The sequence below is a fragment of the Dreissena polymorpha genome, chromosome 5 (assembly GCF_020536995.1).
Source record: "Dreissena polymorpha isolate Duluth1 chromosome 5, UMN_Dpol_1.0, whole genome shotgun sequence".
Classification (NCBI taxonomy): Eukaryota; Metazoa; Mollusca; class Bivalvia; order Myida; family Dreissenidae; genus Dreissena; species Dreissena polymorpha.
Genome location: NC_068359.1, coordinates 15,178,183 through 15,234,488, shown reverse-complemented (window position 1 = coordinate 15,234,488; position 56,306 = coordinate 15,178,183). Strand labels below are relative to the sequence as shown.

General features: G+C 32.8%; 1 protein-coding gene and 2 long non-coding RNA genes across 3 annotated transcripts; all 3 read left to right on the top strand.

The window, feature by feature from the left end:
- The first annotated feature begins 2,992 nt into the window (after positions 1-2,992).
- On the top strand, positions 2,993-10,727 carry LOC127831772 (uncharacterized). Its single transcript, XR_008026490.1, has 4 exons — positions 2,993-3,385; positions 3,930-4,070; positions 4,907-5,080; positions 9,649-10,727. It is a non-coding gene; the product is annotated as an uncharacterized LOC127831772 (long non-coding RNA).
- Positions 6,012-6,950, top strand: LOC127831773 (uncharacterized). The gene is made up of 2 exons (XR_008026491.1): positions 6,012-6,148; positions 6,450-6,950. It is a non-coding gene; the product is annotated as an uncharacterized LOC127831773 (long non-coding RNA).
- An 11,755-nt stretch (positions 10,728-22,482) lies between the features above and the next one.
- On the top strand, positions 22,483-31,106 carry LOC127831055 (uncharacterized). The gene is made up of 8 exons (XM_052356042.1): positions 22,483-22,644; positions 23,879-24,229; positions 24,407-24,461; positions 26,287-26,346; positions 27,039-27,075; positions 27,526-27,640; positions 30,400-30,469; positions 31,039-31,106. The coding sequence occupies exons 1-8, from the start codon at positions 22,528-22,530 to the stop codon at positions 31,104-31,106; spliced, it is 873 nt and encodes a 290-aa protein (XP_052212002.1). The 5' UTR covers positions 22,483-22,527.
- Positions 31,107-56,306: the final 25,200 nt, after the last annotated feature.

Here is a 56,306-nt window from a genome sequence, read left to right as displayed (position 1 = left end):
GTCAAAATATAGAAAACTTCCTTTATCTTTCTACAGGTCACATTTCCTTCCTGATTTTCTTTAAAATTGCTTACAATGTCCATCTTAATCAAATCAAAAGCTGAATTTGCAAGTTGGTTATGTGCAGGCTAAAGCTAGGTTACAACTTAGTCAAATCATCCACAAGTTTTTGACACTATAGAAGGAGTTTTGGGTGAGCGATCAAGGGCTATCTTGTTTTAGTACAGCCTGTAGTAAGAAAGGGAAGTTATTGTATTTGTTTCAAAAGTAACATTTTATTGTTATTGGAAGTAACTGAGCAATTATATGATGTCATAGTTTTGGTTATTTTGCTCACTTGTTATGATGTGACAAGGTGAGCTTTTGTTATCACTCTTTGTCTGTTGTATTTTATCCAAAGTTCATTGTGAAAACATAAGATAACATTTTACAATGTTTAAATTTGAGTGTCACCTCTTTGCCAGATTCTTATTAAACTAGTCACTTCTATGTCATTTTGGGTTTCATATTCTATCAACAATTAGGGCACTAGGTCAAATATAAGAAAAGGTCTGTTAATAATTTAGTGGTCACATTCTGTCTCTGATCCACTTGTAAATTGGTTAGAACATTATTTTAAATGATTTCAAGGTCAAGCTTGAAAGTAGCATATTCAACATTTAGGTCACAAAGTCTAGTCTCAGTGATTAACAGGTCACGTTCCAAAGTGGGTCATGTGCTTCCAAGCATTTGATCAATAACTCAAATCATTAAAATCTATGTAAACACTTAAATTTTTTTACCTGATCTTCATGGCAGTTGATCAGAATGTTCAAATAAATAAAAGTATGAACTCGGTAACAAGGCTCAACTAGACCGTATAGACGCAAATAGTTTGTTCATACTCACAATGCCTGTTTTTCTAGATCTTCATGAAAAATTAGTTAACACCACTAGGAAACAATCAGTTTCAGGTGAGCCACATTGTGCTGTTAAAGCTATCTATGTATAGTATAGATTGTTACAAAACCGCGTTAATCAATAAAAATAATGAAAAAAAAATGGCTTTCTAAAAGTTGTAGTCTTGGATGATATATTCCTCAACTAAAAATCTACGGAAATCTTTTGAGAAGAAACACAAAATTTGACTATTATATTACCCCAACATACTGTGATTGGGGGCTAGCACAGGAATTCTCAATTATGTTCCTCGAAAAATAATGGGTTAGCATATTGTTGCTGTTTTATCCAATTGTCTGTACCATTACTCCCAAAAGAATTGTAAGTTCAAATATGAGATATTTAGGTAAATAAATCTCATTGAAGGGAGTGCAGTGTCCAAGAACGGAAACGATTGCACCACAACCATTAACTATTGACCTGCGGATAAATGACAAGCAATAAAAATTACACAATTGCGGTGATGTAGATAAACTTAAATGGATGCTTATTTATTTTATGCTTTCCGGTGATTAACATAGAAATATCAGTTAAATAAACTGGTATTTCACTGTTTTGAACAGCGAAAAATAACAGTGAAAATATCGATATTTTTCGCTGTTTTTCTGGGAAAATCGATATTCCGCAGAATCCAACAAATACCCTCTATATATCCATCCTCTTCAAAAGCATCGTCAAACCAGTACTTTCAGTGCTTTGATTTCAGTTTTGATTTCAGCTTTAAATCTCCACCGATACACGTTTTATTGTCTGCTATGATATATTTTACCCTGTCAATATAAAATGCCCGTTAAGGTTTAATTCATATGCGCAACCATCGTTATTTGTACATGTAATTGACTTGCACGTGTATAGTAGTCGTGTATTTCCAGTTGTTATGCATTATTCACACACGTAGCCACGTTTATTTCGTGCCGATATCGTATGTATTATAAATTATGATACCTTGTTAGTGTACAGGAGAAAACTTAAAATATGTCTTAAAACGTACAAAGTATTAACGTTAATGTATCCAGATCCAAACACAAACACACTGATTGTGTTGTTTAGTAGTTCTTCTTTGTTTTGAAAAGCGCGGAAGCGGACAACATGTGAAACCGGCGCTCACGTTACCCAAAGCGTGGATACGCCACAGGTTAATACTAGTTTGGAGGATTCCGTTATGTACATTATTAGGTTTCATATTTTTTAATGCTTTTGGCATTTTTGGTACAATTTTTGCGAAAATCAGTATGGTGTTATATCTTTAAAAACAAAACACTGACTTCATGCATAAATATATTTCCATTAATTGTTAATTTTATTTTTATGAAATATAATTTTCATTTTATTTGATATTAGATATAATTATCATATATAATAATCATATTAGAATAGCAAATGGTTACCAAAAACAAAAGAAATAAGTACATGTTTTAACACCTTCTTTACCTACAGCAAGAAAATACTTCGCAAGCAGATTCTTATAAACAAAAACGAAACAAAACATATATTTCGGTTGAGGTTAAAGACATAATATAACTATAAGAGAATGCGGTTCATCAAAACACATATCCCAGTTCCAATGATATAAATCCGGGTGGAAAAAACAGTACGAAAATGATCGCAGGTCACTTATTAAGCACCGAGGAATTATAAAAAATTATTATTACCAGTTAAGGATGTTCGATCGTTTCCACTTTATGGTAATTGATTCACTATATCGTGAAAATTAAAAACCTTTATATATTTTCACGGTTTCAAAATATTAGGTTGGAATAAACGAGTGTAAATTCTAGTTTTACTGTTTTGATAATGCGCCTTCAGATTTTCGGCATTTACATATTTTCGAGATTTACTGCATTGAAACCAAGCGTTCGATTGCTTGACGTCACTTCGTGATCGACATCGATGAAACGCTTGCTTACGCTGTAGACGTTATTTTCTGTGCAAATGCAAGCGTCTATTGATAACGAAACGATAATTTGTCAACAATGAGAATCAGATACTTGGCTAAATAATTTTCATTTAAAATGTCTAATTTGGATATAATTCTGAATACAAAACAAAACTTAAAAGGTATTGAAAACAACAACGTTCAAAAGAACAATGTGGATTTCAATAGAAAGACTATTTCCACCGACAATCAGGATTTCCGGTATGACCACTGTTATTTTGACGATTTTTCTATCGGTTCGTCGGTAAGCGTGACCACATGTGACAACAGCGATGCTAGTTGGATATAAAATTGGTAGACGTGTCGTTGAACTCGACACATTGACCGAATCGCTTTTAGCATGCAGTGCTTGTCAAGTGCCCATGAATTTACTTAACACTGTAGAAAGCATGGATTTCGACAGGCATGTGTTTTGGACATACAGTTTAGCAATTGTGGTGCAGTGAATAATGCGGCTACTGGACGGAAACATGGCAGAGTTTATGACATGATCACAAAGCTTGCATTTGGGTAAGACTTCTTTGTCTTTTTGGTACATTGGTACATTGGTGCATTATATCATGATTTATTGTCTAAATTACTGATACTTTTGGATACATTCAGATAGTTATCTCTAAGTAATTCGCGTGTAGTCTACATGCATACATTTTTTATATTGTACTTGCTATATTTTTCCTTCATATTTTGTCTGATTCACTGCCAGTAAACACAATTACAATAGAATGTGAATGGTTGTCCTTAGTTAAACATGTATATTTTAAAGTGACATAAGTTTATTTTCTTCCTGCAGTCCTAGTTATTAATACCGGTAATAAATATGAAATTTTACAAGTTTACAAAACATAAATATTCTCAATTTGTCAAATACGTATTGGTTTTGAAAATAAAGGGCTTGCATTAATTATTATTTGTGTGTATGTAGATCACTAGGTCTTATAAAATGTTGTAACTTTTGTAAATTAGTGACATTATTTCATATTATTTTATTCCGCATAAGCATATTCTAGCATTGTGCATTGTCAACTGTTCTGTCATTTACTGCAATCTGTTTCAGGTAAATCAAAAACTGGGTGTTTCACCTGGGACTTTCACATCGAAACTGGCCCTTCTCCATGACCTTCAGCACAAAAAAAGAAAGGCTATAGCTGTTACTCGTGCAGCAAAACAGTGACGCATAAGACTTAAAACTCGAACGGTATTTTTAATTATGGGCATTTTATATTTAAAACACAGTATTCTTCATTTGTATGCCCCTAATTGGCGACATAGTTTTCGCACTGTCCGTTGGTCGGTCAGTCCCTCACACTTTTCGTGCCTGCTCTCTAATTCAAGTAGTTTTCATCCGATCTTCACCAAACTGGGTTTCTTACAATTGTATGGATTATTTTTTTATATAGTTACAAAGTTGGAGTTTGGGGCATCCGTGTCGTGTGGACACATTTCTTGTTGTAGATTGTATCAATAGATCCATCAATTTTATTTTATGCTTTCCGGTGGTTTATAGAGAAATATCAGTGAAATAAAACTGGTATTCCACTGTTTTAAACAGTGAAAAATAACAGTGAAAAATATTGATATTCGTCACTGTTTTACTGTGAAATGACGTCATTTTTTCAACGAAATGACGTCATAACTCCAGCAAAAGTGTTCAGATTAACTCATTTACAATGTAAATAAACGGTGAAAAAAGCATAAAATAAAAAGAAAATTTGTTGGATTCGGTGGAATATCGATTTTATATCACTCGTGATCATAGAAAATATATATTTTCACTTGTGGCTGCGCCGCTCGTGAAAATATTGTTTTCTATGATCACTCGTGAAATAAAATCCATATTCCACCGAATCCAACAAATATCCTCTATATATATGCAAAGTAGTAGTAACATTTAAAAGCATATGCTAATGTTTGTAAATTGATTATTGTAAAAGCATTAATGTGCTGTGTAATCATTTCTTTAAATAAAAATCGGAGATAACCCATGAAGGTGCAAGCAAATTTTCCAATTTGAAATTCTGTTTTTCTGTTCAGGCATTCAAAGGACAGTGCAAGAAGTACGAGCGGGACCAACATGCAGTTCAAACATAGAGGACCAAGACGTTGAAGTTACAACTATACCCCCACCTATACCCAAGCCTGGTCCAGCAGGGCTAGACACTACTGGGAAGGAATTTGTTTTCTTTGATTTGGAAACAAGAGGGTTAGGTAAAGTTTATTTTTAACATATTCCTTATTCACAGTGTTGCACATACAGAAGTTTTTCTTGGTCCAATTCAGGTATTTAGGTACTCTTAATCTCCAAAGTTGAACTTCTATTAAAAAATATACATATTTACTTACATGTATAACATAATTCAACCTGCTACTGCTGAGTAACTCAATGTGTAAGAGATATCGTGTGAATTGTTGGTCAACCTAGCATATGATTGAATTGCAACAAGAGTTATGTTCAGACTAATTTCTCATTTTGCTTTCATATAATACACCATTCTTAATCTTTATTGATAAAATGATAGTAAATACCACTTAGATGATGCAATGTTACATTACCCACAACTGGCTTTAGTACATTATTGTGCATCATTTAAGAATTTAAACACTCTTCTCTTCGCTTCTTCAGATTTATGAATACATAAGATCATTAGATGCCAACAACTTACTTTGATATATCCATGAATGGAAGAAAAGAGCTTTTCAATTTTCATAATAACAGTTATTATGCCCCCCTTGGAAGAGAGAGTTAATATTGTTTTGCTGGATGTTTGTCTGTGGGTAGATCATTAAGTTTCCGATCAATAATTTGTCAACTTTTTCACTGATTGGCTTTTTACTCTCCATGTGCATAGGGATTGGACAGTTGATAACCCCCATTTTAATTATGGTCACTTAGTCAAAGGTCACAATAAGTGTGAAAATTGTTTCCGATCAATAACCCTTCAACTCAAAATTCTCTTAAACCACAATGCATAGAGAATGGATGTGAAGGAACCTCTTCTACGATTGTTCACATTAAGCTTAAAAAAAAGTCCTGTCCTGGTGAGGGGCAATGTTTTTCCCTTTTATTAGCCGGATTTTTTTCGAAAAAATCTCGGCTTATAGATTGATGTTGTCGGGAGGGCGGGCGGGCGGGGTGGCGGCGTGCTCGAAAATGTTAAAGTTCTTATTTCATGGTATAACTTTGGTATGCTTGGACCTAGAGTCTTCAAACTTGACATGAAGGTTGGCCAGGATTAACAGATGACCACTGGTCATTTCAAGGTCATTCATTTGAAGGTCAAGGTCACTGTGACCTTCAATATAAAAAATGTTAAAGTTGTTATAACTTTGGTATGCTTGGACCTAGAGTCTTGAAACTTGACATGAAGGTTGGCCATAACTAGTTAGTAACCACTGGCCATTTCAAGGTCATTCATTTGAAGGTCAAGGTCACTGTGACCTTGAATGTAAAAATGTTAAAGTTCTTATTTCATGGTATAACTTTGGTATGCTTGGAACTAGAGTCTTCAAACTTGACATGAAGGTTGGCCAGGATTAACAGATGACCACTGGTCATTTCAAGGTCATTCATTTGAAGGTGAAGGTCACTGTGACCTTCAATATAAAAATGTTAAAGTTGTTATAACTTTGGTATGCTTGGACCTAGAGTCTTGAAACTTGACATGAAGGTTGGCCAGAACTAGTAAGTAACCACTGGACATTTCAAGGTCATTCATTTGAAGGTCAAGGTCACTGTGACCTTGAATGTAAAAATGTTAAAGTTGTTATAACTTTGGTATGCTTGGACCTAGAGTCTTGAAACTTGACATGAAGGTTGGCCAGAACTAGTAAGTAACCACTGGACATTTCAAGGTCATTCATTTGAAGGTCAAGGTCACTGTGACCTTGAATGTAAAAATGTTAAAGTTCTTATTTCATGTTATAACTTTGGTATGCTTGTACCTAGAGTCTTCAAACTTGAAATAAAGATTGGCCAGTACTAGAAGATGACCACTGGTCATTTCAATGTCATTCATTTGAAGGTCAAGGTCACTGTGACCTTAAATGTTAAAATGTTAAAATTGTTATAACTTTGGTATGCTTGGACATAGAGTCATAGGTACTCTAAATCTCCAAAGTTGAACTTCTATTAAAAAATATACATATTTACTTACATGTATAACATAATTCAACCTGCTACTGCTGAGTAACTCAATGTGTAAGAGATATCGTGTGAATTGTTGGTCAACCTAGCATATGATTGAATTGCAACAAGAGTTATGTTCAGACTAATTTCTCATTTTGCTTTCATATAATACATCATTCTTAATCTTTATTGATAAAATGATAGTAAATACCACTTAGATGATGCAATGTTACATTACCCACAACTGGCTTTAGTACATTATTGTGCATCATTTAAGAATTTAAACACTCTTCTCTTCGCTTCTTCAGATTTATGAATACATAAGATCATTAGATGCCAACAACTTACTTTGATATATCCATGAATGGAAGAAAAGAGCTTTTCAATTTTCATAATAACAGTTATTATGCCCCCCTTGGAAGAGAGAGTAAATATTGTTTTGCTGGATGTTTGTCTGTGGGTAGATCATTAAGTTTCCGATCAATAATTTGTCAACTTTTTCACTGATTGGCTTTTTACTCTCCATGTGCATAGGGATTGGACAGTTGATAACCCCCATTTTAATTATGGTCACTTAGTCAAAGGTCACAATAAGTGTGAAAATTGTTTCCGATCAATAACCCTTCAACTCAAAATTCTCTTAAACCACAATGCATAGAGAATGGATGTGAAGGAACCTCTTCTACGATTGTTCACATTAAGCTTAAAAAAAAGTCCTGTCCTGGTGAGGGGCAATGTTTTTCCCTTTTATTAGCCGGATTTTTTTCGAAAAAATCTCGGCTTATAGATTGATGTTGTCGGGAGGGCGGGCGGGCGGGGTGGCGGCGTGCTCGAAAATGTTAAAGTTCTTATTTCATGGTATAACTTTGGTATGCTTGGACCTAGAGTCTTCAAACTTGACATGAAGGTTGGCCAGGATTAACAGATGACCACTGGTCATTTCAAGGTCATTCATTTGAAGGTCAAGGTCACTGTGACCTTCAATATAAAAAATGTTAAAGTTGTTATAACTTTGGTATGCTTGGACCTAGAGTCTTGAAACTTGACATGAAGGTTGGCCATAACTAGTTAGTAACCACTGGTCATTTCAAGGTCATTCATTTGAAGGTCAAGGTCACTGTGACCTTGAATGTAAAAATGTTAAAGTTCTTATTTCATGGTATAACTTTGGTATGCTTGGACCTAGAGTCTTCAAACTTGACATGAAGGTTGGCCAGGATTAACAGATGACCACTGGTCATTTCAAGGTCATTCATTTGAAGGTGAAGGTCACTGTGACCTTCAATATAAAAATGTTAAAGTTGTTATAACTTTGGTATGCTTGGACCTAGAGTCTTGAAACTTGACATGAAGGTTGGCCAGAACTAGTAAGTAACCACTGGACATTTCAAGGTCATTCATTTGAAGGTCAAGGTCACTGTGACCTTGAATGTAAAAATGTTAAAGTTGTTATAACTTTGGTATGCTTGGACCTAGAGTCTTGAAACTTGACATGAAGGTTGGCCAGAACTAGTAAGTAACCACTGGACATTTCAAGGTCATTCATTTGAAGGTCAAGGTCACTGTGACCTTGAATGTAAAAATGTTAAAGTTCTTATTTCATGTTATAACTTTGGTATGCTTGTACCTAGAGTCTTCAAACTTGAAATAAAGATTGGCCAGTACTAGAAGATGACCACTGGTCATTTCAATGTCATTCATTTGAAGGTCAAGGTCACTGTGACCTTAAATGTTAAAATGTTAAAATTGTTATAACTTTGGTATGCTTGGACATAGAGTCTTCAAACTTGACATGAAGGTTTGCAAGCACACTTAGATGACCACTGGTCATTTCAAGGTCATTCATTCTAAGGTCAAGGTCACTGTGACCTTGAATGTAAAAATGTTAAAAGTTCTTATAACTTTGGTAGGTAAAAATGTTAAAGTTCTTATTCCATGTTATAACTTTGGTATGCTTGTACCTAGAGTCTTCAAACTTGACATAAAGGTTGGCCAGTACTAGAAGATCACCACTGCTCATTTCAATGTCATTCATTTGAAGATCAAGGTCACTGTGACCTTCAATGTTAAAATGTTAAAAACAGATGTGATAGAAACCTTTTGGAGTGATCATAAGGCTGTCTGGATTTCTGTGTAGGTATGTGAAAGCAAAACAATAAATAGTATTATTTCATCTAAGTTTATTTTCTTACATTTGATAATGAAATTGATGGAAACTTCAAACAATATGTTACTAATTTGCTAATAAAAAAATTGAGATCAAACTTTCCTAATTGTCAATTCAAGTTCATATTTGTGACCTTAAATGTTATTGTTGTTCATGTATATGCATGCATTCAAAACATAACACAAGGTTTGCTCATGCCTTGAAAAGTACTTACATTTCATTTTGACCTTTGAACAATATTTCAGTAATTTAAGTATTGCATTGACAAAAACACGAAAGGTACTTTCCTGTCATTTAAATCAAAAATCCGGCTTCAATGCGGTCATCTCCGACCGCGGAACTCTTGTATTTATTGTAAACACTTCAAATGTATTTTAAGAAGTTTACATTGTACTTGGGGGAGCGACCCAGGGCTCTGTGATTAACGGGGCTAAAATGGATTTTGTGCAATTTCTATTTAAAATTTTTGTTTTGTTTTTTCAGAGCACACTTCTCACATAATTCAGATAGCTGCAGTGCATTCAACTGGTCAATTTTCAACATATGTGATTCATGAAAAGAAGATTTCCTTGCAAGCGTCAGTGACAGTTGTTAGCGACTCTATGCTTGTCAAGAGACAAACAGTAACAGCTGTCCCCATCAAATCTGCATTGACAAGTTTTATAACATTCTTACAGAAATGTTCACCAATTATTTCAGTTGGGCATAATATAGAGTCTTTTGATTGTAAAGTGTTGCTCCGTGCTATCCATACTTGTTGAAAAATGTTTGAGTTTCAGCAAAATATTTGTGGCTTTTTAGATACTTAAAAATGTTAAAAATGTTAAAGGAAATATTACCAAATATGAAATCATATAAGCAGGAACATTTAGTTAAAGACGTCATTGGTGAATTATACATGGCACATGGCGCTATACAGGATATTTTAGCTTTACAAAAGTTAGTGAACTCTGTTCCTCTTGACCAAAAATTGTTAACAAATATTCATTCAGCTTTTACCAAGCAGTGTTAACATACAATGTGTAACTAAATGTTGCTTCCAACATCAAATCTTTACAAACCATAATTGATACAAAAGTTATAAGTCAAGGTGTTGCAAGGAAAGTTGCAGGAAGTGGATTTCAACTTAAACATTTGAGTCCTGTATCAAAAAGAAACGGACTGAGTGGTTTGAGGAGCCCCCTGTCAGAGGTTACAAACGGACAAATCAGAGTAACAAAATCAGAGAAAATAATATGTACAATAGCGAGTTATTTGTTGCCTGACATCTAACCAATTGTAATTTGCATCTTGTATATAGATAAGCTATGAAATCTAATAGCTGTTACATAATTGTTTTTCCTTCTCGATGACCAACATAGTTGTGATTCTTATGTCAGTTGTATTTCTCATGTTTCACCTAAGTTGTAAGATATTTTTGGCAGTGCATTAAACCACAGATGGTGTGTGAAACATAATTGCCCAGCTTATTGTATTCTTTGTTGTTTTAAGCTTCACTGGCCAAAGGCCAGCGGGGCTTATGTTATGATTCTGTGTCCGTCGTGTGTGCGTGCCTGAACGTTTCCTTCAAACATCTTCTTCTCCTAAACTACTGGTCCAATTGTGATGAAATTTCTTAGGAATGTTCCTCTTTCAACGTTGTTCAAATTATGCCCCTGGGGTCAAATTTGACCCTGCCCCGGGGTCACAAAATTGAACATATGCTTATATAGGGTCTATTTTGTGAAAACTTCACATATTTTTTCGTCCATAACCATTGGGCCTTGGGCTTCCAAATTTGGTATGTAGTGGCATCTTATAGTCCTCTACCAAGTTTGTTCAAATTATGCCCCTAGGGTCAAGTTTGACCCTGCCCTGAGGGTCACAAAATTGAACATATGCTTATATTAGGCATTTTTTGTGAAAACTTTAAAAATCTTCTTGTTCATATAAGTATGGCATAGGGCTACCAAATTTGGTATGTAGTGACATGTAATAGTTCTCTACCAAGTTTGTTCAAATTATGCCCCTTGGGTTAAATTTGAAACTGCCCCGGGGGTTACAAAACTGAACATATGCTTATAAAGTGCTTAATTTGTGAAAACTTAAAAAAAAAATTGTCCATATCTATTGGGTTAGGGCTACCAAATTTGGTATGTAGTGACATCTTATAAACCTCTACCAAATTTGTTCAAATAATGCCTCTGGGGTCAACTTTGACCCTGCCGCGGGGGGTCACAAAATTGAATAAACGCTTATAAAGCGCCTATTTTGTGAAATCTTTAAAAATCTTGTCGAAAACCATTCTGACTATGGCTACCAAATTTGGTATGCAGGAACATCTTAAAGTCATCTACCAAGTTTGTTACTTTGGGTCAAATTTGACCCTGACCCGCGGGTCTCAAAATTGAACATTATATACGCTTGTATCTTGCTTATTTTGTGAAAACTTTAAAAATATTCTTGTCCTTATCTCTACATCTAAGACTTAGGGCCACCACATTTTGTATGGAGTGAGATATAGTAGTCCTCTACAAAGTTTGTTCAAATTATGCCCCTGGGGTTAAATTTGACCCAGCCCATGTGGTCACAAAATTGTACATGTGCTTAAATAGGGCCTATATTTAAGTATCTGCACATGCGGAGAGTATTTGTTTCAGTCTTTTTTTCAGCAGTGGAGCGATACAGGGCCATCATGGCCTCTTGTCTTTAAATACACATCACACAGTTCTAAAAATAATTTTAAAATACCTAGTACGTATGTTCAATTTACAACCAACAAAATGGGTAACAGGTGGGTGGGGTAATTTAAGATGTTTATTTGAACATCAACATTGTTTTTTAGTTGTTACATCTGAAATATGTTCATAACAATATACATTATAAATATTTCTACGTGTATCACATTTCAGTTGATAATTTAATTGTTATCGAGCAGTTATTATATAGATATGTTTTAATTACTATTACAATGTTAGTCATTGTATTTTTGAAATTAAGTCCATATTAAAATTTCTATAGCAAAAAAAATCCACGGTGACCTATCAATTTCTTTACTTCATTTTAATGCTTAGCTAGTTTCCTTTAATTATTGAGAACTTCAAATGAATATGAATATTACATCAACAGAAATATGTATCTGTATTGCATGTTATCTATTTTGAACTGTGCAATAAAAAATTCAAAACAAACAAAAAACTAGTCATACTTATTTCTCATTATTTTTTACGATTTCCATAATTTTTGGTTTTAAAACTGTTCACTATGATAATACACATGTTACAGTTGCTAATCTAATGCAATCTCAATACTATTATGCCATTTTAAATGTTTTACACAAAAACATTTTACCGTACCCCCAAATTTATGCCCCGCAAAAATGACCTTTTTTCAAACGCACATGGCATTTAAAAACCTTCGTTATCTCAAAATTATTCACGGTGACCTCTCTTTTTATACGCCCGTATAAAATACGGGACGTATTATGTGAAACCCCTTGGCGGCGGGCGGCGGGCGGAAGGCATCACTTTGTCCGGACTCTAATTCAAATTGTATTCATCCGATCTTCACCAAACTTGGTCAGCAGTTGCATCTAGTTGATATCTAGGCCAAGTTCGAATATGGGTCATGCCGGGTCAAAAACTAGGTCATAGGGTCAATAAGTGCATTTTCAAAGGGGCCACTTTGTCCGGACTCTATTTCAAATTGTATTCATCCGATCTTCACCAAACTTGGTCAGCAGTTGCATCTAGTTGATATATAAGCCAAGTTCGAATATGGGTCATGCCGGGTCAAAAACTAGGTCATAGGGTCAATTAGTGCATTTTCAACGGCGCCACTTTGTCCGGACTCTAATTCAAATTGTATTCATCCGATCTTCACCAAACTTGGTCAGTAGTTGCATCTAGTTGATATCTAGGTCAAGTTCGAATATGGGTCATGCCGGGTCAAAAACTAGGTCACAAGGTTACTTAGTGCATTTCAAGCATTTAGCATGGTGTCCGCTCTCTAATTGAAGTAGTTTGCATCTGATCATCACCTAATTTGGTCAGAAGTTGAGTCTAGATGATATGTAGATCAAATTCGAATATGGGTCATGCCGGGTCAAAAACGAGGTCACGATCGGACACATAATGAATTTCAAGCATTTAGCATGGTGCCCGCTCTCTAATTGAAGTAGTTTTCATTTGATCTTCACCAAATTTAGTCAGATGTTACATCTAAATGATATCTAGGTCAAGTTCAAATATGGGTCATGCCGGGTCAATAACTAGGTCTCGAGGTCACTTAGTGCATTTCAAGCATTAAGCATGGTGTCCAAAACCTCCGAACGGGCGTATCTTGTGACAGTTTGGCACTCTTGTTTATTTTATATTAATTTCAGATACAGATTCATTAATCACCATACAAAAAATTATAGCATTCCGGATATTTTGAAAATTTTCACAAAACGATCGAACATCCTTAATTGGACACCTTATTCACCAGAAAAATATACCTATGAACTTAACCAAAAAAGGAGAAACCGATTAATACCAGTTAGCACTTTTGTGGAAAACTGTCTTACGGAAAGTCCGGAGATAGCCGACCTATCACGATCGAAATCACACCCCAATTATTAGTCAGACAGACAGACAGACAGAATGTTTTATTGACGTAAACTTTACAGTTTTTTGTCATTTACAAAATAGTTACATGTATACAAAGCATTATGTCAACGTGATAACTAATAAGAATATTTAAATATCATATTGATCGCGTAAAGATCATATTCATACATACATGAATTTAATTAATAAGTTGTACATAATAAAGATTTGTTTTACAAACACTAATAAGAAACAAAAAAACACAAGCTTCACGCAAACCGTATTCAGGCAAGGAATATAAAAATATATCTATTTAATAATTAGTGCTTAACGCGCAAATGAAAATAACATTAAATGAATAAGATTAAACACACGAAATAAACATAAAATATCCTTTATATCCAAAAGATCCCGAGTAAGAAATAAAATATAATCGGTAGTAAATAGGACCGGTTATAATGGAAGGGTTAAGCTTTAGAATGTGTCTGAAGAATACGGATCAATTCTAGTCAGTTGAGATAACTGAGTTTTTATGTTTTAAGTAATAATGCAAGATTAAAATATTCGCCACAACAAATACATGTCGCTTTGTAAGCGACGCGGACGCGTAAATTGATACATCATCATTAGTTTGACTGGGCAATATATGAATTCTTTGAATATTATCCATTCTAGACATACTTTTTTTCGGTAAGATTTCGTTTGCATTGCACGCTAGTGCCTCGTGCTTACCCACGTTGTGACAACGTGGTAGCCCATCGGCTGTGCGAAAAAATATCATAGAAATCAACAACCTCACCGTTTGCGGCGTTATCGTCTGCGCGTTTACGTTTTGAAGGTGGCGCTGCTGCGAGTTCCGTATCTGTTTTTGATCCAGCTACATGAGCTGATGCCGGCTCTGGTACCGGCGCCGTTTCCGCCGCATTCCTTCTACGCCATCTGGGCCCTTTGTTCCTTCGCCGGGTCTGAATCAACTGCCGCCCGCATCGCCCGCATCGCCCGTCCCTCTCTATCTCCGTTTCGCTACGGCTTGCCCCACCAGTCTTCGCACGCTACGACCTCTAACCGACATTGTAGATTTCAGTTTATGGATGTGTAGACACACGTTTCTCAGTCAAAGCTATGTCGCAAAAGGCACGATATTGTTTTTTTTTTGTTTTTTTTTTAAATCAGAGTTTATTTACAGGTCCGACCGGCCTCTTCACGAGGTCTTTGAGGTCCGACCTGGAAAGGCACGAGATACGTGAAACTCGAGCTTATATACCGGATAAGTGACGTCAGACAGTCACAACTGAAATCGATATCACGCATGGTTTATTGTCGTCTGCTTGTATCTTATGCTTTATACGAGATTTTAACCTCTGTCGGAGACATGTATTCGCTACTTTAAATAAATTAAATTGATTTTTAAAGAAAATAATTTTTATTTATTTTTAGAACCTTTTAAATTTATAAAAAAAACATTGTGCTATTGGATGGCTATAATGCAGTTCTTATGTAATTATATTTCCCTCGGTTTACGAAATATTAGTCTCACTATAAGAATCCTTTGATAGTGTATGTACTTATAATGTTATAATCGCTAAAATATTGCATCATTTTTGTTACTAATGTTTGTAGTATTGTCTGTGTTTTGCAATGAGAATATTCAAATGTATTTGTTGTCAGCTTATACTGAAAGCAAATAAAATAAATATAAATTCAGAATAACTAAAAATACATACCGAATATGTTGAAATGCCATAGCTTTTACACCATTTGTGGATTCTTAGGCTTACAGAAAATGATGTGTTCACGATAAAATTTAATACTTAATAAAACTCAATATGCCCTATTAAGGTAAAACAACTTTGCTTTCGCTACTTGTTTGTCAGAATAACTGCAAAATACAGACCATTTGAAGGAAGATACATTTGGGCTTGGTCAAACATATGCTGCGTGTGTTTTCTTTCGATGTCGGATAATACTATAGCTATTGAGGCTTTCTGAGAACATAATATTAACCAACTGTACATTTTATGCGGAGAAATTGTTTTGTTCAATGTTAATTAAGCATTCATATAAACATTTCCTACGTACTGTTATCGCAATTTACAGACTGACCAAATCCTACCAGTTATTTTTATTTTGTCATGCCAAATTTGAATTATAAATTTTATGAACTTTCGTTAATCTACATTTAATAAACTGTTGTTATACAGCCATATATACACAAAGTGCAATTTTATCAGCACAAGCAGGGGTGAACCCGTAATATAATATGCGGTACATGCGTTATGGCAAATAGCCATGTGTTAAGCAGTGAGACACAAAACACACAAAGCACTAACAGAACGAAACACAACTACACAAAAGAAAATACAAATGAATAAAACTGCGGCAATTGTCTTTGAACGGTCTATGCGGAGATTTTGGGGTTCACGCTGCTTTTAAGAAGCTCACAAACTTGCATTTGACCGATAATTATTCTCCTCACAGTAAAATGTAAATAATAATATTATATTGTTTCCTTATTAGTCACATTAAATATTGACACAAGATATTACATTTGGATTAAATAACCATTTAACTACTCATTAGATTGAAAATGAATAGGGAATCAGAAATATAACGTTCTGAGGCATGATAACATGAAACCGAAACAAGAGTCAGTTAAATCAATAAACTTTATTTAAAAACGCTTGAGGAACATAACATCATGTAGTTTAATATTCATAGTTGTTAAGTTAATAAAACAAATATTTTGAGTTTAAACGGATTTTAAATAAAAAAGTTTTGTCCTGCTTTTTGCAGACAGTACTTGTTTTTTACATTCATCGCTGCAATATTTTGAAAATGTAACGTGAACTCGTGCAGCTATTTTCTCCAGTAAGAAAACGTATGTTCCTTAACACGTGACCCTCTAGCTAGACATAATCAAAGCGCTGAAGGCACTGAAGATGTTCGCTATTGCATAATTAAACACGCAATTCATTTTTCAAAATCAATCGCAAATTTGGAATGAACACACGCCATTCAACTTTATAAAGTGTGTGTCATAGCGCACGGGTCGAGTTTTGTGTGCACTTTTTTTTCATCCTTATTATTTCATAGAAATAACTAAGACAAAAAAAACATGCTTTTATAGAGTTCTGAAAGCATAGAAAGTGTGATGAAAATGGTAATGAGAACTCAATATAAAGAAAATTTGCAGTCACCATCATATTAAAGGAATATTTTTCCTAATATCAAATGACTATATCACCAAGAATATAAATTCATAATGAAAGTTCCGTGTACAAAACTTTTCATTCTTGACACCATATACAAATTAAAAATCTACAATGATCTTCGTATCTTGTATATGGAGGAATAAAAGTATATAAACATGGCTGTTTATGCTTTACTTGTTACCCGAGCAGTCCACACGGTGTCAACAACGCTAACATAAACATAGGTATAGAGCACTAATGCGCTTTTAGGCGTAGCTGTTTCAGTTTTCATCTTAGTGACTTGAACATAACGCCAACAGACACGCATGAATATTTTCGAATATTTAATAAGCTGATTCGAGATACAAGCTCTAAATTTTTGCTACATCACTGCGTATGTGCTCAATTCAAAGGATGTAGCACTGTACAGAGAGTAGTCCGGAATTCCTTACACTGAACTTCAGTGTAAGGAATTCCGGACTACTCTCTGTATGCTCAAACGACACAAATTGTGGCCCTGTTACAATTACGCGTTACAATCCATCTCGCAGAATTTCACTTTCGCCTCCAAGATGAGAAAACAATCATTAGCGAAATAGTATAGTGTCACGATAAGAGAAAATCGTTTAATTATCATACCACAATGATTGCCGTACTTGGTCAGCACGTCTGAAAATCATTCCTTAATGTGTGGATAGGCTGCCATTATTAACAAGTTTGCTATATTGAATTCAATTTTGTATCAAAAAGCATTGTTCTTAAATGTGGCATTTTAAATTCGCAATGAGATTTGTAAAGACCCTCGTCATGCGAAAATGGGTCTTATTCCATATGCGCCCATCATATAAATAGCCCACTCAGCTATCCCTCCTTCTGGTAAGGAGAAACATAACACATTGAGTGATCTTAAAGCGAACAGCATCGCCTATGGCCTGACTGCGCAAAAGCACATGTTGGGTTTAACAAACGCTTGCCGAAACGCATAAGACCCATTTTCGCATGACGGCGCTATTAACGTGTGATTTAAATGTGTCGAAAGAAAACTGCGTTTAAATCAAATATAAACATACGATATATTTCGATAGTGAAGAAAGATACTCATAAAAAGGCATATGAGGACACATATGAAGTGCTCTCCCGTAGTATATTTTTTTATTTACTCACACTAATGTGTGGTTTGACAATGCTAACACACATTTCATGCGGTGAATATGCAGCTTACTAGTGAAAAACACAACAAAATAGTTTAACTTTTGTTGAATTGTATTTAATTATTTAGAAAAGTAAATTGCTAACTTTATTTCAAAGTCAGCGTATACGCCGACTACATTTTAAAAAGACATTTATTGTTATATATATATTTAATATAATATATTTAGTTGTTTTCGGTTTTAGCGATTATAAAGCATTTTCGAGGTTGCCTATAGTATGCCTGTAGTAATTGATGAACTCATATCCAAATGTCTATGTATTGAGAACTGTGAATATAAACAAGCTAAACCTTCTACTAATCTTCTACTATTGCGTTGCTAGCACCCGTAAATACAATAGATCGCCGCTATCTGTTGAGAACCAAAGAAAGTTTTCCATAAATGCCCGCTGTAGTAGCAAGAACGAGATTATGAAACAGGTCATTCGTATTATTATTATAAATTGTTTGTTATATTCGGGTTTAGCGATTATGAAACATTTTTTTGTTTTTGTCTATCGTATCGTTGAAGTTATTGTTGAACTTATGTTAAACGTTTTATAAATTGAGAATATAAATAAGCGTCAACTTTTTCCCGAATCTCTCAATTTACGACATGTACTACGTCATTAAGTTGTATGTGAGAGCGTAATCTATTGCGTTGTTATCGCCCGTAAACTTTCCTTTGTTTATCAAAAGACGCATCTATTAATAGCCTCATATCATGAATGCCAAAACACCCGCGAAAAAGAACCACGTGACCAAATAGGACGCTACACGCAAATACCATGCGACTAAGACTTTTATTATGTAAGAACGCTCCGCAATTCCTTTGAAACCGGGGCCTTGTGATTGCTATTACGTAAAGAATTGACCTCTAACTGAAGTAAGCAAAGGAAACGCAGCACCTAATTGATCATTCCTTTTATGTGCGAAGGCAGATTGAATTTTACTAATGTATGGTTTGCCTATTATAACACACATTATAATGCGGTAAATATGCGACTAACAAGTAAAAATCTCTATAATTAAACTTTTGTTTTGAATTAAGTTATTTAGAAACCAAAATTCCAAACCTTATTTCAAAACAGCAAGACTACATTTTTTAGAGAATATTCTTGTTATATTTTACTGATTTTAACAGTTTCAGCGATAATGAAACATTTTTATGTTGTCTATCGTATCCCTGTAATAATTGTTGAACTCGTGGTCAACGTATTATTAATTGAGACCTGTGAATATAAACAGGCGTAACATTATACTATTGCGTTATTTTCACCCGGACTCCCCTTTGTTTATCGCCAGCCTCAGATTTATGAATGAGATGAGCGAAAATACTACGTCACGCAGACGCAGCAGAAAGTGGACTATTTTAATAATTCATAAACAATCTCCTCCGCGACACGTACAATACGATCATTGTTTTTTTTAATTCTTTTCTATAAACACAATTCGAAACTATTGCATTTAACACGATATTAATATAATGTTTCCATTTGTGAATAAAGATAATTGGAGAACTCAAACCTCTTGCATAAATTATACAACTCTTTCTTGCGCGGTAGTAAGCGGGAATTGGGCTAATCATACCTAGGCCGTACCGACCTGAATTTTACACTAAGCACTTTAGACGGTCGCTAAAGCGACCATCTAAAAACCAGGGGCTGTGTTTTTACCCCGTACATGAATGAAATAAAATAGGAATGTTGATTTATGAATTTACAATTCCAATTAATTACATAACGAAAATAAATATTTATAAATAATGCACAATTAATCATTTAATATAAAAAGTATATATCTTGTACAACTGGCTGATGCAGTCAAATGTGGAAAGGTAAATAAAACGAAAACGAACATTTGCGGGCTGAAAATAATCATAACACCACCTCTTAGAATTCACACATAGATGTAACGTAATTACTCTATGTTTTCGGACACTCTAAGTTTTCGGACACCCCCTTTTTTAGCAAAAATAATTATTTTTCATGACTCTTTATTTTCGGACACACGATTTTTCGTTCATTATTTATGTCTCTAAGTTTTCGGACACAATATTTTACAGCGCTATTTTACAAAATTTCGGTCCTGTTTTCGATATGTAATGACACTTCGATCATGGGGTTTTACAACCAGATTAACATCATAAAACATGGAAGGTGCATGCCTGAGGGCAACGGACCATTACATTGCGTTATTGGGTAAATAACCTTGTAAACCGGTATTAAACAATGGTTTCGCCCGATAGCATAAGCGTTATGACACTTACCAGTGGCAGTCCCAATTAACGGTTCAATTATCTACCGCAATGGTCCTAATGGTCCTAAGTAAAATAACTGTGACAAATACTAAACGCTTCACAGTGTGATGCACCCTATTGCAAGTTTTACGAACAATGGAAGGTGTTAGAAAACAACTATCTGAAATGAACAAACAAAGAATTCATAGGTTGCTTTTTTTGGCGTTAATTACAGGTTCATACTAGCGAGAATCGGTACGTCACATTTTATCTTTGAACTCGTTGGTCAAAGTACAACCCTGTAGTAACTTTCTGTCAAATAAATTAAGCATTTAAAATTATTTAAAATGCAGTGCAAATATATATAACTAATTTATACTATACGGCATGGTATTTTACAAGCGCATGTTATTACCGGTAGGGGTTCACACAATTGACGCTATTTTCGGACACTTAAATTTTCGACTCTAAGTTTTCGGACACCTGCATTTTGTGAATATTTTTCGTATCTATGTTTTCGGACACGAAAAAACATAATTATTTTTAAGTGTCCGAAAACAGAGTAATTACGGTACTTCTATAAAAGACTGACATGCATGTGATATTAACGCGATTTCTTGCATAACAACATACTAACTGATAAACACGTTGAATTTAAAGAATATAGATTGCTATTACTTACTCGTAATATTCGACAAAACGTTGAAGCGTTCGTTCGTATACTTGTCTTTAAAACTATTGATTTGTCTTTTTGAATACTAGATAAACACGTGTTAATCGTAGATGAAGATATAAATCATCAATGAGTCATTAAAGCATTTACTGCCGTATGTAATTGTTCACGCATTATTTGATGGCCACATATTTCTTTCTTAAGCTCATATTCGGGTGTACATTACCATCATTTTTTATATGAATGTGGAAGCCAAAATAACAACCGCATAGCGGATGCCAACGCTCGGCTGCGGGTGCAGTTTTAAATAAATGAAACCTTGTTAGAAGAGTATAAGAGGTCACAGTGACCTTGACGTTTGACCTAAATACCCAAAAAATGGGTGTGGCGTGTAGAACTGATCATATGCATATATGCTACATATGAAGTTTCAATGTTGTAAGTGGAGGCATATTGATTGTAGAGCCAATGTTAATGTTTTAGCACGACAACGAGCTGGCTAAACTCGGGTTTTCTCCGAAACAGCCGAACTTATAATACGTGACCACTATTTTGCAACCCGCTTTTCGGAATTACCGCTTTGTGCGATTCCATTGTCCTATCGCCTAGATTTGTCGATGACAATAGGCCTCCGTGTGTAGAACAAATTCAAGATACATACCCCTTTAATCATTTTTTATGGTTACACGCAGTATTTTGTAAATATCAATTGGACATTGACATCATTGACATCATTGGAAATATCTTTTTTAAAAGCCATTTCCTTCAAACAGGTTATTCTTGTTTACTAGATCTTGTAACATGTAAGAAATTAAATCATAATTTAGTTACCTAATGAACACGCAAATCATGTTTATATGAGCAACGGATGATTTCCTTGGCAACACATAGTGTATGTATCATCAATTTATCAACCAACCGATTAATACTTCAGAGAAGTGTGGTGTGCTCATAACTACTGAGTTATGTAAGAGTCTTCGCTCTTATGTCATCGGGACAATCACCTTTCTTACACACAATATTAATAAAGAGTTTCTTAATATATTACACTGGTAGTCATAAGATTCTTTAACAGATGTTGTTCCGTAAATTACTTTTCCACAAATAAAAAGTTAAACAGATTCATATAAACGCATATATCAAATTAACACTTTTGTACAATAGCGGTTACGTATTTTATATTTTGTATTAAATTGTGGTCCCATTTTAATGGTTTCTAAACCATGTCGCAGTGGTAAAATTTGGCTACGACCATAGGTAACAATGTTCTTTATATCACCTTGATACCTCGGGGGTTAATCTTCGACTCTATTCGACACACATTAGTTTGCATTGGAGTACGATCGCTTACTACAATCTTCATCACCTTTGTGACAACCTATAGAATTCAGGGATATACATTCGGTTACTAATTGTGTGTTTAGGATTTATAAACAAATAAAGATTTGCAAGTATGTTTGCAGATTCGAGAGATACGCAACCAACTGTGCCATTCTGGAAACATGATGATTAAAACAGTGGACTTTCGAGGACTCATTCAGCACATGAAAGATGTTTTAATGCTAGACATATTCAATACATACGAAGCTGCCAGAAATCAACTCACAAAAATCATCAGTGTGCGTATTATAATTGATAAAAGTTTACCTGACATCTTGGTACTTTTTATAATTTACAACTGTGCCCAACAGCAAAGATTGATATTTGCGTTATACGAAAGGGAAATTGGTTCATTATTCAATTCATTGTAAACAATAAGGTTTGTCGGCAGACTCATAGTCATTGACCCGTCGGTCAGGCCGACCGCATTGTACAGTAGTAATCTCCTTTTTAAAATCCGTTACAAATACATTTTGTGCGTACGTGATTGAATAAATCTAAACAAGATAACATCTACTTGACAAGATTCGTTAGCTTCAAAATTATTGTTTTGACCTGTAAAACAATATTATTTATACTACAAATACATGGTTGTTGTCAGCCGGGGTTATTTAATATGTCACATAAAGCAGTATCAACTTGAAACTTTAATGGTTGATATATAGATCTCAACACTGGCAAGCCCAGTGTAAAAACAATTACTATATACGTCATATTTTCCGAATATCCGTATTGTCTGTTATTTTGCCAATAAAGGAGTCTTCAATTTTGTCTTCCAGTCCGCCCCTTCAGAATTATTAATAATTGTTAACGAAACTATATATATACTTAATATCTTGATTTATTTTGGCCACAGTACAAACCCATCAAACATTTTCCTCGCGAGTATTTATTACGCCGTTAACTTAAACATCATTGCTCAATAACAGTCCATTGATTCCTTGATGTGAAACTTAATTTAGTTATTTAGTTCAAGTTGTATGCAAATAATAATGGAGATTGAAAGCGCGAAATAACTGTTACTGGAAAAAGTATTCCCCCAATTTACTGTTGTAAGAGTCTAGCTGTTGCAATGAATATTTATATGCATTTTTATGTACGAATGTATATAACGAGACCATCGTTTTTTAACTAAAATAACCCCGTCTCAACTTAAATGTATTTAGAAGAAAGCAATTACAAATTTAACTATATTTTCGTGCATTTAAAGTAATGTTATACCTTATATGTAGTGCTCAGTTCAAATCACATATAAAATGGTTTCCAATTAAATTGTAGATACCAACACGTGTATTTGCCCAACTACAACATATCTCCATCTATTGAACGTATTTTATATTTTGCCACACATTTATGCATCAGAGCCGTTGCAATCATGTTTTAAATTACTATTTAAATCGTAGTAGGGTTTAGTATAGAGAAAACTTATTGTCAAAAAGTTATGTTAACGTTTGACTTATTGTATCTTATAAGTTAGAAATTGATGACAAATGCATAACGGTGGAAGACGAAATTGAGGCCAGAGAAGAAATACTTACAGCTATTAAAGATTTAAAATGTTCGATACAAGTGCAACAAGAAGGCCAACAAGAAAGGGATGCTAATATTGATAGTTTAAGACATCAGCTGGCTAATTTAGCAAGTAACGAAGAGGGACATATTCGACAAATTCACCAACGATTTCGAGAAATAGAATCGCACATGAACAAATTGAGAGATGAACATATGGAAGCAAATGTAAAGCTTCAAAAACACAAAGCTATTCTGGAGAACATTAACGAGTCCGTGACCATTCAAGCAGCAGACATAAAATGGATTAAAAAAGTAAGTTATTTTATCATTTACGTACCACAATCGCTTTTATATATGAATACAGAATAACAAAAAGATTACAGATTCATTTAGTAATTTGAATGCCATTAGCATTGGCTGAGATTTCGCAACCTTTTAGGCTGTAGTTGCTTGTATTATATATGGTATGTTAAATTTCAGCATTTAAAGACGCTTGACGAGGAATTCAAACCAATTCTGAAAAAGAATGAAGCAAACTGTGAAGGTACCACTTTAATATATAATCTTACAAAATATATAAAACTACTACCACATGTACATCTTTAAATATGGAACACGAAACCATACACGGAGAGCCATGATATTTATGGATAATTGTACTATCGTATAAACTAGCTTACGCCTAATTTACACAATTACTAAATATCGTACGGATAATGACTTATAACCCTTAATCAGAACTATAACATGTCTCGTATAAAATATTACTTACTTAATGTAACGGTTTATCGTATGAAAGACTAATCACGTAAACTCGTTTCAACTGTAAATGTGATGTAAAACTCAGCTTAAAAGTGTGTAAAATAAAATTTAGCAAACTCCTATGAAAAGAAGTATTTTGTTGCATCAAACAACAAAGCATGTGAAAAACATCTGTTAATTACCCGTTCGTGATATTTAAGAAAAGATCATTTACATGAACTGAGCATTTCTGTATTTGTGTGTTCTCTTCATTGATTCGAGAGAAACGTTGTGAGTGTTTTGTTCGTTCCTTCGTTATTCAATCCGTGACAACTTAGTATAGTTTATCGCTTCTTCCAAGAACAACGCCTCTTTCAGAATTTCTAAAATATTTTCACAGCTCTCATAAACCCATATAACCCAAACTAACCTTGTCATTGAACTCATAGGTTTTGATGTTTTACCGTTTTGTAAAGCATCAACGATTAAGAGGAAGAAAGTGTAAAGGAGAACCCCTGATTAGTGTTTTTATGTATTGTAAGGCACCAAACCAAACATTGTGACGCAGATAAAAACTAGACAAAACACCCACATACGAAACCATGAATGGAAAAGTCAATGGAAAAAACCCTGAGGGTTTTATCTGGTTTGAATGAGCGTTTTACATCACAAAAGATATTCTTAAATAGTGTAAATGGCAACGGATTGAATACATTTAAATTTAATAACAATTTAACTACTCATGGTTTCATTATTATAACTATCTCGTTCACTATTAAATGAAACGTTAACAAGTATTAAATACACGTCGTCTCATATTGGAAGTTTAGAGAAATAACACCGTATAGTTATATATTTGGATCATCGTCGAAAAATCACAGTATGAAGCCGAAAAATTGAGTGTCCAAAGCCTCGAAACATAGATGTATATAATACTTTCAAGCTATGTTACACTCATCTTCATTTATAATTGTAAAGAAATAAATTTATTCCAGCCATTTGCAATTTTTGAATTAACAAGATTCGACAAGAAAACATTTAAAGAGATATAATTAAATCATATGACCTTCATGTTGGTTCATTTGGAGTATACTCCATATGGCCATAATACAAAATCAAGCGCTTTTCCTGATATCAAATGACGTCATATATTTGTTAACGCTCAGATTTGTGCTAAATAAAACTATTTTTAGTATGTGTTTAGTACGTGTTTAGTATTCCATTTAAGAATATCACTTAAGGTAACACATAGTGTATTACTTAACTTTTAGTTAGAAATCGTCTGCTTCCTTGCAGTGCGAAATTATAAGCTTGCAATGAATAAAAGTAAAAAACATACACTTAAAATAATGATAGAGATATTCCTTGGCGTGTATTTGTTTTATCGAAGGCGCCCATTTTTGTTAACCTGTGCATAATAAAGAGAACCTCTTATAAATCACTGTAATATTTCTTTATTAAATATGCAAAAAAGAACAAACACAATCGTTTGAGATTTAAGAAACAGTCATACATGCGTTTTGTTCTTATAGCGTTGGTATCATATTAATGCTGAAAACTATGTTTGTCTAAGAATGTATTTGTAATGTGAATTATGGCACTTAGTTCGAAAATGGTCTTTTTTACAGTATTGATGGAACTAGGCAGAAAAATCGATTTGATTCTTGCAGCCATTAGTAACAAGCCAGGTAAGTTATATATGCATGAACTTTTACACATTGTGTATTTGAACATGTTTTTTTAGGTTTCAAGCGGTTTACAAAATATTTAAATAGTTTTAATTGTTTTTAACCTCACAAGAGCCTGAAATGCTCAAAAATCAGCTATTGTAGTCAGTCATCAACCGACGTGCACATGTTGGCAAACAAGGGTTTTAACCATGTAATTTAATGCTTTTTTCGTAATTCGTGACGAATACGGTTAATTATTACACTGTATAGAGAAAATTAAAGGCATTAAGACTTGCTGGATTTTAAAGTTGTTTTCAAGCCTTTATAAGCAATCATTAAGCAAGATTCCATATGTTGCTAAACAATTGTTGTAAATGTAACTAGAATGTAACTTTTTGTCAGATACCGTGGCGCATACCTTTACATGTTAATAAGTCGGTTTATTTATTTTTTATTATGGAAATACCCGACTTCTGTAACTCATCGTCTTAACACATGTTTTAAACATTGACACTTGTTTGTATTTTTTTTCTGTAATATGTGGAAAAGTGTGCGATAACAAAGTGTTTATTCATGCTTATATAGTGCCTGAAGTGAATTCCAAAGTTGTTGTAAATACCAAAAAATCGCGAAGCCATGGAGATATAACAGATTTGTTAGTCACATCAGCTAACGACATTACAATTGATGGCGTACTATCACCGTTGCAGGAACTAGTTCTTACAGCTTTTGGAGAGATCCAAAACGGTATGCCTTATTATTAACTTTCAATTAGTTATATTTCGTATGAATAAAATTTTACGTTCCGGCTAACATATATCAACACGTTAAATGTCGGTATGTTTGAACACGATTGCCGTTAAAACTATTACTGTGTTTAATTTGTATATAATTAAGACTGTTGTTGCTGCAATACAATTGAAAAGCGGTATGCTTAATTAATTATTACTTTAAATCATTTGTATAAATCAGTATTAACGTTCCGGCTAGCATATACATTAAATGTTGGTATGTTTATCATGGTCGCCTGTAAAAGCTATTGCTATGTTTAATATATAACAGAAGCAAGACTATTGTTGATTTTCTGAATTAACTTCTTGTGATAGGAGGAGGACAAATTAAGGAGGTAACGCATGAGTGTATGGCAATCTACATTAGATTTCCAACGCTCAAATGTTGGCTGGAATTCCATCTCAGGTATTTGAATGGGAAAATAGACTCATACTTTGAGCCAATTCAACAGCATCTGCGGACGTATTTAGGCTACGAGGATTTGGAGCTCACCGTCGATATCTACGAAGAAGACTTCAAGGCAAATGTTCAATCAATAGGTAATTATTCGGACATTTATTTTTTTTGTCTAGAAAACATCAAACGTGCAAATATTCACAGAAAAGTTTTTTAGTTGAAAATACGCATGTACACACGATAAAAGACTGTTTACCCAACGAACGTTTATGTTTTGGTGGTTGTTAGAAAAATGCATTATAGGAACTTTTGATGTACTATGTAGACTAAAAGTCAGGAAGTCGATAACATAATGCGCTCCAATGGTAAAGCAGTAAAGGTTATTTCCATGGATAATAATTAGGTGAGGGATTGGGAACGAATATCCAAATATTCGAATATTCGAAAATCATTTACGTATATTGATAAACATTAAAAAAGTGTGTATTGACAGGTTTTTTAACATCAGCGGTCAATTGTATAAACAGTGGTTAATATTAATTTTAGTAACTTGATTAGCGCAGTTATTTACATGGTTATGTTACCGCAAGATAATTGTATTTGTATAAACGATGGTTACTTTGTTGTAACCATACCAACCTAACCATCGAAATTTGTTAACTTACACAGTAAAATTACCAACAATGCAACCCTGAACATGACGTCGTTTTCGCGCAATTTGTCAGACGAACATTGTCCAATATGGCCTCTTACTCTGTCACAAATGAAATAAGCGAAAAACGGGCTAAACCCTTAAGCGACAGAGAGGTGAACGTTTTTAAGAACTTAATGACATAAAATCTTCATAAAATCAAATCAAACCAAATCGGCCACTCGTTACCTAATAAGTAATTGACACCATGCTCGTTGTATTCAGACACTTGGCACAAGACATTATTTAAAGCCCCATTTACACTCAAAATCAACGAATATTTCGTAAAATATTTCATCAAATAAAATTAAACCATACAAAATCATTGTTCCTTAAAGCAAGCGCCTAAATGTGAACGCTAGATGTGGTCTGGTAACATAGATTTAACAAGATACATTGTTACCAGAGCACATCATTGAAATTATACATATTATATACAGAAACTGATTTTGTATGGGTTTACTTTATTTTACGAAATAATTAACGAAATATTCGTTGATTTTGATTGTTAATGGGGCTTTAAAAGGATCTGTCTGGTTATGATGTCTACGCATTGAATCGCAAAACTTATTTATTATCGGGATGATATAACTATTGTGGTTAGTCTACATTAGCAACACGGTAATTCACATGGACCGAAGTAGGTTGCAACGAAGCAATACAACGAAACGAACACATAATTTTTAAATTATGTTGTCACAAGATTTATTATCGAATCCCGTGTGAATACAGTTTCATGCTTTTGAACATAATTTCTAGAAATTTTTGATCGAAAATAAATTTTGAAGCAATAAAAGTGTGCATTTTGCAACACTGCGTTTAGCAAGATATAATCAATATTTGAAATATGAAATGAGTAAAATAGACATAAAATAATTCTTTGAAACGAAATCACTTGCATTGAGTATCAAATACATGGAAGTTTGTATTTAAATAGCTAATATGTATTTAACCTTTATGTCATTAAGCATTAAATATTGGAGACTTAAAATGATAACTTCATTCGTTTCAAGTTACCGAATAAATAAACGGAACATCACTAAAATTATGTTTAAATTAAGCTTTATTCAATTTAATTCTTACATAGTTGATAAGTCTACTGATTGCTTTGTTCACTTAGCTTACTGTACCTTTTACAAATTGAAGAGTACAGAAAACAGAACATTGTTTAAGCTTTGAAAATGCTGATTTTTTCTCGCGCTTGGTTAACCTTAAATCTTAAATGCAGTTTAACAGAGCTGTCTTCGCCTGACAAACTGGTAATGTTGCACTCGAGAAGTAGAAGTTGGTTGTTAATAGGGGGCAATAAAAGGATTAGCGATAGTAACTTTTATCCAGACAGAGCTTGAATAGCGAATTTTATTGTGAATTTATAGAACGTATTAACGTATATCTGAACAAATTGTCTGATATCGGGACGCCGGAACAATCACCAAACTGACGGGATTGTCCCTTCGAGATCTGGCATGAATGTTTTAATTCCGTTATCCATATATCAAATCAATGATTATCTAATTAGAATTTAGTTTTTCAAATCCAAACCAATTTAATCATTATCAAATGGTTCTTTATTCCAGAAAAATAGCGAAACCAAAAGCATAACTATTATCGATGGAAAGTAATCCAGATCAATTATAAGTATTGAAATAAATTATAATTACGGTAATGTGTTTTCCTGAAATATCTAACATCTAATGAAACTAAACAGTATTTATTTAAAAAAAGAGCATATAAATATCAATGATCTTTAAAAAAAATATAACTCTATCCTGTTTTTCAAAGCCGCACATAAGATACGATTTATGGTGGCATTTGTGGCGATCAGGAATATTAATTTCTCCGGACGGTCATAAATTATGACATTTTAATATAAGGTTTAAAAGTCGAATATTCGAATATATTCGAATAATGACAAACGAATATTCGAATATCGTTTCAAGTATTCGTTCCCATCCCTAGGTTTATGATTAAATGCAGATATACAGCATTAAAAACTAATTTTTGTCATTTCTACAATAGCATTTATGTTATGGCTATTCTGCTAAATATGGTCATAACAAAGGATATGTGTGTGCTGATTAAATTGTTCATATTATACATTCTTTCATTGTCAATTTCCTGCATAAGATTCTTGCCAACTGTGTGGTTGACATATCAGCGCTTAGATAACAGTGTGTCTTTCAGTGTTTCAGTTAGAGGCCGCTACAGACGTAAACGACGACCCATGTTTTGCTAAACAACCAAGTTACTCGGGATCTGATGGTGAGTGTAAAATATACTATAAAACTACTAATTAGAAAGTCAATGTGAAGTGTTGATCTACGTCTTTTAAATGCTCTACCAGAGCCATTGAGCGTAGCGACATAGATTCTTTTAACAAACTTTTTTTGTCATTAGATCACATATAAAGTGTACTATTAACTGTTTCGAACATTAAAAAAAATCTTGCGAAAATTATAGGTTCGTCAAAAATTTAAGCTCGACACTTATTTTTAAAAAGTTTTATTGCCTGCGAAAATTAACAATTAAACCATTTTGAAATGTAAGTAACAACTGCCGATCATACAGAGGTAGATTATCGAATGTAAATTCCCTCGTGATAATGGAAATATATTGTATATATTTGTCTTATCGTGTATAAAATCGGTTATCGGCCGACATCAAGAAATATTACATATGTTTAAGACTAGCTTTACCTGGAATTAATAGTTGACATGTTTCAATTATACGGCCATAAGTTGTATGCTCTAAATGCGGTCCAACCTGTAATTATCATTTCAACTAAAACCTTCTTAAAGCCAAGTTATTATTATTATTTAATTCTATTTAAGCTAACCTTAGCGCGAAGTACTCAATGGGAGCTATTGTGATCACTCTTTTGTCGGCTCCCAAAGTCTAAAATCGACTTATAGCTCACTTGCAATCTGAAGGATACATGTGTATTTAATTTCATTACATTTTGTAAAAAATGAAATTGCCAATGTATAAGCCGATTTCGGAATAAGGTCTAGTAGAGCCAAACTTGGTCAAAAGGTATATAAATGAGTCTTGATTAAACTGGTTCATTGTGTGCGCGTCTTTATCCCATCTAAGTACTAAGTCCTGCAGAAATGTTGTGATAGGGGAGATGTTTGTCGGGCTGGCATCATTTTGTGTTTTGAGAATTTTAAAACACAAAAACTGCGTCAATTTCAGGCTTATTTGGTTTAACGTATAGACAAGCCTTATATGATGTATGTTAATGTCATTTTGCGATTGTTACTTATATAATATATGACTAAATTAGTGCCAACCAATGTTATGTTTAAAACATGATGAAGTTGGCGTCAAAAATGGCTTCAAGAATCTAGATGGATGCTTAACATTGCTGCTAAAGCCAAAATTATTTCCAAATTAAGCACATGAATAATAAATAGGTGTAATAACTAAATTATTGAGCATCATTTTAGTTTTTGAAAAGTGTGTGATTAAATAATTGTTTAAATACATTTCAGATTATAGTATAACATGAACATATCGACTTTATCCTGACCATTAGGGAATAATTATATTATTTGTGTGTACATCATCTTCCTAAAATGTATAATTTGATTTATAAAAATACTCTGATGGATTGTCATAAAGAAACTAATATATCAATTGAAATAACATATTTAAAAAAATTCAATCTTTGCCCTTTTAGGTCAAGATCAGGTTACCGTTTTTTAACATCATGGTATTAAGTAATATGTATATCAGTTTAGTTAATGGTGTCAGTTAGGTAACATAGAGTGATTTTCTAATGTAAATATGATATATTTTGTCTTTCATTCCAACAATAACAAAATGCGATACAAGCTAGTGCCATCTTACCTTTCTAATTGACAAGGTAAGAAATATAACGGACATGTTGTGTCATTAATGTAGTATGTGTACCTAAACCATTTTACATGCACAACAGATACATGGCAGTCGCGCTTGATTACATGGCAACCGAAGTATTTAACATGGGCTTTATCTTGTACAGCCAAAATTGTCTCATTTCAAGCATATTGGTTGGCGCAAAACAATCTGTTGTTGCTACTGTAATAGGTACAAGTTTGAGTGACGCCAACAGTAGTAACATTGATACATATTTGAGGGTCTTTAGCTCATTCGTTTGTCCACATAATTCGGGTATGTAGGCATGTTTAACATTTTCGTAAAATGCTTCCATGGTTGATGGAATGTCTGCTCGTGATGGCATAGCCTAACTCGACTTGCCTACCCTAGCTGCCGAAAACATGATTCATGTAATAGGCATTTCCTCTGTATCAGGCTTTCCATAGTATGCTGAGACAGCCACTTAATAAATTCTGCCTTAACGATGCAAACATGCCAAAGTGTCGCATTAGAGATAGCGTAAAGAGATATATATTCTGATTTTGTGCTTTTTTGCGAATGATTATTACCGCTTTTTCCCTCACTGGTTATTACATTATGATCTACAGCGATTGTGTCAAGAACGTATAAAAGTGTAACACCAACACAAACACGCCTGCGCTCTTAGTTACCACATAAATGTAAATATCCTCTGCTTCTTCTATGAAAACTATTTGCTTAATCATAATAACGCCAGCGTCCTATTCAATGGTTTTTAAAGCGAGATTATACGATTTTTATATGTGTTTACGTGTAATAAAATGATAAAAAATATGTTAAAAATAACACAAAATAGGCAAGAAAACCTAAACGTTGAAGATGAATTTCATAAAATGCAGTAAAGACAAATTAGCGCCCCGAGCTGATTGTGATGAAGATATTTCGTACATATTTTCCTACAAAAACAGAATCATTCGTCTTTTGATAAGGATTGTTGTTAGTGTTCGTGTGACGTATGAATAGATGTCGTTGCAGGAAATTAAAATGATCCCTAAAACTAAATTTAGATTAACATCGTACATGTATGATATCAATGCTGGCGTATTCGACTTTACAGACATGTTTGATTTCAGAATTAAAGATCTGGCTTATTTCGCATTTCTCGACACATGTTCTTCTAAACTTTTATTTTAATTTATTTGAAATATATGTTTAATAAATATTTTACACATTTTATATAAATTCATAAATACTTGACAAAATCGTGCATACTTTTTTTGAGTCAGCTCGATTGATTATGAAAGTCTCATATATATCAGTGGGCGAATCATAATCTCCTGTAACGATCAATATGTGTGTTTAAATGCATGTGATTTGATTGTTCCGTAGATAATTTGTTACAAATTGGAGTGATCAGCTATATTTTGTTCTCACTGACACTTATTATAACACCTAGTTTTTAACGCCCATGGTGGCTTGTTCTTCTCATTGAGGAGTTTCGGTACTCCACCAATTGTTGCCGCAAACCTCTCTTTGAACAGACTTTTTGCCATAAGCGTTCCCAAAGAACTCTTAAATTCACCATGAAATGCATACCACCGAAACGTAATATACATCCTGAAACTTCTCTCATAATATCTGGATAATATTGACTGCAAGTCGTCTATATCACTTACATGTAGTTCTGACCACGCTGAGATGTATAATGTTGCCTTTTATAATGTGTAAACACCTTACCGTTTTGTGACCTGATATCGGCGCCAAAGGTATCAACCACGGCTTTGATCGTAGCAGGGTTTAAATTGGAATAAGCGCATACATTAATGTCGGAATGTGTATCAATCAAATTATTTATTTTCAGCTTTACGAGCATGTGTACGTTAAGTTGGCACTTAAAATTTATTATGACGTACATGTGTTCGCTAAATATGGCTCCTTAATTTGTCTTGCCTTTCATCTCTTCATGTATAGGTTAAATTATACATTGGAGGGATATTTCTAGATATTATTTATTGCCCCGGTCCGTGTCATATTCTGCCTGACTTTTTAACATCATAGGTAATTTGCCCAAAGTTGTGTCAGGTATGCTCTTCCACATATTGTCTACCGTTGATTTTGACTTTGATGCCCCAGTGCGTGATATGTTAATGAACTTCTGTCTTCAATTTGTTGTGGGAAATGTTGTGTCAGAATGTCGGTTATTCCTAGGCGCCGTATTGAATCTTGTGTCAGTTATTCGTAATTTTACACAAATTCATAATTATTTCGGTTAGTAATTGTATAATATCGTTTTGACAACTAAGTAGACCTACTTGGAAATGAAAATCTCAAAAACATATTTTTGTATGCATCTGTACATTAATAAGCTTCGTGTTTTGCCTGATATTACAGTGAGCATTTTTATAAATTACTTAACTTTGTAATACCTTCATATCCGCGTTGACCGAAAAAAGTCAATTATAAACAACTATTATTCTCTATGTGGTGGGACAGACACTTGTTATTTAGACTTTTACAGTATTAGAGCTAAGTGCAAATCTCTTTTCATTGTTTGTTCCCTACAATGAAATAATCACATTACTCTAATATAAAAGTGCATTATTCTGTTACAGATAGTGTGCATAAACATGCATGAAATAATGTATTCTGATAATCATAACATTTGTAATTATTAAATCTATATATAATTTCTGTATTCTTAAAATAAATAATAATGTAAAATCCTTCCAATTTTTTTATTTATGTGAATGCTTATTTCTTCATTTTTATTATTAATAAAACTATGAAGCAGTGTTCAATCATTCTTATTCATTTGTATGTTCCTTTGTTAACGGAAATTAAAACAAAAAAACACAAAGAAACATTTTACTTACTTTGTACTGAAAGGATATCGCCAAACATAATTATGTATTCTTATTATTTATAAGCAATGTATATTTACTTGATGCTTAGCCTCATTCGATGGAATCCGACACAAACAACTCGAGGAACTGTTCATTATCATCTATTCTTTTACTTAAGACGCAGATTCAAGTCTACAACATATTCTTGTTAAATAATGAAACATACGGGCAGGACGGAAATACGTCCGAACCGGTCTTATATAAAAGATGCACTAGCCTAATGCATAAAAGTATCTATGTATCTCAAAATGGAATGCGGTTCTACCTTAAAACATATATTAATAATGTCATCAAGCCAAGCAACGCTTGTCAAAATTGAAGGGGCTTGACATATTGTTTAAATGCATTACTTTCGTCTTTTTAATGTTGGCATATTCTGTGCATTTGCAAACCAATTGATACGACGTTACAAGCGAGATACTATAATACTCTTTGTCATTCAGTATGACAATTAACACGTTTTAATACCATATGCCTTCAGAAATCAATAATTAAACAGCAACTATTTATGTAATCGATTGCGGGTTATTTTAACTATTTACTTGCTGTTAATGTTTTTCATGTATGTGACGAGGGTCAAAGTAAATTAGGTTTAAACACAAGTTCATCCAGTCGAATATAAGAAGAACAATGTTGGTGTTGTTATAGCTCTTACCACTATAAACGCCACATTTTGGCTCAATCGTTATGAAACGTAGAATGAGTATTTTAAAGATGTCTAAAACCTGGGTCGCGTGTGCCTTGTATACGATTTTCAATCTAAGAAATACATTGTTTCCGCACTATTATTCATATGTGTGACAAAAATATTGATGAGTCTTGAATATTTATCTAGGCTAGCGTTAAACTGAGTCTAATTTTTCAAACAATTCCAAAACTATAGCACTTAATGAAATCTTATACAACGCTTGTTACCGCTCGAAAAGGAACAACCATGTCTTAATCGCGATAAACCTTAGTCAGAATATTTACATCGACAAAATACGTATTACAAACTAGAAAACAAGGTCATCAAATAAAGGGTTTACCATTTTGATATAAAATGCACTCGGGTGAACGCTTTAGGCCTGGCATTCAAATAAGCTTTTTTGTAGCGCATGTCAACTTTTTATGGCAAGCAAGAGCTCCAGATAAGGATTTAGTCTAAAGGGTATTTTACCCCCTGAAATTATTGTTAAAGGGTATTTTACTTCTTTGTTTCAGCCATAAAGAGTATTTCGGAATTTTGAGGTGTATTTTCCTTTTCCATAGAAAACTGACATAGTACATAGCGTGTTTAATCTAGAATTATTATTATTATTTGTTAATTAATAGCTGCAAACAGAATAAAATATCAATGATGATATAAACAGACTTGTGTTGTATCTCTGTCTTGATTGGGTCTTTCTTGCATATAGTATTCATGTAGTACACCACAAACGCCATTTCGCAATTAAACTAAACCGCCATTTTCATTTCATGGTTCTTTTGATTGACTTACTTTGTTTTCAGAGGTTAACTTACGGTTACGCACTTTAATCGATCAAAAATGCGTACCGAGATTTGTATTGCGTAATGTAACGCACTGCGCAAATTTTTAAAGCGTTTTTGTTTAAATTTTTCAATGCGTAAATACGCAGATACGCATCTTATCTGGAGCTCTGCATGTAGTACACCACGAACGCCATTTCGCAATTAAACTAAGTTATGGCACTGCTTGTGCAATGAAAAATAAAGTCACACTATATGCGGTCTATGCAAGTTAACAATAAACTTCTTCAACAATGAGATCGCTTAAAATTATTTAAAAAATTCTTGAAGCATCATAAGATAAATGGCATATTGTAATATACAATTACTTCCTGCAGGAGCCGCTGTTCGATTGAAATGTCCCTTTTTCGAACCTAGAACACAATGGGCCGCCATTTTTATTTCACGGTTCTTTTGATTGACTTACTTTGTATTCAAAAGTTAACTTACGGTTACGCACTTTAATCGATCAAAAATGCGTACCGAGATTTGTATTGCGTAATGTTACGCACTGCGCCGATTTTTAAAGCGCTTTTTTTTATTTTTTAATTCGTTAATACGCAGATACGCATTTTATCTGGAGCTCTGCTCGTAGATTTTGCCGCCGACCATTGTCAATCGTTTCATCTTCGTCCGCCAACAGTGATAACGCGATATCAGGATGCAGAATAAACGGAGTTCACAGGAGTTTACACACGGTCTGGAAAGAATCTAAACAAACCATAAAGAACTTTATTTTTGCAAATATCTAACGTAATTGAAATACAATTGAAAAGAAATTGTTACCACATAAAATGTATCTAAAGATTTAATAATAAATCTTTGTTAACGTCTGAAATATATGCCAAATGGTACGTTGTCTGCAGCATAACCGTGTCCATGAATTCTGTAAACATCGAATTTTCGGCCAAGAACACAGACTTATTAAATAAAGTAATTCTGATGTGATTTACATTTCCATAAGCAATATGTCAGGAGTGTATATACCTGGTGCAAATAGTGTTCAGATATTGAATGTCTGTTTAAATCATATGCCAAATGGCTACACTATTTGTATTTATTTAGAATAATTCAACTTGTTTAAAGGGAAGACGATTAAAAGAACGTTAATTGTCTAAGTAAGAGGCAAATATAGAAAGTCATCCTAATAATGCTTTCCTATCAAACTGTTCAGTCGTAATTATGGCAAACTGTAGAACTTTGGTGTAATTTAACTTAAATTCATAGAAAATATAATAGACAAGTAAAGACCGGCATACCGTTTCATCGAGCATATCTAAAACAGTATGGGCTCGTGCGCAACTTATGTAGGTAGATTGGTAGGCGCGTTTCTAAAATAACAATTAGCTTTTAATATTTCAACTATTGAACTGTTACAAATACTTTTGGTTGACAATCTTTCTTAATGAAAAAGTAAACCTTGTTTTAGAAGCATTAGTCGTATTGTTGTGAACCCAAATTATTTTAAACTGCTTTTAGTCGTTTTCCCAAAATTACCAGTCACCAGAAATAAAACCTCAAAGATACTTGTAAAAAGATAATTTTGCTGTGAACAATTTACACAGGATTGTGGCCCTTTGTCTTTTTTATAATTTTAGTCTTTACACGTCCCGATACTGTGGGGCCATGCTTTTGAAAGTGTAAAGAAATTATGTTAAGGTATTGGCAAGGAATGTAATCTCTCTGTCTGCATGCAGTATTATATGCCCTTATTTCTAAAATGTATGAGCGACATTGTACGGACATCAAACCAGCGCGCTCGATATAATAGTTGTACAAGAGGGAACCATATTGATCCAATATAGGAAAACCCGTAAGCGACCCTTAAGTGCCATGTATTTTTCCAATATACCCTGCAAGTATACATATATATTACTTAATGATACATATTTTAAGATGTCGAACTTTTTACAACATTGGCTCGTTTCTTCTTGAATTTTAAACAAAGTTTTCGTCCAGGTGAGCAAATGCCTAGGTGCATGATCTTAACGAAAAAACCAACTCCCTCGCGCAATTCCATACAATGTTTAGACAATGTCTACATCTTGCTGGCAACATATTTCAAAATAGTGCTACGAACGCACACAAAACGAAAACTGATTTTTCGTGAATACCTTTAAACATTTAATATGTATAACACCAAATAATATTAACTGTAGAATATAAGGATTGAAACACATTGTATAGGCCCGTTTCGGAAAACCGGTCGTATAATTGACATCATTATCACGCAGTCAGCTGGGATGGGGTATTCTTCTTTGTCCTGACAACCGTAGTATTTTTGTTTTACTGAACATATGCATGCTTATTTATTTTACAGGTGCTAAAACGGAAGCAAAGTCAATCGATTCAGGTAGTTTCCTTCTATATTCTATTTGTCTTGCCAAGCGGTATGAAAAGCATCTAACCAATGTTATTGTTTCTCATTTCACAGCTAATTGCACGCTTTTTATCCCGATTGATTCACGTGAACAAAATATTATAATTTCTATTTTGATGTTTAGATTATATATTCAAAAATGATAATTAATATTTTACATAACATTTTTTAATAAGATATGACGGCCTATATAGAAGTAGTGCTTCAAAATACATGTATTTAAAATGCATACAAATCTTTACGTTTAAAACATTACATGCATTCATCCGTTTACAATATTTGTATAGCTGAGGTTTAAATTCACACTGCATTTCAATATTTTTGTGGTATATTTTTCAAATATTAGGTAGCTTCTTATGAGAGTGTTTTATATCAATCACATTCTGCATTTATTTTGAATCATACCTATAGTAATTAACATATAAGAAAGCAGCAAATAACATATATTAAAATCTTTCCATGTAATACTTTATGACATGTCTAAGATGCATCACTAAGGCGTGATAGACAGCACAACTGATTTAACTACTTTTATTGAAAATAGTACACTTACACCACCCTGTTTGTTTACACGGACATATGATGGTATTACGGTATTAACGTGAACGTCAAAGACTAATACATATGTACATGAAGACAAACAGTTAAAAGATAAACTAATTAATCTGAAAAAAAAATATTTTGAAAAAAAACAGCGTATACATGTTACTATAAGTAAAGTTGTTTTATTTTCTACATTGAAATCCGATTTTAAGCTCGTTCAAAGTAAGAACAAGCATATTCGTTGAATTGATATCCCCCGCCAATATGCTTCTGGACACAAAAGTGTTATATTTGACACTAAAAAAGCATTGTTTTGAAGATACAAAGGGCCATAACTCTGTTATTATCAGATGGTGTAAATGCCATTTGGCGTGGATCATCCTATTATCACTATATATATACTCATACCAAGTTTCAATGAAACCGCGAAAGCACTTCCAAGATATGGCTTCGGACGGACGGACGTACGGACGTACGAACGGAAAGACGGACGGACGGACAACGCCAAAACAATATCCCTCCGCCTATGGCGGGGGATAAAACAATAGATATAAAATATTACATTTATTACTATTACTTAAATATGAATGTGCAAATACTCGAACACGTACGATGTACTGTTGTTGAACTCAATGCAATGTAAAGTTACACAACTGTGGAAGTATTATACGTAGAACACTCATAATTGTTCTCTTTTTTGGTGTCGTTAACTTGTTCAACTACTGAAACCTTGGCACTCGCATAACGATAATTTGCATAGTGAACCTTGTTTTACTATCGTTCTAAAAGGGGTCTTTTCACGAATTGGTAAATTGACAAAATTAATACAAATTATTTCACATTCGCAAATGTTCATTTTAGTCATTATATTTGTGAAGAAACGGTAATACTGGACGTTAACCATGCTCTAAAATATCCAAGATATGAATCTTATGACAATTTGAAAACCTAAAGATTATAAAGCGTTGCAACGCAAAACGAATTCATAATTTGGAAAGTTCTGTTGTTGTTATTATATTTTGTGAAACTCTGAGGATTGCTTATATAAAGTAAAAAAATACGACCTCTCATGTAATAAGCACGAATGGCCAAATGGACTAATCGGAAGACTTTCAAGACTCCATGGGTCAGTGGTTCGAGTTCAGTTGAGGGTTTCTTTTTTCTTTCTTTTTTTAAAATTGTACTTTTGTTTTTTACTGGAGATTGTAAGGTCTAATTTTCAAATGTATCAATATTAAGGATTTAATGACAAACTTCAATACATGCCAAAATCTGTGAAAAGGCCCCTTTTAACTTTGCATTCATATTAATTACAATACGTATTTTGAAAAAAAAAAATTCAGCAAGACTTATTTGTTGCAATTGAAAAGAGAATAACATTATGTAATTTCTACGTCTGGAATAAGAACAAAAACATGGAATAAATGATAAATATTTTATACAATTATCACCGTTTTCCATAACTCATGTGGTAAAACACACACAAATGATTGTATGTAATTTCTTTAGTTTTTTCTAATTGTGTTCACTTTAAAATATACACTATCGTGCACCATTTGAAACATTGGGTTAAAAACAAAATAATGATCCTTACATATAATCACAAGTGAACATATCGAAGACGAAGTGAAAGACAACATGCAATAGGAATATGTCACCAATGCGTGGTACAGATATTTAACCATAGAAATCAATTTCATGCTATAAAAACTTATGTAGATGTAAATGTTTTTTTTAAAATATAAATTTACCTTTTTATACTTTCATTTATTAAATCTTCACCGCCATAACGTTGTTGTCCTCACGTTATACATGAAAGTAACATGTTGCCTACTTTAAATTCAAATTGAAGTATATAGCAACTCCGAGGCCACTGGACATTACACTGAAAGAGCATTCGAGATAAGTAATGGTAAAAAATAATATATATTGCAATAAGCTTTACTTCTTTTGCCACTCTGACTCGACTAATAAAGTATTGTCGCATTTCTATGTATGATCGGAATGTTCATATAGGCAATGTCTAGGTTTGCCTTTGAATGCGGGTCAAGTGTTTTAAAAAGTAGGTCACCAAGTCAAAACCGTTGGGTCGCGGTTGTGTAATGAATATGTTGTCCACCTTGCGAACGGGAGGTCACGAGCCTGATCCCTACTTTGGGGACGATCTTTGGATCTCCCTCAAATACACCAAGTACTTGTTTTAGGCCCAGACCCCAAACGGACTCGATAGCGTTTCAAATAAGTAGTACATACTTTAAATGCAATCGAGTAAAAATAAATAGGTTAAAACTTAACCTTTGCAAAAAGCTGTCTCCCCAGTGCAAGCAGCATTTATTACTCAAACTTTATGAAACGCTGTATAAATGTTTAATAAAGCAATGACTAGGCTAAGTTAAAATCTCAGTTTGAATATTCCAAAAATTTGATGACCAGGTAAAATCTTAAACACCTGATATTACCACTAAAGACGCCGCATTCATCACTCATGATCATGATAGATGAAAAATGCTGAGAGTATTGATTTTGAAAATACCGAAGCTATGTTCACAGTTTGGTTCCGTTGAGAACAAAAAGCCTTGAGCAAGCGATTTAGAATACGACAATTTGGTTTGAATAAAATCAGTTGAACGCTTCTATACCATCATGGTCCTCATGTTTATTTATAATTACAATATAATGGGTTCGTCAGTGTTTTAGATGCGTAATATAAAGGCGACGTACATAAAAATCAAAATCTTAAAATAAAATACGTATGAAATATAAGCGCTACGCTTAGAAAAGTTAAAACCTTAACAAACTTCTATTTTTAAATAGATAAGCCATCCAAAGCCTGTAGACAATTTTCGCCCATGATCATATAGTTCGAGTTCGAACACCATTTGTTTACAGTTATGTAATAGCTAGATTACAACCAAAGTTTTATGCTCATTGAGAACTTCTTCAGTCAGTTTCTTAAAACGATTCATTACACGTATTCTTCTGCAGAAAGTCTGAAGAATGTGCACATAGTTTGAAAGGACAAAAATATCAAATGCGACAATGGTTTACCGCCGGCAATAAACATGACCACCATGCATCAAACATATTCTCCAATATGATTATTAAAACTGTTGCACACATTTTCAACACTGATTATGTCAATCTTTCTCGCAACTGTGCTTTTGGCATTTCTTAAATAGTTCGAAGCCGGGTCTTGTAGGACGAAAACTATATAACAAAGCCACGGTAAGGACAATCTATATAAAATACTAAGGTGCCACCGCAAATCTGTTTTTAACTTGGTCGGCTATTGTGTTCTTATGATATTTCTAATGTGTTGTAAAACTGCGATGAAAATGAAAGGGTTATGACAACGTGAAAACGGCGCCTGTACACTCCAAAGTCTAAATTTCTAGACTTATATATTTACCGATACAACGGGTTCCCGAACTCACCAGATATTAGGTTCATTCACATTTAGTTGTGTTCAGTTCCTATGCATTAAATGTGGGTCAGTTCGAGTCACCTCCACCTGCTTTAGTAGTTAATGGCGAAGAGATAATAAACAAAACTCAAATACTAAAAGAACAACGTTTATTTTTCGGAACCCTCTATAAACGAAAACGTGTTGAAAATAACACCCGTTTTATAAATACACATTATGCTTTAAATCAAGAGGAAAAATTGTTGTGTGACGGATTACGTAATGCATATGAATGTGAACTAGCACTAAAAGAAATGCAACATAACAAAATTCCAGGATCTGATGGCATCACATTCGAATTTTATCAAATATCCTGGATTTATATTAAAACACATTTAATTAATTCACTTAACTATTCATATAATAACGAAATCTTAACTAAGCTTCAAAAACAATGCATAATATCACTCATTCAAAAACCTGGAAAAAACTAAGAATTCTTATCAAACTGGCGCCCGATTAGTCTACTGAACAATGATTATACCATTGCAACCAAAAATATATCAAATAGAAATAAAAAAAAATATTACCATCACACATATCAAGATCTCAATCTGGTTTCATTAAAGGAAGTCACATTGGTGAAAACGAAAGTCTGATACAAGAATGCATAAATTGTTTCAACCACGAAAACAATTCAGGCCTTATTTTTTTTGCAAAAGGCTTTCGATTCACTATGCCATTCGTTTATGTTCTCTTGTTTAGAAAACATGAATTTTGGTGAAAGTCTAATTAAATAGGTTAAACTATTGTGTACCGATATTAACAGCATTATCATTAACAATGTTTTTTTTTTCAAACAGTTTTAACATCGAACGAAGGGTAAGACAAGGAGTCCCACTATCATCCTCGCTATTTATAATATGCATCGAGTATCTATCACACTATATCCAATCAAATAAACATATAGAGGGAATATCGCTAGAAGCAGACGAAGAAATTAAACAGCTTCTTTTGCTGACGATGCAACTTATTTTTTTAATGACAGTAGTTACTTATTCAACACAATCTTATATAATCGCTAACCTTTTATGGAATGGCATCAGGTCTTAAACTAAACAAAGTAAATGCACTGTGCTACGAGTAGGTACATTTAAACAATGTAATATTCACCTTAAAAAAGAAATGAAATTCAACTAGACATCAGATGAAGCAACAACGTTACGAATAATCTTTACAAACAATGAAAATGAAACAGTTCTAAAAACATATTGCCTAAAAGACAAACATTAAAAAATTGTTTGAAATCATGGCAACATCGTAAACATACAGTAATCGGAAAAAAACACAGTGTTGAAAACGTTTGCACTCCCTAAATTAATTTATACACTAACAGTTCTCCCGAACCCAACGAATGATATTATTAAAGAGAAAAAATAAGAGATATATTTAATTTTTTTCAAATGGGACGGTAAACCTGCTAAAATTAAGCAAACTCAATTAAATCAATCAGTAGAATATGGAGGTATCAGACTAACAAACATGAATTCATTCCTGAACACAATCAAATGCAGTTGGGTTAAAAGATATTTAGAGAATACCAATACGAGTAAATGGAAATTATTCTACCAGAAAATTCTAAAAACATATGGTGATTCCTTACTTTTTGAATGTAATATCAAAAAATATATATTTTAGATGAAATTTCAACCAAAAACATATTTTTACCGAATGTTCTATCGGCATGGTGTAAAGTTACTCATAATTGAGAAACCAAAATAAACAGTAAACCATTATATGGAACAATAAAGACATAACGTCTAACAATACATTTTTTATAAACATTGGTTTGAACGAAACATAAAATATGTAGATCAGTTGAACGACTACAGAATAAACGACTTCTATTCCTTTGATATTTTATGCTACATATTCGGAATACCTACAAGTAATTTCATGATGAACACATTGATCAAAAATATACGCATACATAGTAAAGCTGTTACCAATACAAGTAACACACAATGAACTCAAAAAACATTTGTAGAAAATATTATTAGAAAATGGCAAAACCATTCTTGGAGAAAAATAATTTAATTCGAAACAAATAGTTGTAATGGCTGCCATATAAATCAACTACCGATAGCACATTGAGAAATTTCCAATATAAATACATCCAGAGAATCATAGCTTCAAATAAATATCTTTTAAAGTGTAACCTATCCAACACAAATCTATGTGATATGTGTAGTGAACATATTGACACAATAGAACACCTTTTCTGGAAGTGTGAACATACTCAATCTCTATGGAATCAATTGACAAACTTTCTAGAGAAACAACAATTAAATGTTAAACTATCTCTCTTAGACATCAGTTAAGGGGTATATACCTTCAAAATACAGGAGGTTAATAACGCTGTGAATTACATTATGATATTAATGAAATATTTTATATTCAGCAAGAAATGCAGAAAACAAACACCGACCATGAACTGTTTCATCAATTATTAAAAAGGAAAGATTCAAATTGAAAAAAATTGCCCTTAACAATGATAAACTTCACATATTTGAACATAAATGGAAAATCATTAAACTTTCATAACAAGTCAGGTTTGCTTTCTACCTACTTTTTGCAACTCATAGTTATCTTTGTCACAACTGTGCCTTTTACATTTCTTACAGAGTTCGTAAATGAGGCCCGTACGATTAAATTACAACGGAACCGAACATACCAGATTTATTGATTCATTCATATTTAGTTGAGTTCGGTTCATACGTGTGTCATATGGGTCAGGTCGTGTTCCCTCCACCCGCTTGTCATTTATCCCAGTAATCAGTGACATATTTTATGCTGTATATAATTCAATTTCTGACACTTGCATACAACTTTATTTTGTTTATTTTCTAATCACATTTAAATTGAAAACAAGTGTTTGAATTTTTCTGCTTATAGCTGTTAAATGCATTCGCAAATTTGTTTACACGTGGTTACGAAATTTTACAATCACGTTTGCTCTTTTTCTTATTAAATATGTTAGAAAAACATTTTTTTTTAAATTCAGTAATAGTTGGTTAATGTTTAAAATGTTGAAACAAAATGAATATGACATCCAAGGGATTACTATCTTTCAAAACAAACAAAATGGCGGACGCAGTGTTAAAATAAAATGTTCCCTGTAAAAAGAAACTTGTGCTTTCGGGATATTTCTGTATTATTAAAACAAAAACATGGATGTGCCAATGGAGTACTTTTGTTCATGAAATAAAAATAAAATCGCCTGTACATTTTCTTTTTTTTAAACTAAATTTGTTGAACATTTTTAATAACTTTGTCTTGCGAATACATAATATATTGAAATGATCTTAGTTTAAGTGTTCGAGATAGACTCCAAACATGAAAACTAAATTTACATAAGATGTGCATTATCACAGAACGCGTATGAAATAATAATCATTTTATAAAGTATAATCTATTGGAAGAGAAGTTTGATCTTGTATTCATCTAAATAACCGACCGGACACGATAATTCCAAAACCCCGCCGACCAATACCAGACACGACCGGACAAATATTGATACCAGTAGCATCTCTTGTGAATATGCATCTTGCGCGCAAAATTTAACTCAACTTCATATTGGATAATTTCAAATATGCCACAAACCAGTTATCGAGTCCTTCAAAAACCATAAGAACACTCAAGAGGAAACGGTTATACGCCAATTAATACAAATCGTTTAACATATTTGCGAAGAATGATTGTAAAATTTGAACAAAGCGAAGGAGGCCGTCCTATCAGCCCTTGAAAGACATATTTAATTTACGAACATTTTTTCGAAAGAAAGAAAGATCATCATTTCCTATTATTATTTTACATGACCTTTATTTAATGAATATATTGAACATGGCTGTATATTTAAGGTGTCCTAAAAATTAAAGCTTAACTTAAATGTGCCGTACGACGTTTGAATTGAAAGCCCTTGGTCTAAAAAAACAAATAATACAATTTCTCTAGCGGCCGAATGTATTTTGAAAGCTGTATGAACCTTATTTACACTTTTAGTAAAGAGCGTTGGTTCCACAGCGATGTTCTGAAAATAAAATCAGTATTTTAATTATAGATTCCAATTGTATGATATTCTTTATTTTTGTGTAATCCTCTTATGTATAGTATGATGTTATGTCAGAATGTTCATGGTTATAGGCATCGGTATTAATGGTTACATGTTTAAATGTTTCTCGTTTTATGTTACCAAAACATTGAAACGGAAACCCATTGTACGAGCTGAAATATGTGAAAAGAAATTTGTGAAATACATCATTGTAAAAGCAAAACATATAAGTGGCCAAGCAAGTTCAAAGTGTAGTCAGTATATTTCGTTTTGGTTCCATAAATTTTTCGTGCATTTTGTTAATGACAAATAATGAAATAAAAATTAAAATATAACATATTGGTTAAAACTGTGCTGGTGCGGGACTTTTAAAAATTAAATGTCTAATATATTTAGACATTCTATATTTTGCTGGTTCTCTCAAATCATTCTAAGTAGATGTTTCGATTTATATATATATATATATATCTATTAATTAATATGACAGTAAATTGATTTTATTTGTTAAATCATCTCTTATATTGCATATGCAGACGAAAAGCCGACAGTTAAGGTAAGAATATATACCGGTATATATATTGCTACAATATCTGGACTTGATATTTTGGAGAAATATTGATAGAACATCTATTTATTGTTAACTTAAATGTGTCTCAATTTAGATTCAAATACTCAGATAATATATGTATATTACAATATTAAATTGCTATTATGTGCATTATCATAGTTTTAACATTACGAATGATGAAAGCAGCCATAGAGCCCTAGAAAAACATAAATTGTACAGCCCCGCATAATTCCATGAAAAGCCATTACAAAGTCTCATCATTTGTAATCTTATTGCAAAGTTTACAACACAACTGGTCCGTTATAGCCACTACCACTGCTAATACCAATCAAATAAATCAACAATATATCCAACTCTTTCGCTTGGATATTGTGTATTTAGCACAAAAAGCATATTGCATTATATTAAAAAAATATTGTGAAAGTTGAATGTTAGGGAATCTGTAAATGTTTAAAAAAAACAGCGACGAATAACTTTGAACTTATGCTAAAAGTTATAGTTTGATTTCGGGTTGCTGAATTAGATAGTTATTTATACGGGCATTTCTTTGATATAAGTATTTAACTCATAAATACGATGCCATACAGAAGACGTTATTCAATTGAAAGAAGAACCAATTACTTGTTGATTCTACCTTGAATTAAATGCATATATTATTTATGCTATGTTTTAAGGTAATAGTTGACCACACACCAACCGGATCGTCGCATCGTGCGAAATATCAGATACGTACGAACGGGTACGTTTGCTGAAGCAACCTTGACTTCTTTTCGTAGAATTTAAGCATACAGCTTTATGATATGTCGATAATTTCATTCTATAACTATTTAGAGAGTAATATTAAAAGATGCTCACATGCTATTAAATTCGTATCCCATAATACCCGTAATTGGTTATGTAACTTTTATATAAACACGAAACAATTGTGTTGCATTTCATAATTAGAAACGGTCGTGTGATCAAAAAATAGCACACGCATATAACCAATAAGTAAGCTATCTTTAAAACGTAACATTAGTTATTTTCAAAGTTAGAACAACGACCAAGACACTTGATTTTATATATAATTAATACTTAATCGACGACTACATTGTCGTAAACGTGTACTTGTTGCCCAGAAGCGTGTGTACTAATTTCTTAAGTTCGTATGTTTCTTATTTAAGGACCGCTGGCATAGAAGAAACGGAGGACTTTACCCTTGATGCAGGTAATATAACCTTTGTACTAGGTAGGTTGAGTTCGCATAAATATGCAACTTAGCCGATGGTTTACCCTAACCGTTATAAATTAGCTTGACTTGAAGATTCTTTTCAAACCAGTTAAAATTGCGTTAATTCAATATAATTTATATACAAGTATACAAATAAGTTTGTTTAAACATGTAAATGATGTATTCACTCTCGTCTACTTCATAATGCAATTAATGGGGAATTTGTTTATTTTGTTCTCTTTGTTACAAAATGTTATCATTTGTTTTTTAACAAACAAATAATAGTTTTTGGAATGATGTTTAATGGGTAGTCTCTTTCTCAGAAAGAAAGTTGAATAAAACAGTTTGCGTTGCCCAGGATACGAACGCATGCCAGTGTGGAGATATATATTGAGCGCGATCAGCAACCAATTCAGAACTTTTATCTTACCACCGCATTGATATCTGCCTGATATAACGTTGCCTGATACAAGTTTTGTATATCATGGTCAACAAGAAGTTCTTATATCAGTCATGTGTTGAGGATGGTCATAATACTCGGAATCAGCTATAAAGTAATCATTTAGGTAAAATCGTATCAGATTCAACAAAACAAACACTTTGATACCAAAATGTAATATATTTTAAACGCAAAATTCAACACAAACAGCAAACAAAGTTTTTCGTACAAATATTTAGCGCGCGTGCTCATGACGTCATTATAAACATGTCAAACGACAAAAGTAAAACTCCTTCCCGCTTACACTGCAGCATTTTGCGATTTGTTTCATTATTTCTTTAAAATCGGGGATGTAGAGGTATGATAAATTACAAACCGATCAGACAGTAACCTGTTATTCTCTTTATATCTAAAATCTGAAAAGTCTATAGATGATCATTTAAACACGAAACGACAGATTGTATCAAATATTGTGTTAGTGGTGTGCATTATTGCACTTATTTAAATGTACTACATACTTTTCGGTTGGATTCTGTTTGGACAGATCATTAGTATTTACGTCAAAAAGATATAAACAAACAATAATGTGCTGTCAAGTTTCCTGATGTTAATAATATATTCGCTATTGATATTTTGACGACAAAATGTGAGTATGTGTAATAGGTCAATATTTACTTAAACATAGCACATTCATCTTCATAACTTTTCGGTTGAATTCAAAACAAGATTCCCTTTGATGCATAAAACTAAAGCCAGGTAGCTTTACAAATTAAGTATATATAGTAAAAATAGACATGCGCGATAATTAATTTCGACTACTGATGATGAAACTTTTCCTCGCATTTGTGTTAGTGTTCTGCCACATAACTAACTGGGTATACAGGCTTATACAAATGCTACATGAATTACGATAGCAGTTTATGTACTACAACGTAAGTTTAACTATTGATGATGTTGACTTGTTTCGCAAAAAGTATAAACGAGATAAGTTAAAGTAGTTGTGCCTGTATTATAACCAATCTTTATCAGCTATCTAACGTAAACGTATACTTTGTAAATTATTTTTATGTTTTTTAACGCAATGCACTAAGTGCCAATGTTAAGATTTCGTTGTTCAGCTTATAAACTATTAATTGAAGAAGGTCGATTTATAAATATAAACGGAATAAAAGTAATAGTGCTGGATGTAATACGAATTTCAATTAAAACGAATATCTCTTTTTACAAATATACCCTTATTAATGAATGTAAGAAGTTAAGACATTCCTTAATATCATAAATTCCTTAAAGAAGGCATTCTTTGGTAAAATTTTAAATGGTATTTTCACCATGATTTCAAAGACTGTAATCAACATTGGACAAAATGTATTCGCCTAGCAAAAATGTAAGTTTTGTGGTTAAAAACTGTATTAAATTGGAATACGTTTTCGCACGACTTTTGTAACGAGTATGAACATTTGGATTGTACTTGTCAAAAAAATGAAGAATATTAAAAACACAATTGCATTGACAGTGACAGTATAGTTTGATGTTAATTGAAGTCTTTCTATGATATTGATATTTCCTCAGCAAATATTACGAATCATATATGTTGGCATAAAAATACGTAAACGTTCAGTTAATGACTAATTACACCAAGGAACGTTATATGGCGTTGATTAATGCCCATTACGATGTATATTTTTTATTTAATTATTGAAAAAGCAAATTATAATCATAATGTAACCTAAAATGCATTACAATTTAATAAACGATAGAGAAGAAGCAGTGTGAATGACAAAATTGATATAAACAAATTAGATACAAAAAGTGTCAACACCTTTTCCAAACGGCAAAATGTGCTCAAGCACTTATACTGTCAACGATAATTGTATTAGCATTTCTAATATTTTTTTTGCTCTGAAATGCTAGAAAGAGTGTTAAAAATAATATTTCGATAAAAAAAACAATATTTTCTAATGTGCTTTCGAGTGTTGGAGAAAAACTAGGAAAGACAGCCGTTGTTCGCCTGTATTTACCAAAATCAAAAGTATGGAATTTAACTACCAACTCTCTGAAATAACAGTTTTATTCTTTCCCGTTATCGAATGTAAAATTTAGCAACGAACTATTGATATCGTGCGTTATCAATATAAATTTGGCCACCAGATTTATTTTTCAGCTTAGCTTTAAATTCGCATTATTTATAACATAATCAGTTAAAGTAAATATCCAGAAATATTGTCACTTCTATATCGGCATAATGTATATAAAAAATAAATTTATTTTACTGACTGTTTTTGATGATGAGAATTGTATATTTATTCACAAAAATAAATAAACGACATTCTCTTTAAAAAAACACGTTCAATGATGAAATTCACCTGTGCGTCAGTTCTGCAAATTGTTGTTATAGTTCATGCTGCAAATAACACATGCTATTGATATTTTCCAAATAAATAAGCTTAACGATAAAGCAACTTTCATCGCGCTTATTTTTAACATGTAAAATTATTGTAAAATAACCCACTTCAAATCAAAAAAAGGCACAGTTCAAATTGTCTCTTCAAGAGGTAGCGTTAATCGGGGATCCAAAGATCAGCTATACGTCTTCTTTTGGTATGAGCGGGAATATCCGCCAGTACATGCATGCTGTTAAATGACATTCTTATTTTAATACAGAACATGCATGCTGTTAAATGACATTCGTATTTTAACTACTGGTACATGCTTTCTGATACATGACAGTTGCATTTTGCCTAGTAACATTGGCTGTGCAAACATTTCATCTTCCATGGAAGGGAATGTCCGCAATCCATTCATGTTGCTAAATTACAACTGCATATTGCTTAATGGCAAATGCATATTGCTTAACGACAACTTCATGTTTGCATATTACAATTGCATGTTGGTATATGACAAACGCTTGTACTGAGCTATTCGTTATCAAGAGTTTGTAGATTCCGATTTTACACTAGTAATTACTCTAGCAATTAAACAGGTAATTACACTAGCAATACATTAAGATGAAAGCAATATGCACTAAGCATGTTGCAAGTCATGACGCAACATGAAGTTATTCAAATGTGACATTACACTTTGTAATTCATACAAAGCGGAGAACCAGAAATATCGGGATAATTAAACTCCAAGTCACACTTTAATTATTAACACAGATTCGCACTTTTGAATCGTCAATTTATATTTTGTTGACTTTTCAATTAAATAATTTCCAAGACTTGCACGTCATGTTTTAATGTTTCATAAATCTTATAATAATTTTAATTAACTTATTCACGGATTTTCGTTGCTAAGAACAATCTCATTTAAGACGTTTTCAAACAAATCTGTAATGCTTCCCCGGGATTAGAACCCTGGTCCACTGGAAGCAAACGCATGATGGTTACCACAGAGTCAAGAACGCTATTATAAATTATTGCGAGTTATAAACGCTATGTTAGTAATAGTCGTATTTTACAAATTATCGAAGAAAAGCGTTACAAAAGCTATATTATTTTACCGATTTCGAATGATGAGTATCCAGTAATGAAGAATTAATACATGATACTAACCTTACTAAATATATTAACAAATGTGTACAGTTGTTCATGCCATTATCACCGTTGCGGGGTCATTATAAATATTCGGCCCTAGGGAATCTGTGCGCGTGACGTTCATCTGGAAGTAATGGCGCCCACTTTCAGTCTTAGCCACAAATCAACGAAATAATCAATCATAATAATATTATTAAATGGCATGTAGCACGCAATTTGGATAAAACATGTATCGATTGAAACTGAAACACTGCTTCACATTATATTGATGCCTATATTTGAGCTTTAACAGGATTTACCCAACAGCAACATTTAAAAAGTAAAAGACACACTTACCTCTATGAACTTTAATAATAAAATAACAACGATTTGCAATCCGTTTTCTGTTATTCTTTCTGCTTATCTATATTTATTTTGAATCACACTTTCTAAACGATTGTACATAGCAAATGCTTACCACTGTCACCAAAACACGATTTACAAAATCGAATGACTTGTCGGAGCGATTACAAGAATTGTATCAAAACTTCCAATTATGCACGACAGATGCAAAATCCGAAATACGTTTTTGTTTTCGTTCAATGCTTCAGAAATATTAAATATAAACCTTTCGCGTCCGAATAGCTAAAACTGGTGTGCTTCGTCCCAGAAATTACGTCACAGATATACGTCATAAATTGCGTAATTAATTGAATGAAAATAAAAGTACGGAAAGCTGGTTCTGAATGAATTTTAGAGAAAGAACAAAACAAAGATAAACAAAACAAAGTAAGATATTTCCTGGTCTATCGTAAGTTCGTGGATATAACAAAAGTTTTAAAAGTAATTATATTTTTATTTTGATCAAATTAATATCATTAAGCATTAATTAAATCCTAACCTGTGTGAATAATAACAAAGAATCAAATTCAATTGTAATCTTTCTTCCAAATTTAAGTTAACAAACACCATCCATCAGTATGAACTGCCATTTTGAATTCATGTGAGTTCGTGAATGACAAATGTGACGTCATTACTCCAGAATAGCTGAATAGGCCAAATGTAGAAATGTGTGCTTTCTAAACATTTTTAAAACATGAATGAAAACAATAAAAAATACATGTAACTGAACATTGACCATTTATAGAGAACATTATTTAAGGACATATTTAATGTTTCAATGGAGTTTGATTGGCCTGTAAATTAACACAGGTAGTTATATGTGGCTATGATATTCATTAGTGAAAACACCATTTCGAATGATAAATAATCAAAATATAACAAAAAATCAACTTTTTGAAAAAAAAATCACTATCAAATATATATATATATATATATATATATATATATATATATATATATATATATATATATATATATATATATATATATATACACACAATTGCACAATTTAAAACAACTCACGTGATATGGTGTGCTCGCATAGTAATGATATTAATCAAAAGTTTCAAACACGTCAATGGTTCATGAAAATGTGTAACTTTTTGCAATGGAAAACGCCGGTGTTCCGAATGTGAAAATACACATTTACGCTAGGTGTACACTATGGACTTTCTGGAATCCTCAGCGAGATAAATCGTGTGTCTAATCAACCAATCGTAATACACTAACTTTCTCCGGAACCTCCATTAGATCGATCGCAACGTTAATTCAAAACTTCGGCTTTCGGATTGATAACGGTTTTGGTGTTAAGTTTTAGTTTTGAGTTTTTTTTCACACATGGCTCACCAAATGATGTCGATGATAACAGGTATTGTGTTTGTGTATATCGATTTTATAGACAAAGGTGAGAAATTATGTTATGACATTTAGTGTAATCAAGAAGAGCTCTGAGCTTACGTATGTACTCTTAAAAGCTCAGAGCTTTCAAAAAGAAATTCAATTCAATGCATGATGCATATGTTTCCTCAAGACTATTCAATTTTTTTTTTAAATACATAACATGTTTAAAGTATTTTGCATGAGAATATAAACAGGGAAAAAGTTGTATAGAACAGAAATTTTGCTTTTTTCATTACTTCATACTTTATTTTATAGTAAAAACCTGTAATTGAAAGTTAACTTTAAGCTTTTTTAGCTGAAGTTAGAATAATACATGTATCATAAAGTTAATTAATAAAATTGGCATTAATTAGTTGAATGCATATTGGCTATGTTATAGAGCTCCAGACAACCCTATTGTCCTATTGCCTGCGGCCTCAGGCCAATACAGCTGTATTCAGCTTAATAACAAAGCCAACATGAACTCAATGACTGGAATGATATCAAAACGCATTTAATTAATTCACTTAACCATTCATATAATAATAAAAACCTTACTACGCTTCAAAAACAAGGTATAATATCACTCATTCCAAAACCTGGAAAAAACTTAGAATCCTTATCAAACTGGCAACCAATCATCTTACTAAATAATGATTATAAAATTGCAACTAAAAGTAAAGCAAACAGAATAAAAAAATATTACCATCAATCATTTCAAAATTTCAATCTGGTTTCATAAAAGGACGTTACATTGGTGAAAACGTTCGTCTTATCCAAGAATGCATAAACTATTGCAACAATTCAAACAATCCTGGTCTAATATTCTTTGCAGACTTTGAAAAGGCATTCGATTCGGTTTGATCATTCATTTATGTTCTCTTGCTCAGAAAATATGAATTTTGGTGAAAGTCTCATTCAATGGGTCAAACTATTCTATATCGATATTAACAGTATAATCATTAAACACATAAAATGCATATAACTAGAACCTGATGAAGATATCAAACAGTCCCTATTTCCTTACGATGCAACTTACTTCTTAAACGGCAATTACGATTCTTTTCATAACCTAATAGAGTCACTAACCCTTTACGGAATGACATCGGGTCTTAAACTAAACTAAATTTTATTCTTATATTGATGAAATATATTACCTTTAACATGAAGTACAAAAAACAAGTACCAAATTTTAATTGTTTTGTCCATAGTCTTAAACTAAAAATCCAGATTGAGAAAGAAATAGCCTTCAGTAATGACACATAACAAATCTTTGAACAAAAATGGGATCGGATAAAATTCTCATAATGTTTTGTCCACATATATACATTTCACTCTAATGTCAGTTTATCTTCCTAAAATAGTTTAATTTAATTATTTGTTTCTATTTTTCAATCTTACAAGATCATTGTGAATAAATAACAAAACAAACAAGTCCAGTATGCTTTCATCCGACATTATACAACTCATCATTTTTCATAACTATTCCTCTGTTATTCTTTTCTTTTCTCTCTAAAAAAATAATATATATTAGCATATCTTGTATAACATGTCTGAACTTTATTGCTTTGTACAATCACTATGTTGTATGATCATATACATGTATACATTGTATGTATTATATTGATTAAAAAAAGAAAAAAAAAGAATAAAAGTTATAGTTATTTAATTCCATATTCGTGTTTTTCAGATGAAAGTATGGAGAATATACAGATGTTTTGGAATACACCTGATTCAGGTACAGGTACACCACATGTATAGTTAATTATCGAGTGATATTAACTTATTATGTTTCGTTTTACTCTGTTGTGCTTTTGTGCTTTTGTTATTTCGACATAATTTTTTTTCTCTATCTCCTCCTAGTCGTTATCTTTTCATTTGGAGGTTTTCTCAGACAAC

Coding starts and splice junctions, on each gene's coding strand:
- LOC127831055 (XM_052356042.1), top strand. CDS start 22,528: ATGATGATTAAAACAGTGGACTTTCGAGGACTCATTCAGCACATGAAA. Junction 24,462..26,286: donor GAATGAAGCAAACTGTGAAG/GTACCACTTTAA, acceptor TCTTTTTTACAG/TATTGATGGAACTAGGCAGA. Junction 27,641..30,399: donor TCTACGAAGAAGACTTCAAG/GCAAATGTTCAA, acceptor TCAGTGTTTCAG/TTAGAGGCCGCTACAGACGT.